Below are 69,888 nucleotides of genomic sequence, written 5' to 3' on the forward strand. Positions count from 1 at the left end.
TTTGGAGCACTTCATGCTTCCATCTGCTGAAAAGCTTTATGGAGATGAAGATTTCATTTTTCAGCACGACCTGGCACCTGCTCACAGTGCCAAAACCACTGGTAAATGGTTTACTGACCATGGTATCACTGTGCTCAATTGGCCTGCCAACTCTCCTGACCTGAACCCCATAGAGAATCTGTGGGATATTGTGAAGAGAACGTTGAGAGACTCAAGACCCAACACTCTGGATGAGCTAAAGGCCGCTATCGAAGCATCCTGGGCCTCTATAAGACCTCAGCAGTGCCACAGGCTGATTGCCTCCATGCCACGCCGCATTGAAGCAGTCATTTCTGCCAAAGGATTCCCGACCAAGTATTGAGTGCATAACTGTACATGATTATTTGAAGGTTGACGTTTTGTATTAAAAACACTTTTCTTTTATTGGTCGGATGAAATATGCTAATTTTGTGAGATAGGAATTTTGGGTTTTCATGAGCTGTATGCCAAAATCATCCGTATTAAGACAATAAAAGACCTGAAATATTTCAGTTAGTGTGCAATGAATCTAAAATATATGAATGTTAAATTTTCATCATGACATTATGGAAAATAATGAACTTTATCACAATATGCTAATATTTTGAGAAGGACCTGTATTTTTGCTTTACTGTCTATCATCACAGTATTTCAAATACAGCTTAATTCTATAAAACCCCAACCAGATGTTCTTCCAGACTCTGACTGCTAGATGGTGGTAAAGTGCTTCCTATATGATTCTAGGTTTGTGTAGAATAAGCATCAACAGGCACCTGAAAGCGGTCTGAAGCAATCCCGTCACAACAGCTTAAAAGTGTCTAAGAGAAAATAAAAACGTAATAGCAAATGAAAACCCGTCAAATAATATATTTATACTACATTTTAGTTTTCAATGGTGTTTTTTCAAGAAGCTCAATTACAAAAGTGAAACTCATATGAATCTGTTGTGATTATGAATATGCAAATTAATGTTTTATTAAATAATATTTTGGTCTGTTAAGGTTGTCCTGTGAATACCAGCCCAATAAGGTGGTGGTATTGGGACAACATTGAAAGGGATGAGTCAAGCTCTAACATTATTGAACAGCATGAACTCTGCACATATATGGAATTAATTCACACAATTTCTTAAAATACAAGAATTTATTAACAAAAATAAGTCAACTCAAAGTCAAACATATTTCAATCAACAAACTCTTTACTATGCTAAAATAATCCAACTAAACTACCAAGCAGAATTAAAGAATAAGGAAGACTAATGGGCTATGTACAATATAAACAAGTTGATTAAGGATGATTGAAAACCATGACCAAAAATAGTGATGCAACATTACCATGCAATGTTTATGTTTGAGAACCAAGGATTATCTTGAAGAATCTGGAAATGAAGTTAAGTTAGTCCTGGTACTAACTTAGGAAATAATTGGTATACCTTCAAACAACCATTCACAATGCAAGATCAGATAAAATATTATTTTAATAAAATAAGATTTTAAAAATGATTTGGTGAATAAAACCAACCTTCTGGATGACTAATCCTCAACGGTGTTTAATTAGCTGCCTTTATTTATTAAGATAATATTTAAACAAATATTATTAAGGAAATATTAAAATAATATTTAAGGAAATATTATTTTGAATAAGAACCAAACCTTTTGCATAAATGGGTCTTAATGGTGTTTAATTAGGTATCATGTCTAGTTCAAATGTAAAAATAATTAAGGAAATATTTTGAGGACCAACAACCTTTCTGGGTAAATGATCTGTAGCTGGTTCATAAGGTGGGCAGGAACGTGTTCTTAGCTGTTAGCGGTTGGAGCAGAACAAAAAAGCTTATAGTTGTTACCAGAATCAAACGTACCTTTAAAAGGCCACCAATACGACGCGTTATGGCCCATCTGTGTATAAAAAAAAAAATTACCCTTTAATAAAGTTTGTCTTAACTTTAAAAACACAACACAGAACACATCCTTAGCTGAGTGCTAGTCTACTAGCATTTACTGTAGCTGAGTTTCTCAACACAAACAAAACAAACGTCATTAAAACGAACATTATTTATTATTATTTACCTCTAAGCTAATCTTTATATGAATGAATGCCGTATACTCGAACAGCAAATCATTACTTAACTTTGTGCATACGATCGCGTGATCCAGAAAAGATCAAACTGGCCTTTAAATGTTGTTATGGCTGGACACAACAAATCACATACAGAGTGGTATAATCCAAGCATTTATTTCTGTTAATTTTTCAGGATGTTAAAATATGACATAAGACCAATAAAAAGGATTTTAACACAGAAATGTGAAGTTGGGGTCCAAACAATCACATGGAAGATAGCTGACCTGACACTTGTCCAGCAAACAGTAGAATAAGCAACACAGGATCATTGCTAAAGAAGCTGACTGCTGTATCCGAGCATACTGATGAAAAATTGAGTGAAAAGAAAAAGTGCAGATTTAAGAGGGAAAGCCACATCCTTGAGAGGGTGATCTAGTATCATATGCAAAAACACGGAGTAACAGCCAAGTTAAGTAAAAGGTTGATTTACAAACTCGAGACAAAATGATACATTAAACCACTAGGCAGCAACTGGGCCTCTTTGTGTAATGTCATTTTTATGCCCCCAGAAAACAAGAAGGCATGGATTACTAACTAGTTGCTGATCAACTTAAAACCACTTTTCAATAATGTTTATATAATTTTCTGGCTTTTCCAGAATTTCAAAATGATGAAAAATGTCCGAGTGTCACTTAAATCTTGGACCCTACATAAAGAAATGCGCAAAAAGAGCGTGCTGTGCTGCCATCTAGAGGCACTCTGCTAGAACAGCATCTCATCAGTACATCCAAATTATTTGTCTACGGTGATAAAACCAAGATGCAGAATAAATAAAGTTTCATCGTTGTAATATCTTAATGTTTCATTTCTATTGTTTATTGACTTCTGAGAGCATTCATGACTTTTTGTCACCTTTGTTTGTATTTTTATTTTAGAACCCAGAATTAGTTTCTGATGCAGGAAAAGAAAAATGTTAAATTTAAATTCTGTCACTAGAAAACCATTTTTTTCTTATATTTTAAATGAGGAAAAAAATTAAAAGAAAAACTGATTTGATCAAGACAGATCAAATATTTCAAAATAGTTTTGTATAGAAGGGAAAATATAAAATCACAACAGTGCAAAACAATCTAAGAAATCCTAAATGCTCGATGTAAAAATGAACTCATGGCTGACTGATATTTCAAGAAGGTTAAAAATAAAATCTAAAAAAGTGTGGTGTGCTTTTCTATTCAGCCCGTCTGAGTGAACATTAGGACAGTTTTATTTTTTTTTTTTAACCATAGCACAGATTCTCAGTTGGTTTTAGGTCTGCACTTTGACTAGGCCATTCTAACACACGACTGTCTTGATCTAAACCTTCCCATTGTAGCTCTGGCTGTATGTTGAGGGTCATTGTCCTGCTGTAAGGTGAACCTCCAGCCCTCTGCAGCCTCTAACAGGTTTTCTTCCAGGATTGCTCCGTATTTAACTCCTCCACCCACAGTATCATGCTGCCACCATCATGCCACTGTATAGATTGGGGGTTTTGGTCTCATGTGAGGAGACTCTGAGGCCTTAACAGACCTGTTGAATGTATACAACTGGGTTCTATTGACTCAATGCTGGATTTTATTAGGGGTATCTAATTAAATCCCAATTAAACGCATCTAAGTTTGTGGTTGTAACTAAATGCGGTAAAGCCTTTTGCAAGGCACCTCGAAATCATCCATACTTCCACTTGTAGGTGCGAGTATTGGACGTTTGGGTGCAATGTTTTCCAGCTCACTGTGCAGCGGAAACACTGATGCAGCAATATGACTGACTGACCTTTCTAGTTAAGACCGATCTGTACGAAATTCCTTTATTTTGAAGCTCCCACCGGATGCCACATGATATAGTGTGTTGTTGTGCCTTTACGCGTTTTAGTGGCGGATCCACGCGTCACACAGCATCAGTGGGTTGTGTTTATGTTCCCACACATGAAGGTGAGCAGAGGAATGCTGAGGCATGATGATGATAGGACACTTTGCGCATTTGGAGAAGATTTGAACATTTTGCGCGCAGCTGCAGTTGGAGCGGCTCCAGGGATGCTGCGGCTCCTCAGTCTGCCGGGGTGCCGCTGCGCAACCAGGAACTGCACCCTCCACCTCTGCTGAGCTTTTTCCAGACTTTTGCCTCATGGATCACAACCCCGTCATTCCCAGTTTGTAGGATGGGGACCAGTTTGTCCCGTCTAGCAGCCTTCCAGTCCTTGCACATAGTTATGCTGGGCTTGGACTCTGCGGGTAAGACCACGGTCCTGTACCGGCTCAAATTCAACGAGTTCGTCAACACGGTGCCCACCATCGGTTTCAACACTGAGCGGATCCGGCTGGGCGGCCCGGGGGCCTCCCGGGGCATCAGCTGCCACTTCTGGGACGTCGGGGGCCAGGAGAAGCTGCGGCCCCTCTGGAAGCCCTACAGCCGCTGCACGGACGGCATCGTGTACGTGGTGGACTCCGTGGACGCGGAGCGGCTGGAGGAGGCCCGGGCCGAGCTGCACCGGATCACACGTTTCCAGGAGAACCAGGGGACCCCGCTGCTGGTCATCGCCAACAAGCAGGACCTGCCCCGGGCACTGGACGTGGAGAACATTGAGAGGCAGCTGGCGCTGTCCGAACTTAGCCCCTCCACCCCGTACCACGTCCAGCCGGCCTGCGCCATCATCGGAGAAGGACTGGACGAGGGCATGGACAAGCTGTATGAGATGATAGTGAAGAGGAGGAAGACTCTGAAGCAGAGGAAGAAGAAGCAGTGATGCATGAGAAGCACTACAACTTACTTTTTATGGAAAGAAAAAATAGTCTCATTAATTCCCACAAACCTCCAATAGATGAAGAGAATGACTTAAGGAACGCATCTTGCATTAAACCTCATCATAAAGTCAGATTTATGGAAGAATTTAACCTTCCCTACCAGGTAGAAAGTCCCTGCAAACTGCAGCACTTCCTGTATAGAAGATATATGGATATTAATAGGTCTATATCCTTCTGAAGTTCCTGGCTCTGCTGTTGGAGCTGATGTTTTGTACTCAGATGTGAGGCTACAGAATGATAAGAGAGGATCAGGCTGGGGTTCGGAGCTGAGAAAGGATCCCCCTGAGGAGAAGATGACCTCAGAGCTGTCTGTGGTTACGGCTTTTTATTTCCTCCTCTGTCTCTTCTCTGGTGTAAACATCTGAAAACAGTGGGTTTTTCTTCAGAGCAGTGCAGGTTGAGACAATAGAAAGGCAACTTTAACACAGAAGGTAAACGAGTGGTCTACTGCTGCTGATTATTTTCCAGGAGTTTTCCAAGTTGGAAGCTTTACATGGAAATTAAAGAGTATTGATGGGAATAAACCTGGAATTTGAAATATACACACTGTATGCAACATCTTTGGGTCCATTAAGTCCAAGTAGTTATGAAGATATTATTGGTGGGAATACATCTGATATGTGACTTTAATGTTTAACTAGCAAATATAATAGAAATATCAACCTATGACAAAAAACTTTATGTTTGTATTGATACAGTAAATTACTCCAATTTCCAGTTAATTCCCCTGTTTCCAACTTGGAATATTACCAAAAGTCCAGCTTTACTTCCCATTAAAAGTTTCAGGAAATATTCCACACCTTTGCATCCATAATTATTACTTCTATTCATATCAGATCAGATGCTAAAATGTAAACTGCAGGCAACTTCAGTAAGATTTTTCAGTTGTAAAGATTGAGAAACTTAACCAAAACCCTGAAATTATCACCCATGATATTTGATTTGCACATTAAATTAGTGAAAGTTGCTGTTATCTTTTGACAGATTGATTGGATGTCACGCATTGCATTGCATTACCTTGGTATTATTTGTTGACTAAAACGCTTGTAACATCAGTCTGAGATATTGTAAAATGAAATGCACAAACATAAGATCCAAATGTCACAAATTATAGTTTGTTTAGTTTTCCCTTAGAGTTGTATTTAGGATTTACAGACAGTCTGAGAAAATATGGAAGAATTTTTATTTTAATGTTTAAAACTTTTCAAAAAATGGCACGTTTTGTTTTTTACACCAAAGCAGTCCTGAGAAAGTAGTCTACTTATAACTTGATATATGATGTCGGAAAAGTCTGGTTGCCACTGTGAGTTAGATAACTGTTTTTCACTTACTTCAATCAGGGCACTCAAACTAAGTTGTGGCACTTGAAAACTCAGATAAATTTAGCAGTAGCTAGATTATTGTTTCATGGACAAAAAAATGACCAAATAAAGTACATGCAATCAGAAAGCAACAATACGAAGTCGTCGACATAGAGAGGGATTTTCGCACCCCTTTTGCCAAAAGTCAAACTTAGGTTCACCAAATTTAGATGTACTTTATGATCAATCATTTCTCAAAGTTACTGAGATGTCTTACAAGACTGTTCAATCCACATTAAACAAAAAAGTTTTTTTTTTTACTCTCCAAAATGAGTAATGGTTTGGGACAAGCTGTTTCTGAAAGATAAGATGTGTTACTAAGCAGTTTAAACCAGCCTGTCTTGGCACAAACATTAAAGAATAGTACAATTTCGTCAACGTATAGAGGTATTTTTGCATCACCTTAAAAACAAATTTGAGTTACTAAGATTAGTAGATGTTACAAGACTGTTTAAACCATCCTGTCAGGACATGTGTCTGTACTGCTTTTAGTAGATTTATCTCTCATTCTGCTGACTGAAAATTTTAAATTATGTCAAAAAGAAACACAATCTACAATTTTTTTCTAATAATATTTAGCCTAGCACTGTTTTACCCATATTCACAATATTCTTTAAACTTCAGTGTTGTAAATGTCAAAAACGCATTGGCCAATAATTGATCTTAAAACATTCTTCTGACTGCTTTGAGAATGGAGGTGGAGGAGTTAGAAGAGGTTATCACTTTACTTTTGTTTTAGTCGACTAGATCGTATTCAGGGGTTGTACTGTTCTCACTCATCGACATATCGGGTGATTCTGCCACTGATCGAAAACTAATTCTGATTCTTTGATGAGACACAGTTTGGTTTCACTTCTTTTCTACAATTACTGAAATGTGTAATTAAAGTTTACACTGGCTGGGCTTGGAAAGTGTCAAGCCAGGCACAATTAGGAAAGAAGGATATGCAATTGTTGATGTGTAATGTTAGTTTTGTGTTGCATTCACCTAAACTCAGGTTTAGGTTCACCCAAATGAGAAGTAGTTATTGATTGTTACTGGATCAGCCATTAGGACAGCAATAGTCTTCCTTTGATAATGATGTAGTTATGCAAACCCGCAGGCTGGAACCTGTTATTTTTCCTGATACATTTATATTTTATTGTAGAATTCCTCCATTTGTACAATAAACTTCATATCCAACCTTGTTAACATCCTGTTTGCTCAGAAAGCTTGCAGAATTCTTCATAAATTAGCATTTGATGTTAACTGACAAAACCTTTTAAATTCATCAAGCATGTCGAAGCTTTCACATTATACTTAACAGCATGTTGGTCAAACTGATCATTATTTTTCATAAAAATCTTCGTCATACTTGTAGCTCCCGCCGGACGGCAGGCATGGGTGTTCCTGCATGACACCCACTCCTTCAGACAATATTTATGCTACAGAAGTGTGTTAAAGCCAAAATACAGCGAGACCAAACCATGTGTTATGTGCCGAAATGTAAAAAAAGAAAGTATTTTTGGGATTAAAATCTTAATAAATGAAGTTGTGTTTGTTGTCTTTGTAAGATTTGGATGACACCTTAATTGTTCTGAAATATATATATAGATGTAGAAAGACTTGACGAATACCACATACTGATACACACCTACTAAATATTTTCTTTAGTATTCATGGGGGAAAATAAAACTACATGTATTTGACGAAAGAAGCTTGTAAATGTACTGATAATCTTACCAAATACTCTAAAATACACAATGTGACGTTTAGTCATCTTATTTACAGTTTTCTTTAAGAGATCATGACTGAGAAGTCTAAAACAGCTGAAAATAACAGGATGTCAACGACAAAAGTAGATGTTTTCAATGTTTTTGTTGATGCCTTGTGCCAAATTTACCTTTCTGCCATCACTATGTTTCCAGACAAGCAGTCTCCCATCATATAATTGCTATAGTTTTGTGTCGCTGAAAGGCACTGTCATGTCAAAGTATGACCACAGAGTGGAGAAATGGTGTTTACTTTTGGTATAATTACTCATGACAATGTTCTCCTGAAATAACCCAGTTTGTGTCTGTGGTCTGGGGTTAAAGAGGCGGAAGGAGAGGGAGCGTGTTTACTGATCTCATATCAGATGTGTCTGAGCTCAGAGGAAACCGACGTGGGAAATGTGGGTAAACCTTGATTGAATCTCAGGAGGTTTCTTATCATGCAGTTCATATACAGCGAAATGGAAAAGTGATCCAAGTTTTTACAAGAACAAACTGGCACACATTAGGACATTTAAACACATGAATATGCTTTCATCTACATCCTTCCATTGCAGCTTTAGCTGCATGTTTCATCTTGTCCAGATGGAAAGTGAATCTCGGCCTCCACTTCAAGGTTCTGCAGCCTTTAAGAGGTTTTCTTCCAGGATTACCTTGAAACGCATCCCCACAGCATGTTGTTGCCACCACTATATGTCACTGTAGGGATGGTGTGTTTAGGGTCATGTGTTTTAAAGAAAGCTTTCTTTTTGACCTTCTGACCTTCTTCTGCATGTTTGCTATGTTGCCTACATGGCGTTTGTCAAATGGAAAACAAGACTTTATTACTTTATTCTAAAATCTGCTGGACTGTGAAGCTGCAGCTCCTTCAAAGGCGACAGAAATCGGCCCCGACGTGTTTTTTTCTGTGTGGGCAGCCGAGCTCTGATTCTCACTGAGCTGCTGTCAAAGCAAATTACTTCAGCCGGGCATCACTAACAGAAAGAAATTAGGACATTTAAATGCAGCCAGTCTGCAAATCCATCTGAGACAAGAAGCAAAGATGATCAGAAATTTTATTTTTCCATAACAGAGCAAGAAGACAACCCAGAAACTGAAGAGGCGTCTGATGGCTTATATCTGTTAGGTGGAGCATGTCATTAGCATGTTTAATTACATGACTCACCTCTATAATTTACAGGGCTAGACCCTTCATACTGGACTCTCCCAGAGGAAACTGGGAAAGAAAAACTCTGTCTACACCCTCCAGACTTGGTGTAAATGGTCTGGTTTCATTTCCAGATTTGTATCAGAGAGGTTAATCTGTGTGGACAGGAAGATATCTGTGCTGCTCTTTCAGATTTACAATATGGGTAGAGGAGGCTTTGTGTTTGCTTCACTTATAAAATCTATTCTGATTTAACCCAGAATATAGTTCCAGTTTATTATTACAGAGTCAGGTCTATTGCAGCTTAAAACCAATAAGGAGGAGAAATAATATTGGTACATCAGTTCAGACAGAACTGATGTACCAGTCTGGACGGTTAATCTGTCCAGACAGATCAACTAACCTCTCTGACACAAATCTGGAAATGAAACCAGACCATTTACACCAAGTCTGGAGGATGTAGACAGAGTTTTTCTTTCCCAGTTTCCTCTGGGAGAGTCCAGTATGAAGGGTCTAGCCCTGTAAATTATAGAGGTGAGTCAGACAGAACTGATGTACCAGCTGATGTAAAAGTAAAAAGATAATATTTTTTAACTTTTACGTCAGCTGTCACACTTCTCCTATGTGCCTCCAAACTAATTGCCTCCATCTCTGGCAGCTGTGGATCGGCTATTCACAAAAACTGGGCTGTAAATAATAAATGAATGGGCTCTTTCTGTGTTCTGTGACGTTCTGGAGCAGAAAAAGAACAAAACCTCTTCAGCCAGGAGGCTTTTAAATGAATTATGCTTACGTCAGACTGCAGAAAAATGACTTTACAGAGCTCCTGGCCTGTCTTTGTAGTATGCATAACTCTACTTTTGCAGAAATATTAAAATACACCATATTTAAATGCTTCCCTGGATGCTTTTCCTTCTATACATCCATTCTGACTTTTTAATTGACAAAGAAAAGTGGTAGTTTCCTCACTTGGAACATATAAGCTGTATTTATGTAGGTAACTGATCCCCCCACATGCATCATGTGGCTGAAAGTTGGCACTGGTTTTCAATATGCAAGCCTCTTCTGCGGGTTAGTTTCATGGTGTTTCCAGGGAAAGATTACAGTGTCTCCTGCGATACGCTGAGGCCAACACACGCTTTGTCCAATCTCAGACGAGCTAAGATTTAATGTCAAGGCTACAGGTTAGGTTTGGGCGCAGCAGCTTGTGAATCGTAGAGCGAGGTCAGTGAGGATTAAAGCCACATTCCCCGGAGGAGAAGATTAACTAAATGATCGGGAGCTGCAGTGGGGGAAAATAGAAAGAGGGAGGGCAAGAAACATTTCCACAGCTGGTTTGTTTAGCTGATGAGTGGCAGTGGCCGAACACGCAACCCTGTGGAGCTATTGTGATGGAGAAACACAATGAAACTATGAAAACTACTGAAACTTATGATTAGTTATCTCTTTATATAGTGATTCAGTTTGGTAAATCTTAATAACTGCTGTGTGAAGCGTTGAAGAGGCTCCTCTTCCAGCAAAGGATGGGCAGCTTCCTCAGCTTGGAGTTCAGTAACAGGGAGAGTTTCAGACAGAGACACTCAAGAGACAGAACCATAAAAGACCGAACCAGGACCGAACCTTCTTCGGTTTTATATTTACCCTTCTCTCTCGGTTTTTTTCAAAGGCTTACCAAGCTCATGGAAATTTATCAATCTCTAACTTTTGGGATAATTTCAGTGAACTAAGACTTGTTATGGGAAAAACTGATAATATTCTGTTATTTATCAAGAAATGTTACCATATTGATGTCTAATGTTTGTTCATTTATTTCTAGAAAAATAAAGTAATTACAGATGAACACATAAAAAAACAACCTTATTTCACTCATTAAACAAGAGATATCAGAAAAAAATAGTATTTTGACTGAGGAAAATTGTGGTGACATTGTACTCGTTACGTCCTTTAGCCTAAATAACTTTAGTGAGATGCTTTTTCTACCAGTCTCTGAAATCGGTCTGAGGAAAGTATTTTTTCTTGACTAGACCATTTCTATTTCCCAGAAATCTTAATTTTTTAGTTCTCTGCCAGTCCTTGATAGACCTACTGGTATGGTTTTGGGTTGTCATCATGTTGAAGGGTCCAGTTCTGCTTCAGTTTAACTTTTTTTTACAGATGGTCTCACATTTTCTCCAACCACCCTCTGATACACAGTAAAATTAATGGTGGATGCTATGACTGGTGAACTGGTCAGGTTTTGCTGCAGAAAAGCATCCCTAAACCATGATGCTTCCACCTCCATGCTTAAAGATTGGTATGAGGCTCTTTTTCCTAAATGCCGTGTTTTTGCGTTAAGCCAACCATGTCTTCTGTTCTGGTCTCCCAATAAGTTGTATCTGTCCAAAGAACATAATTAAAGAAGTCCTGGTCTTTGTCTATGTTCTCTCTGGCGAACTTCAGTCTGGCCCTCGTGTTTTTCTTAGAGAGCAAAGGTTTTCTTCCTTGCAAACTTCATGATAGTTAAACCTAATCAGTGTCTTTTTGATTGGACAGGCATGGGCTTTCATATTAAATGGTAAATGGACTGAACTTATATAGCGCTTTTCCAGTCATACAAACCACTCAAAGCGCTTTACATTAGAGCCACATTCACCCAATCGCACTCACTAATGCTCACACATTCATACACCGATACGCAGATCGTTGGCAACTTGAGGTTAAGTGCCTTGCCCAGGGGCTCATCGACATATGGCAGGAGGAAGCTGGAATCAAACCCACAACCTTCTGAATGCAAGACAACTACTCTTCCTACTGAGCCACAGTCGCCTTAACAGTAACAAAAGCCTGCTGTAGGTTCCATGGAGATATTTTAGGACTCTCGGAGACTTCTTCAAGCATCTTGCAGCCTGCTCTCAGGGTGAACTAGCTTGGACGGTCAAACCTGGACATGTCCTCCTATTTCCATACAATTCAATGGCTAATTTCAAACGCTTTCAATATCTTGCCAGGCTCATAACCTGTTATGTAACAACAATTTTCTGAAGATCTCTTAAGAGGTTGCAACGGGTAATCGCTCTCACTTCAACATTTAGATGCAGACGAACAATGTTCTTATCATGTATTCATAATGTGAAACAACTGTGTCATCTTCTTAATTTGTTCCTCACCAGAAATGATTTTACGACATTTTACATTAAATTTAAAAAGGTCTTTTCAGTTTTGTTGTTTTTTACTTCAATTTTTGAGTGCTGTTCAGATTGATTTTAAAAATGTAAATGTCCAATCATCGAAAAGCACTTTTTTCAGGACTATATGTGCCTACTAATACTTTTTGTTTCGCTAACATTGCTACTTTTTGTCGCTTGCTACAAGCAAACCTTTTAGTTATTCCACGGTAGCATTTTCTTAAGTCATCTTTTACTCATTGAAATGACTTTTTAGCTATTTACATTATTTTTAGCACTAGACGGATTGAAACACTGTATTGTTTTATGAGCATTGGTGCTTTTAGTTGACACAAGTCTCTAAATTTGATTTTTACCTTAAATATTGAGGAGATAAGTCCAGACAGAGTTTCTCCTTTATTCAAAGTTTAGGAGATTTCTCCTTTTTTCTGTAAAGATTTTCCAAAATGAGCGTTCTGCAGTTTCAGTTCATCCCAAGGATCTCCCTCCACCCTTTGAACTCTAAATCTCACCCAAGCTTGCTGTTCGTTCGTTCGTCGTCTTCCGCTTATCCAGGACCGGGTCGCGGGGGCAGCAGACTCAGCAGAGACGCCCAGACGTCCCTCTCTCCAGACACCTCCTCCAGCTCCTCCAGGGGGAGCCCAAGGCGTTCCCAGGCCAGCCGAGAGACATAGTCCCTCCAGTGTGTCCTGGGCCGTCCCCTGGGCCTCCTCCCGGTGGGACGTGCCTGGAACACCTCCCGAGGAAGGCGTCCAGGAGGCATCCGGTATAGATGCCCAAGCTTGCTGTGATATGAGTAAATAAACCTAACCTGTCTGGCAGATTTAAGAGGAATGTGTCTAAATCCATCTGTGTCGACAGTTTGCAGTACTTAATAAAGTTTCACACACTAACCCTCCATTTTCTATGTGTCTTTTAACCTGGAAATTATCCCTTTGATAGAAGCTTGACTGTAAAGTGAGACTTGTTTGGTTTGTTTAGGGGGTTTCTAGTCCAGGAGACACACCTGTGGTAACCATTCGCTGTAAAACATACAGTGTGTTTAATCTGGAACAAAACCTTAGCAAATACACTTGAAGCTGAATAAATTGTTAAAGGTAGCAGAGCAGTCATGCTTCGTTCTCCTGAAGACTTTACCACACCCAGATTGTAGTGACTTTGCCTTGCCGGGCTCTGGTTTGGATCAGAAATTCTCAGTTTATCTTCCACTTATCTACTGCTTCTTCCAGAGTGAGTCGCGAGGAAGCTGGTGCCTATCTCCTCCAGTCTATCATCAAGCAGCTAATTTATTTCTGTAGTTCAGTTCAGAAAGGGAAATTCATGTTTAAGAAAGATTCGTTAAACACAGAGTGATCGCTTTTAACCCTTTATTCCTGTTCATCTTAAACATTAGAGATTGCAGCTAATGAAAAACATTAATTCGGTGTCTCTTAAAGTTGAAATATTCAATAAAACCATTAAGTAGAAAAACTTTCTGTTATTGTTTTTGCATTATGGCCGACACAATCATGGATAATCAGCTTACTGCTCTCAGGGACGGTAAGCTGGAAAAGGTCGTATCAGGAATCCGAGGCTGTGCAGTCTATGCTTATTCTGTTTTCCTGAGTAACAGGTTCAGTTGGAGGACGGAGCAGAGCTGCTCAGGCTCGTTTGGTGAAGCTGGCTGCTGGACATTCAATGCCTGAGTGTCGACCTTAGTGGTACCTCTTTGTGTGTTAACCTGATCTTTGAGAAACCTAACTCAGACCTCTGCTTCTTTTTCCAAAGGAAAACTCCTGAAACTTCCTGGCTTAGCTGCTCCCAGGAAGTCCAGTAAAATTAACCCCTGCATCACTGTCTCTACATCCGTCTTCCTCAGCCTCCTGTTGGCTGTTTTTGATCATTTTGGGGTTTTGCATACATTTCATGCACTGATTTGGTTCATTTTGTGCACTGTGTTTCTGTTACCACCTCAGAATCCTGTTTCTGAGTGACTTTGTTTGGCATTTTGAGTTCTCATGTTGGGCTCTGCTCTGTTTTGTGTTTGCGTATTTTTCTGGTTTCTATGTTTTCCTGGATTTCTGTGTAGTCAGTCTGAATATTTGTCATTTTCCCTCATCTCACCTTTGTCACACTCCTGATACAGCTGCAGTGTATTCAGTTTATTGAACTCATCTCACTTCCATGCCACTAACCCCCTTCCCAGTATTAAAGCATCCAGTTTTCAATCACTCCTTGTCAGATCCTTCCATTACCCAGCTGTTTAGCCCTGGTATTCCTGCTCTCTTGTACCCCTTGTTGGTTTTGCCTTCATGTTACCTCTAACATGTGTAAGATCTTGTCCATTTGAATAAATCATCACTAATAAAAGCTTTTCATCCTTTTTATTTGATTTTATGTAATTTTCTGAGAATTGTGGGTGTTTACCAGCTGCAAACCATGATCCTGATGATAAATTATTGAAATATATCACTCTATGTGGAATAAACCTGTGCAATCATTCATTTTATATTAAACTACTTAAATAAATAAAAACTTTTTAATGATATTCTAATAAATTGTATGTTTTCCAGGTTTTTAACAGGAACATTTCCTCAGCAGCCTTCTGTAGACTCGTTCAGCGTTGCCTTTAGCTCCCTCTTGTGTTTGTTTTTATTTTTTCCAGATATGTCTTGTCCATCTTGCTAATAACACTGAATCAATAAACATTTACATTTAGTGCAGGTGAAGATTATAAGGGAAACAATATTGCAGCCAATAAATAGTCTAATAATCCTCATGGTCCCCCTTCTTTATCTAAGATAAAGATCAACTAAACTGATTGACACTTTGAAACAGGCAGCACCGTCAAAACATAACTGAGTTTTATGGATCACTTTACAACACATATGAAGCAATAATATTTTTATGAGCTATTTTGGAACAACTCTGAGCTCCTATTGGTTTGTTTTTGATCTGGTGACTTCAGTTCAGCTTGACTATGTGACTTGTGTCTTTAATTATGGCATGCTGCTGCGAATCTGTAAACTGTTGACAGGGAAAAAAGGTTTCACAGCTTAATTTGTGTATTAAATATGATACATTGACAACAGCAAAGTTTATTTTCCTTTTGGTTAAAGTAGGCCATGTTTGTTTAGGTTTGCGAGGTTCTAGGTGGGGGTTTCTACTCCCACATATGCGTCACATCAGATCAACAATCAAATCAGGTTAAGCAGCAGCGTGGGACAGGAAATGGACCATGAAAATAAAATACACTTCTTTAAAAAGTATGAGTAAATGGTTTTTAAGAGAATTATACGTTGTTAATTAATTATTATTTAAAATGATTGCAATTATTAATAGAATCGAAAATTAAGTAAGTCATAAAAAAAAAGCCTTTAGTCTGTTTTGACGTGATCAGTTTGATAGGAATTAAAAGTCTTCCAAGATTTGTAAGAACCACGAACTGGATCAAAGTGGACTCAAAACAAAGGTCTCATCTAAAAGTAGCCATAAATAAAAACTATCTACAGAAATTCTGAAGGGCGGGAAATGACATAAAAGTCTTGGAAAAACAGAAAATATTTTTTGCTTTCCTTGTGGACCTTTATTCTGAAAGTAACCACACCGGACGTGTCGCTAGTTTAAGTTGCACTTGTGCAGCAGTTGTGCATTTAGACGCAGGATGTCTGCAAAACAAGGAGACTCTCTATGCGTGTTTATCAATGGGAAAAAGGTAAACTGGTCCTTTATTACATCGGTTATGCAGCTTTGCAGAAGCGGCAAACAGTTTAGACTTTTTTTGTTTATCTCGGTTTTTTGTATCTGTCTGCTGGATACAGGCTTTGGTTTACTGTATTTGACAGGGAGAGGAAGTTATGTTTGATTTAGAGCAGAAGGTAGCATCGATCTGAGTAATTAAACTTCATTTTCACGGTCAAATTTAAAGCAGGAAGGTGTAGGTGTTCCACTGACATTTGTCACCGATCAGATTCTGTGACGGATATACGTCACTCGGTTAATCAAATAAAAGCTCATCTTCCATAACTATTAACTTAGATGATAATTGAAGGTATTACTGAATGTAAAGGATTAAATATAAGGCTAAATCGTGTAAATTTTTGTTTTTGGAATTCAAAACAACCACAAACTGCCACATCTGTCTGTTAAAAACATTAGATTATAGGATTTTAGACTTTTTTAGTGCTTGCACCAGTAATAGTTTATTTTATTTAAAATTGTCAAATAGCAGCTTTTTAGTTTTGCTATCCTTTATTATCTTTTGCTGGATTGTGTAAACGTGACCAATAACTTGTTAAGACTCTTTGTTTTTTAAGGTAAACTCTTGCAGTTGATGTCTCCGCATACAGTGAACATTTTTAATGCCAGAGGATTTCTTAGCTCTAAATATAGGAGTCTAATTTTCCTTAGAAGGTCATTGAGACTGCGGGTTTGATCTGGTTTGGAGGCACCTGAATAAATAAACTCTGTGATGGAGTGAAAGCTACAAAGTGTGGACTACTTTCTGATTTAACAGGTGACCGAGAACCATGTGGACCCTGAAACGATGCTGTTGCCCTTCCTCAGGGAGAGGTGTATCCTTCAGATCAATTCAGACTCCGTTTTCATATTCCTGTGCTTCCCATTCAAGTTTCTTATCCTCATTTCTCCATTATGAGATCAATAAAGTCTATATTATTATTATAATGATGCTGGAGGCTTGTTTTGTTCTTGACTCTTATCTCAGTGAGGTTAACTGGAACCAAGTCTGGCTGCGGCGGCGGAGGATGCGGGGCGTGTACTGTTATGGTGTCACGCTACCAGCCTGTTTCCAAAACCATCATGTATCCTTTATCCTAGTGGTTCTTCAGCTGTGGTTAAAGAACTGAAGGTCTCCTTCTTATGTTCAGATCTGCAGATTTCTTCAGTTTTTTTGTATCAAGTCACGCTTTAATGTTTCAGATCATCAAAAAAATCATCTTCAATAGACACACCGAGGCCTGAATAAAACTGATGGATTCAAGAAATCACCTAAATAGAACCTGACTGACAACATGAAGTAGGCTAAAAGATCTAAAAAAGCAGCACTGCATTTTCTGATCTATAGAAATTCAAGAACAGATTAGAAACAAGGCTTTGGGACTCTAAGGTCAGAGTTCATGATTTAACTATAAGAAAGAGAAACCTACACCATTCAACCTAACATGTACTAATACTAATGACCCAGATGTGCATGTGTCTGCACAAACGGTTAGAAACCGACTCCATGAGGATGGTATGAGGGCCCGACGTCCATAAATGGGGTTGTGCTCACAGCCCAACACCATGCAGGACGCTTGGCATTTGCCAGAGAACACCAGGATTGGGAAATTCGCCACTGGCGCCCTGTGGTCTTCACAGATGAAAGCAGGTTCACACTGAGCACATGTGACAGACATGACAGAGTCAGGAGACACCGTGGAGAGAGATCTACTGCCTGCAACATCCTTCAGCATGACCGGTTTGGCAGTGGGTCAGTAATGGTGTGGGGTGGCATTTCTTTGGAGGGCCATACGTCCCTCCATGTGCTCGCCAGAGGTAGCCTGACTGCCATTAGGTACAGAGATGAGATCCTCAGACCCCTTGTGAGACCATATGCTGGTGCAGTTGGCCCTGGGTTCCTCCTAATGCAGGACAATGATAGACCTCATGTGGCTGTTGTGTGCCAGCAGTTCCTGCAAGATGAAGACATTGAAGCTATGGACTGGCCCGCCCGTTCCCCAGACCTGAATCCGATTGAGCACATCTGGGACATCATGTCTCGCTCCATCCACCAACGTCACGTTGCACCACAGACTGTCCAGGAGTTGGCGGATGCTTTAGTCCAGGTCTGGGAGGAAATCCCTCAGGAGACCATCCGCCGTCTCATCAGGAACATGCCCAGGTGTTGTAGGGAGGTCATACAGGCACGTAGAGGCCACACACAATACTGAGCCTCATTTTGACTTGTTTTAAGGACATTACATCAAAGTTGGATCAGCCTGTTGTTTGTTTTTCCACTTTAATTTTGTGTGTGACTCCAAATCTAGGTCTCCATTGGTTAATAAATTTGATTTCTATTGATGATTTTTGTGTGATTTTGTTGTCAGCACATTCAACTTTGTACAGAACAAAGTATTCAATGAGAATATTTCATTCATTCAGATCTAGGATGTGTTATTTGAGTGTTCCCTTTATTTTTTTGAGCAGTGTACAAATATGTGAAAATGTTAGCAACTTTAAGGTTGTTGGTATTTACTCACACGTTCCAATAGATATTGTCCACTATATTTAGATAATGACGGATTGTAAGGTACAAAAAAATAAAACCTCTCTGATTGGTGTGCTCCAGTGGTCTAATCAGACTCCGCCCATTTCTGGCATGAGCTCTGCTGAATCTCCTTATTCAAATTTTCTGCACTACAATGGTTTATAAACCTTAAATTAGGTTTTAATAACATCAACTAAGTGCGAGAAACACAGCTGTCAGTAAGGAAGCTTAATTGTTTTGCAGGGGAAGCAACATTTCCACTGCTGAACCTGCTTATTTTATTACAGAAAATATGTTAGTTTAAGAAACTCTTCAAATTGCATTTTATCCTTTATAAAGTTGAAGATGGTTTGAAGGTTCTTGTTCAACCTTCAAACCATCTTCAGTTAAACTCTGCTGGATCTGTAATCCAAGTCACAGAAATCTAAACACACCAACAAAACTCTGGAGCAGGACAGAGTCCAGATTTCTGTCAGCATGAGTCAGCTAAAGCCACCAGTCAGATTTTTATTGATCATTGGCTGAAAGTTCAAAAGAAGAGGCATATAAGTAATGGTAAAATAAACAATGGGAAAGTATTTTTGATAGGTTTATCAAATTTGCATGTTTTTTTTGTAGATGTCATGTGGAAATCATGTTTACAATTGCTAGTCCTGATGATGTTGCAAAAACAGACCTGCTTGCTACATGAGACAATGAGTTAAACTTGGAATAATCATTTCATTGTGGATTCTAACTGGTGTACCTTTGGGTTTGTGGTAGAGATACAGCAACAACTGGTCTAACCATGTCAGTAGTTTAGCTTTTCTATTACTTCCAGTAATACAGCCGCTAGTTTGATGTAATGAAGCCCAGTTTCCCTTCACTGCACAATCAGTCATTACTCAGCCAATGCCTGCCTCCTGCCGCTCTGTCAGCTCCATGGAGCCGCCATCACCACGGTGGAGGGTATCGGCAGCTCAAAGACCAGGATCCACCCGGTGCAAGTCAGTCTCATGATGCTGTTTACCTTATTGGGCTTTTCTGTCTAATATACCTTCTGACTCATTTACAATTTAATGTCAGATTTTGTTAAACCCAAACACCAAAAAACTACAAAAAGATAATTTTTGCATCTTTATGTTTGTAACACAAGTTTCTTCTTGTACAATTATTGCACAGAATAACGTCACATTAGCTGGTTTTTGTTAAAAGTAATGGTATTATCTCATGAAGTCCAAAATTTTCCTCTGTCCTATTTCCCCATATATATATTTGTCCTACAGCTTTCTTATGGTATCAACAGGAAGTTGGTTTGATTGAATAAAATTGGGTGACTTTGCAAAAGCATCTGCTCTATGAGAGGATCTCTTTTTATAGCAGTTGTTTGTTACCATTCAAATTTCAATTCCCGTGCTTCTTTTGAAACACAACAGACAAGCACATGCAAAAGCTAAGGTTACAGAGATATCTGGCAGTAAGGAGATCCAGGGTTTCAGGGATTCCAGAGAATCAAAAGAGCCAGCTGTTAGAAGTACCAGAGGTTTAGGGATCGTAAAGCCCTGTTACTAGGGGTTTGGGCAGTTCATAGTACCAAGAGATTTATCAGTTGGAATTACCGGGGTTTAGGCAATATACAAGGTACAGAGATTAAGGTGTCAGGAATACCAGAGTCCCCTGTAGTCGCTACCTGCAGTAGCGACTACAGGGGATTCAGGTATTGTAGACTGCTGGTCTAGAAGGCCTGAAGAACCATTGGATATTGGCTGGTGTTCATCCATTGTAGAGTACAAAGAGATCTGATATACCAGGGCTTTAGGCCATCCACAGTACCGAAAAATTTGGGAGAAAGGAATATTGGTGACACAGGGAATCCTGTAAGTGGTAGTACCAGGGGTTCATGTTTTCTAGGATACCAAGAGATTCAGCAGTCAAGACTACTAAAGGTTCAGTCAGTGAAAAGCACCAAGAGACACATTAGCGTACTGGATACTGGATAGATGGTTAGCCATACTGAAGGTTCAGGAGATCTAGAGTTCAGGTATTTCTGGTAGTCAGAAGTTCTGAAAGCTGAGGCATTGCAGAGCACACCTCTGCAGACCTGGCAATTATGAGTACTAAAATTCAGACACTCTAGAGCAGTGGTCTCCAAAGTTATGGTTCAAAACCAAAAATGATGATGGTTGCTAAGGCTATTTGTTTTGCCAGTGTTCACTCTTAATACACATACCAATTTAGATATTCTGAACCCACATGGTCATGCCCTGATAGAAATAGGACATCCTGTTGTTAGATATTTAGTCACACTAGAAAGCCAGGAGATCCAGGACTCCGTATCATAGGTCATAAAACCTAGAAATTTAAGAGTTTGAAAGTCTAGAATAGAGTCTAGAGTATTGCAGGATCTGGTAGTCAGTGGTTCCACTAATCACTTATTGCATGCCATAAGGAAGTCAAGAGTACATGGGATTCAGGAGGTCCAGAGTTCTCCAATTTATTGTTGTCAGATGCTCTGAGCTTTCTGAAAGTATAGTTTAGTCCAATGAGATCAGTCTGTTTAAACTGGCAGTTCAGGCATTATAGGGTACCAGTACATCCAGTAGTTATGAGTGTCTGGGATTCAGTGCGTTCAAAGTACTGGGCAACAGCTTGGAGTACTGAGACCTGGTGGTCAAAGTATCAGAGGTTCTGAAAGACAGGGATTCTTGGATTGTTGTTAAGGAATCTGGATTCCACAAATGTGCAGTAGCAGGAGTTCCTGCAATTGAATTATAAAGAAAAAGGTTGTCTGGAGCACCAGGGATTCTATTTATCAGGGCTAATGTTGAAAGGGTGGCAAAAAGGTCCAAACCAGAGCTCCGTCAGCCCGTTGCACTTAATAAGCTTGAGATGTTGTCGTTTTTCAGGAGCGAATAGCGAAGGCTCATGGGTCCCAGTGTGGCTTCTGCACTCCAGGGATGGTGATGTCCATGTATGCCCTACTGAGGAACAAACCGCAGCCCACCATGGACGACATCACGCAGGCTCTGGCTGGTTCGTTTGCATGAGTAGTGACCCATAGTAGTTTCTTGTTACTGCTGAGACCAAAATGTTGATAAGAGAACACAATTTTGTAACTTTCTCCTAAAGTCTTTCTTTAATATTCATATAAAATACAACCAGCATCTGGTTTTCTAACAAATCCAGTCCCTTGCTCAGTATGTGGCGGTGCTTTTCAGGAAATCTGTGCCGCTGCACTGGATATCGACCCATTGTGGACGGCTGCAGGACTTTCTGTCCGGTACGAGTTTCATCATTCAGGAATGATTAACTTTTACTGTTTTTGCCTTGTGTTCCATCTGATGGTACATCATAAACAGTGCCTGTCTAATCCATATCTGTGTATGCCAGCAGGAAGGAAACTGCTGCCAAGCCAATGGTGGAGCAAACTGTTGCCTCAATGGAGAAGAAAATACCAATGAATCGGAGCATGTGAGCTCATCTTTTCTCCTTCTTTTTCCTCTTTTGAACCCCTGTTCTGCCAGCTTTTCTATTCCTTTCTAAGACCCAGAAGGCAGTTAAACTACTATTTTTTACAGATTTTTCCCACTTTTGATCCAGTTACCTCTTCTTGTTTCACTTTAATTCCTCATCTACATCATCTAGCCTCTATGAATCCTGTTTTTATTTCGTCCTTTCAGGAAAAACCACGACTATTTGACCGAGAGACCTTTCTTCCCCTGGACCCTACCCAGGAGCTGATCTTCCCTCCAGAGCTGATTGTAGGTCATCTGCCTCATCAGTGTGCAGCTCATCAAGTATAAATTACCCCTTTTATGGAAATCTGTGTTAATCTCTTTGTGTAATATCCCACAGTTGATGGCAGAGGCGTCAAACCTGCAAACATTGACCTTTCATGGGGAGAGGATGACCTGGGTGTCCCCCACCTCTTTGGAGGAGCTGGTCCAGCTCAAGATGAAGCATCCAAGGGCTCCACTGGTCATGGGCAACACCAACATAGGTCTGCAAGAGTTATTAATCCAATGTACTGAACCCTCTAGGCTGAGAGCCTGCTCCTTCCTATAGAATATAACCAGGTCTTCTCCATTCCTCTGTAGATCATCCAGACATCCTGACAAAGTTTTTTACATTGATTTATATTTAGGTGATGACCTTTACGTTAGTTTTATAAGTGTTTGTCCCAATCATTGTCCATTATGAGTTGCTAACAAATAAAGACACACATCCACCAGATTTCACTGCTTTTTGGCGTCTAGATCCTCTGGGTTTTAGGCTGGACCCAAGGTTCCTGATCAGGTTTCAGTTTATATGCCAAACAAAACATGGAAATTCATGTTTTTCATGTTTTTATTTTGTCATTGATCAAAAACTTTCAATTGAAGAAGCTGTGTTCATCAAAGGTTATTACAGCTTATAGTTTGCCCAGATGCCAAGAAAGAAGTTAAGAGTTTTTTATTACACTTCTGCATCCGAAGCTAATTTCACCAAATTGTTGTTTCCATGATTTTTTGGGGAAAAAACGGATAATAGAACCCAACGATGTGAATGTAGGAAAAATTGTAGGAACCCTGGCTTGCAGATCTTTTCCAAATATTCATCCTGTTTTTGTTGCCGAAGAGCAAGAAGATGGCCAGGACTCCTTGGTAGAAGAGATGTTCTGTCTCAGTATTATTAAAAGAATGTACTGTCCCCAATGCCTAATGGTTGGTGCCTAATGGTTGTTATGGAGACTTGGTGACCCTAAGATGTCAGTATTTGTTGCAGTTCTCTAGCACAGAGCTTTGGGATGTTTTTTCCACCTTCGTACCTCCTTACATTGTGTGGTACCAGGAGAAAAATCTCGTCCAGCCTTGTTTGTGTAATAAAATAGGGATCCCAGCAGAGTTTTATTATTGACACAGTGGTTTCTTCGCTTTTTATCAAAGGTCCAGATATAAAATTCAAAGGCGTCCTGCATCCACTGATAATCTCTCCCATCAGAGTCAAGGAGCTGTTTGACGTCTCTGAGGGACCAGACGGTAGGTTCTTCTTGTATTGCTTCTCTGTTGCTGTTTTTCCAAATTTATTTTATCATGTAAAAATCTCAAGTCAGCTTGAAATCTCCTAAACCAAACGCTCATCAGCTGACCTGTTGCTGTTCTGTTTGTGTAAGCGGTCATTAAACACAGTTTTTCCATCAGTGGATCTGTTCAGCCCTTAAGATGGGCCTAAAAGGTCGGTTGTTCCTCAAGACCTTTTCGCATGAAATTGGAAATTTAAAATGATACATGTCACAATTTTAATAAGACCACAGTGTGCCCATAAAATCTTCAAGAACATTCTTCCATCTCATGACCAAGCTTGCTCATTTTATGTGAGGTTTGATAATAAAACTGGCACAAACTCTTTCACTGAAATGTCCTCCTTTCTCTAGTGTTAGTGAAAGATTTCCCACAGCAGGTAGACTTTAGTGAATTAAGTGCAAATTGGAAAATCTTATTTATTCACTGTTAGATCTAGAATTGACCAGTTTTTATTATATTCAGGTGAAATTTCAATAATTCAATATTGTTTCTTATAAGAAAATATTCTTTTACTCTCCATCTTACCACTGTGATGGGCAAGTACAGAATGTCTTTAAAAGTTCTATTTTTCTTGTCACTCATTTCAGAAAATGACTATATTTTATATAGATTCATTTAAGCCTTTATTTTTTTCTAATTGTGATTATTATGGCTTAAAGAATTAGAACTAAATTAGAAATTTAGAAAATTAAAACATTGTGAAAATGTTAAACACATGGAAAATTAAGTGGAAGAAAAAAGTGTGGTAGGAAAAGGTCCACCAACAACAGGGATAACCGCAGCCTTGTCCAGCCCAATCCATTCAACAACTGGGGGGAGCTTCACAAGCAGTAGACTGAGGCTGAAGTTTGCGCATCAAGAGCCACTATTGAACTTTTTCATGATATTCTAATTATTTGAGCTGCACTTCTGAATTTGTCTTCGAAACTGCTTCTTCATTGCAGGTGTTTGGGTGGGAGCAGGCAGCAGTCTGTCCGAACTCCATTCTCTGCTGGAGAAAATGGTTACTCAGCTCCCAGAGGAGAAGACCGAGCTGTTCAGGGCTATGATCCAGCAGCTAGGGAACCTGGGGAGCCAGCAGATCCGTAATGTTGCTGTACGGACAATTTATCACTTATTGTTTCTGGTTATCATAATGGTTTTGTTGCTTAACTTCATTCCAGCAGTTCAGTTCAAAACAGCCAATCAGTTAAATATAACTTAATTGGAACTAATTGGAAAATCATCCAGTTACTGTTTGGTACCATACAAGATCCCAATTAAAGACAGATAGAATATTATTCCCCAATTAATTTGATTTTAGTTAATTTACTTACAAATCCTTTCAATGCAGGTGGGTTTAGATTCATATAAAGTATAGTTTTACCCAGTTATTTCCAAATCAGTTCATTCTGACTTACTCCAATAAGATCTCAGTCTACTTCCTTCCAAATCAGTGCTCTCAGTAGGATTTCACTATAATCCAATTTACACCAATGGATAAAGCTACAATTCAATAATTGAATGCAACCTGATGGGGATTTATATTTTCTTCTGTTAAGTTTTTATTTCAATTTTTCTAAATCATTTTTGCTCTGATTTAACGCAAATATAACCTAGTTTGAAAGCCAGTTAAATACGTAGCAGTTCAGTCTATTTATACTGAAAGTTTAGTACTTTCAGTCCAGTCCAATTGCTGTCCGATTCACTGCAGTTCATTGGGGACAGTACATTCTTTTAAAGTCAGGTCCAGTTACATTGTCCATTTCAATCCAACTGTTAATTCAGATTTGACTTGATAACATGATTTGATTAAAATCCAGTTACATACAGTTCAATCCAGTTCATTCTGAATCCATAATCACATTTGTATGAAACGGTCAATTTTAAGTTGAAGTTTAGTCCGATTCAGTCCAGGTCCATTTCCAAATATAATTCAGTCAGATGTTGAGTATATAGAGTTCAGTTTGATTCATTTACTGGGTTTGAATGTACTTCTCAGTTCTGTCTGTATTTCAAACCAGTCCAATTAAAATCCAATTCAAAGATAATCTTGGTTTGTCTTTGGCTGAAGAAGTAACTAAGGACATCCAGCAGTATTGTAAATGCCGTGAATGTAGAGTATGTGCATGGGTAACTGTTTTTCATTTTTAGTCTCTTGGAGGAAACATTGTGAGCGCGTACCCCAACTCGGACCTGAACCCTGTTCTGGCTGCAGGGAACTGCAAAGTCAGAGTCATCTCCAGCGGTGAGCTGCCTCCACTTCCATCAAGTCAACAAGTAAAATAACAAGATCCTTTCTGAGCCTGTTTTGGTTGAATCCTGCAGAAGGAAGGCGGGAGGTTCCTCTGAATCAGGAGTTCTTTGTTGGATTTGGAAAAACCATCCTGAAGCCGGAGGATGTTGCTCTCTCAGTTTTCATTCCATTTTCAAGAAAGGTGCCGAACTCTTTTTTAAACGAACAAGTTTGGATTTTTGATTATGTTTTGGCTTCTTTTTTGAGCTTGTCAGTTCAGTTTGGTTTTGAAATACTGATATTATATTATTCAAGGCCTTAATCAGGCCTAAAAATGACTCTTTGGAGATTAAGGAGACTGGAAAAAGGAGAAATTGCAAGTATAGTACCTTTATTTTACCTGCAGGGGGAGTTTGTGCGAGCTCTCCGACAGGCACCGAGGAAGGAAGTTTCCTTCGCCACGGTAACAACTGGAATGAGGGTGTGTTTCTCCGAAGGATCCAGAGTGGTTCAAGAAGTCAGTCTGTACTTCGGAGGCATGGGTCCGACCACCGTTAGTGCCACCAAGACCTGCAAGGCCATCATGGGAAGGTTGGGCGTTGGTATTAATGTGTTTTTCATCATGTTTCATACCTTTATCCCTATCTTTATCCCTCTCCGTTTGGTTTTACTTCAGGCCGTGGGATGAGGAGACCCTGAATAAGGCGTACGACGTCCTCCTGGAAGAGCTGGCCCTCCCTCCATCTGCTCCTGGCGGGAAGGTTGAGTTTCGTCGGGCTCTCACTCTCAGCCTCCTCTTCAAATTCAACCTGGACGTCCTGCAGAAGCTCAAAGAAATGGTGAAACACACTCGACCTTCAATGTTTTCTACCATAACTGCATCCAGCTGCTTAACTTTCTCATTTCTTGGCAGAACGTGATCACAGACGAGATTCCAGAAAAGCTGCAGCCTTTGCCGAAGGATATTCAACCCAGTCTGCAGGAATTCCAGGTCAGGAAACATCTCTCAGTCTTTCACAGCACATGCAGCCTGCACCAGCTTCATAGACCCTCCTCCTCCTCTTCTTTAGGATGTACCGAAGGACCAAGACAATCAGGACCCAGTGGGGCGTCCCATGATGCACCGCTCTGCCATCAGCCAGGCCACAGGCGAGGCCGTGTACTGTGACGACATTCCTAAGACGGATGGGGAGCTCTTCCTGGTGCTTGTCACTAGCTCTCGAGCACACGCTAAGATCACGTGAGGATAAAAGCCAAGTAACCTGAAGCTTCCAGCTTGATTGTGTTTTCATGGTTCTTAATTAGACTTTTTTTGTCTAACAGAGGGCTGGACACGAGCGAAGCCCTGAAGCTTCCAGGTGTTGTCGACGTGATCACGGCCAATGATATTCCTGGGAAGAAAGCTCGCCCCATGTTTGGTTACGAGCAGGAGCTGTTTGCTGAGGACGAGGTATTTATCAAACGTTTCAGAACGTGAAAACTAGAAAAAATTGTGAATTATGAGAATTTTCATCCTTCCACTCATCCATCCATCCATTCTTCCAACTGTCTGTCTGTCTCTTATCTTCCATCCATGTTTCTCTCCGCCCCTCTCTCCATTAATCAGTTTTTTTCCTTCTTACCCTCCAGTGTTTGATTTTTTTTTATATATATTTTGACTCAAAACACAGTAGAGGTAAAACCGTTTGTATTCAGATTGTTAAAATGGGCTAAAACAGAACTGAGAGGTCTGGATATTTGAGTTTGGAAACATCTTTTTTAAACTCTTTATTTGGAGTAACCATGGTTCCTGATAGATTAAAGGATTCTTGTGTGATAAATATTGCCATCTAGTGGTCAAGAAGAAAACAGGAGCGATTTTCAACTTATTTCCTAAATCACAATTTCCAATATATAGCGACGGTCATATAATTTTTAAAAGTCCAAACGGGTGTGAAATGCTGTTTCCTGGTTTGTTCAGGTGTTCTGCGTGGGTCAGACGGTTTGTGCGGTGCTTGCCAATACAAAGACACATGCTAAACGAGGAGCAGCTGCTGTGAAGATCACCTATGAAGACTTGCCGGACCCCATATTCACCATTGAGGTGAGTTTTTAACCTGAATAGTTGTTTACTGTGACGTGTTTACTCACAGCTGATTACGGCGTTGGGCGTTTCTCTCAGGATGCCATCGAGAAGTCGTCTTACTATGAGCCACAGCGAGTGATTGCCAAAGGAGACGTGGCTGAAGCTTTTAAGAATGTGGATCGAGTTTATGAAGGTAAATGTCCCTGGAGAAACATCAGCAAACATGGCTGAGCTCATCTCATTGCTTGTTTTGCATTTTTCTCTCAGGACAGATTCAAATGGGAGGCCAGGAGCATTTCTACATGGAGACTCAGAGCATGCTGGTTGTTCCCGTTGGCGAAGAGAAAGAGTTCAAGGTCTACATCTCCACCCAGTGGCCCACTCTTATTCAGGTACACGGTGCAGGAGTTAAAGACTGTCCTACAAAATGAGACACAAGCTTAGAAGACATCGTTTTGTGGTTACAGGAAGCAGTTGCAGAAACGTTGGACATTCAGTCCAACAGAGTCACCTGTCATGTCAAAAGACTGGGCGGAGCTTTTGGAGGAAAGGTGATTGTGACATCCGTCCTGGCCTCCATCGCCTCTGTGGCTGCGTGGAAGTGAGTGATTTTCACATGAAGACTTAGATGTTAACTTTATATAAAATCACACTTAATGTGTGGCAGATAATCACAATCTGGTGGAGCAAGATGAGGATAAATATATAACTTTCCTGAGTATAATTTTGATTGTTTCTAGGACCAACCGGGCTGTCCGCTGTGTCCTGGAAAGAGGCGAGGACATGCTGATCACAGGGGGGCGCCATCCTGTTCTGGGAAAATACAAAGTAAGACAAAAGACTCTATGAACGGGACAAGATTCAGTAAATATCTCCATTAAAGTGAACTCATCAGAAGGCATGTAGTGCCTGAGTTCACCACATTGTCTAAATAAAACCTGGTTTGAGGTGGTGGGACTTTCTATACGTGACGTTTATCAGGATTAAAGGAGTATTATTTTCTTGTATGCATTTTTTGCAGCCTTTAGTTTTGTTATTTTTCCAAAGTTGACAGACAGGGAGTGGGGTCGAGAAAGGGGGAAGACACGCAGCAGAGGTCTCCGGGTTCGGGGCTCAAACCGAAGTCCGAAGCTGCTTCGAGGGCTGTGGCCTCTGTATACGTGTCGCAGATTTAGTAATAATGTTATTCAAAATGGGTTTACTTGAAGACATCTAATGTAATTAAAATGAGAGCTGGTTGGAGTTGTGGTCACTTTAGCAACTGAAGTTCCTGAAATTTAAAGGATCAGCATTGCCAAGTTGCTGCCATCTAATGGCCACGCTGGGAATAGCAATCACTGTTGTTTAGATATTATTTACTTTCATATTTCAGTTTAATAGCAGACATGTTTGAGGTGGATTGATCATTTCCTGTTCTGGGGAGATGAGAGATTCAATTCAATTCAGTTTATTCATATAGAGCCAATTCATAACACATGTTGTCTCAAGGCACTTCACAACAGTCAGGTTCATTCATTCCAATTAATCCTAACCATTGAACAGTGCAGTCAGATTCAGTTATTTATTCAAATTGGATAAAAAGTTTTTCTGTCTAAGGAAACCCAGCAGATTGCATCCAGTCAGTGACTTGCAGCATTCACTCCTCCTGGATGAGCATGTAGAGACAGTGGACAGTCACTGGCATTGACTTTGCAGCAATCCCTCATACTGAGCATGCATGTAGCGACAGTGGAGAGGAAAAACTCCCTTTTAACAGGAAGAAACCTCCAGCAGAACCAGGCTCAGTGTGAGCGGCCATCTGCCACGACCGTCTGGGGGTTTGAGAGAACAGAGCAGAGACACAAAGAGAACAAAGAAGCACTGATCCAGGAGTACTTTCTATGGGAAGGAAAAGTAAATGTTAATGGATGTTGCTCCTTTAGTCGTTTCATCTAGAAAGAAAGAACAGATAAACTCTGAGCCAGTTTTCAAGGTTAGAGTCTGAAAGAGAGCACATATAATTACAGTAAAAGCTCAGTCAATTTCCATGTCTAGGAGAGAGAAAGGGTTAAACACTAAAAGACAGGGCTATGTGGATCATCGGTAGAGGGTGAGCATTAAGTTGTTGCCAGCAGAAGCTTGACGATTCCCCTCTCCAGAAAGGTGTCACGGGTAGACACAGAGTCAGGCCAGGTGTAGCTTCTAGGAAGAGAAAAGAGAGAACAAAGTTAAAAGCTGAAATAACAGCAAATAATGCAAAATTGGAGAGTAGTGTGAGAATGTAGCAAAGAGGGTGAAAGTGGTCATTATGTCCTCCAGCAGCCTAAGCCTATAGCAGCATAACTACACAGATAGTTTCAGTTCAGATTATTTAGTTAAACGGCGCTTATTTACAACAACGAAGTGTTCTGTTAGGAACATATGGAACAATCAGATCTCTGATGTATGATGGAGCTAGATCATTAAGGGCTTTATATGTGAGGAGGAGAATTTTAAATTATATTCTGGATTTAACAGGGAGCCAATGAAGGGAAGCTAAAGTAGGAGAAATATGATCTCTCTTTTTAATTTTCATCAGAACTCTTGCTGCAGCATTTTGAATCAGCTGAAGGCTTTTAACTGCATTTTGTGGACATCCTGATAGTAAAGAATTACAATAGTCCAGCCTTGAAGTAACAAATGCATGGACTAGTTTTTCAGCGTCACTCCTGGATATGATATTTCTAATTTTGGCAATGTTCCGGAGGTGAAAGAAGGAAATCCTAGAAACCTGTTTAATATGGGATCTAAATGACATTTCCTGGTCAAAAATAACACCAAGGTTTTTTACTTTATTACCGGAGGTCAATTTAATGCCATCCAGGTTAAGTGACTGACTAAGCAGTTTCTCTTTTAAAGACTCCGGTCCAAAGACGACAACTTCTGTCTTGTCTGAATTTAGAAGCAAAAAATTTAAAGTCATCCAAGTTTTTATATCTTCAAAACATGCTTGTAGTCTATCTAACTGGTTGGGCTCATTAGGATTCATGGATAAGTAAAGCTGAGTATCATCAGCGTAACAGCGTTCCTTAAATAATTTGGTTGGGATTGGGTCTAACATATAAGTTGGAGGTTTAGATGAAGCTAATATTTCTGATAACTCAGGAAGCTCCACAGGATCAAAACAGTCCAAACACAAATCAGGTTCTACTGTTATTTCCAATGTTGTCTCACTTGCTGAGGATGAAGTAATCATCTTCAGGAGTATGTCAAAGATTTTCTTTTTAATAGAATCAATTTTATTTAAGAAGAATCCCATAAAGTCATGACTGCTAAGAGCTAAGAGAATGAATGGCTCAACAGAGCTATGACTCTGTAAGTTTAGCAACTGTACTAAAGAGAAACCTAAGATTATTCTTGTTCTCTTCTATTAATGATGAGAAATAAGCTGTTCTGGCTTGGCGAAGTGTCTTTTTATACAACAGTAAGCCATTTGTGGACCAGATTCTTTAAAGGTTGTTACAGCATTGTCTGATAATGATCTACTACAGGTCCTTCTCAAAATATTAGCATATTGTGATAAAGTTCATTATTTTCCATAATGTCATGATGAAAATTTAACATTCATATATTTTAGATTCATTGCACACTAACTGAAATATTTCAGGTCTTTCATTGTCTTAATACGGATGATTTTGGCATACAGCTCATGAAAACCCAAAATTCCTATCTCACAAAATTAGCATATTTCATCCGACCAATAAAAGAAAAGTGTTTTTAATACAAAAAACGTCAACCTTCAAATAATCATGTACAGTTATGCACTCAATACTTGGTCGGGAATCCTTTTGCAGAAATGACTGCTTCAATGCGGCGTGGCATGGAGGCAATCAGCCTGTGGCACTGCTGAGGTCTTATGGAGGCCCAGGATGCTCCGATAGCGGCCTTTAGCTCATCCAGAGTGTTGGGTCTTGAGTCTCTCAACGTTCTCTTCACAATATCCCACAGATTCTCTATGGGGTTCAGGTCAGGAGAGTTGGCAGGCCAATTGAGCACAGTGATACCATGGTCAGTAAACCATTTACCAGTGGTTTTGGCACTGTGAGCAGGTGCCAGGTCGTGCTGAAAAATGAAATCTTCATCTCCATAAAGCTTTTCAGCAGATGGAAGCATGAAGTGCTCCAAAATCTCCTGATAGCTAGCTGCATTGACCCTGCCCTTGATAAAACACAGTGGACCAACACCAGCAGCTGACACGGCACCCCAGACCATCACTGACTGTGGGTACTTGACACTGGACTTCTGGCATTTTGGCATTTCCTTCACCCCAGTCTTCCTCCAGACTCTGGCACCTTGATTTCCGAATGACATGCAGAATTTGCTTTCATCCGAAAAAAGTACTTTGGACCACTGAGCAACAGTCCAGTGCTGCTTCTCTGTAGCCCAGGACTGGGGAATGCAGCACCTGTAGCCCATTTCCTGCACACGCCTGTGCACGGTGGCTCTGGATGTTTCTACTCCAGACTCAGTCCACTGCTTCCGCAGGTCCCCCAAGGTCTGGAATCGGCCCTTCTCCACAATCTTCCTCAGGGTCCGGTCACCTCTTCTCGTTGTGCAGCGTTTTCTGCCACACTTTTTCCTTCCCACAGACTTCCCACTGAGGTGCCTTGATACAGCACTCTGGGAACAGCCTATTCGTTCAGAAATTTCTTTCTGTGTCTTACCCTCTTGCTTGAGGGTGTCAATAGTGGCCTTCTGGACAGCAGTCAGGTCGGCAGTCTTACCCATGATTGGGGTTTTGAGTGATGAACCAGGCTGGGAGTTTTAAAGGCCTCAGGAATCTTTTACAGGTGTTTAGAGTTAACTCGTTGATTCAGATGATTAGGTTCACAGCTCGTTTAGAGACCCTTTTAATGATATGCTAATTTTGTGAGATAGGAATTTTGGGTTTTCATGAGTTGTATGCCAAAATCATCCGTATTAAGACAATAAAAGACCTGAAATATTTCAGTTAGTGTGCAATGAATCTAAAATATATGAATGTTAAATTTTCATCATGACATTATGGAAAATAATGAACTTCATCACAATATGCTAATATTTTGAGAAGGACCTGTATAATGAAATGTTCTTTCAGGTGTGGAGTACTCGGTTGAATTAAACTCAAAGGTTATTAAGAAATGGTCAGACAGGACAGGGTTATGAGAAAATATTGTTATGTCTTTACACTCAACGCCATATGTCAGCACAAGATCCAGAGAATGAAGACAAAGGTGGGTAGGTTTGTTAATGTTTTGAGAAAAGCCAATTGAGTCTAAGATAGCATTAAACGCTATATTTAGGCTATCACTTTCAGTGTCTACATGAATGTTAAAATCCCCCACTATAATAACTTTATCTGTATTTAACATTAATCAGATAAAAGGTCTGAAATCTGATCTAAAAATTGAGAGTAAGGGCCTGGTGGATGGTACAAAACAACAAACAGAAGTGGTTTTAGTGCTTTGCAATTTGGATGAGGAAATCTAAGGATTAAATATTCAAAAGAGTTGTAGCTATTGATTGGATTTGGGACTAGTCAATAAATCGGACTGAAAGATGGTTGCTACTCCTCCTCCTCGCCCGGTATTTTGAGGAATGTGAAAATTTAAATAATTAGTAGGAGTTGACTCATTTATAGTAACATAATCCTCTTGCTGCAGCCAGGTTTCTGTGAGGGAAAATAAATCAATCTGATTGTCACAAATTAGGTCACTAACTAGCAAAGTCTTTGAAGAGAGAGATCTTATGTTCAGTAAGCCACATTTAATTGTTTTATTTTTCTTTTCAGTCTGAGTTGTGTTTATTTTTATTAGATTTTCCTGATTTCCTGTTTTTAGATTATTTTTTAATCTATTCAATTTTGGCCGTGGGCGAGACACTGTCTTAATAGGGTAATGGCTGGGTAGCAGTACAGAAGCTGCAGAGAGGAGTATTAAACTACAACCCTGCTTCCTGGTCTGAACCCTGGGTTGTCAGAGTTTTGGAGAACTAATACATTCGGCCAGATTCCTAGAAAGAAGAGCAGCTCCAGCCAAAGTGGGATGGATGCCGTCTCTCCGGATCAGACCAGGTTTTCCCCAAAATGTTCGCCAATTATCAATGTAGCCCACATTGTTTTCTGGACACCACCTAGACAGCCAGCGGTTGAATGACAGCATGCGGCTAAACATGTCGTCACTGGTCAGATCGTGGAGGGGACCAGAGAAAATTAAGGAGTCCGACATTGTTTTGGGAAACTTACACACCGAAGCAACACTAACTTTGGTGACCTCCGATTGACGTAACCGGGTGTCATTACCACCAGCGTGAATAACAATCTTACTGTATTTACGCTTATCCTTAGCCAGCAGTTTCAGATATGATTTGATGTCACCCGTTCTGGCCCCTGGCAGACATTTGACTATGGTCGCTGGTGCCTCTAGTGCCACGTTTCTGACTATGGAGCTGCCAATTACCAGGGTCGGCTTCTCAGCGGGTGTGTCGCTGAGCGGGGGAAATCTGTTAGAAACGCAGGTGGTGACCTGTGGGCTGGGATCTAGGACTATGCTTTCTACGTACCGTCACCCAGCCGGCCTGAGGCCCCGGCTGCATGGGCTCTGCTGGAGGACTGCTACGGGGAGCTACCCTTGGTGGCTCCGCACTGGCTAAGGGGCCTCGACTATCTGCTGGTTTTTCAACAGCGCGGAGCCGGGCCTCCAATTTCGACACCCTCGCCTCCAAAGCTACAAAAATGCTACATTTATGACACGTCCCATTATCACTAAAGGAGGCAGAGGAGTAACTGAACATCTGACAGAGAGAGGAGGAGACTCAGAGAGAGAAACAGCAGAACTGGTAGCCATGGTGGAGCTAAAGCTAAGCTAGCGACCCCTTACCACTACTAGAAAAACCGTGTAAGACACGGAGAGTCCCCAAATGTTAAAAGCAGCAACAGAAAGTATGTGTTTTAACGAGCTTATGTATTATAACAAATAAGAGATATCACAGTAGAGAGAAATCAGATCAAACGAGAGAGCTTCACACACCAAACAATCCACCGAGTGCAACAGTGAAAACAGGAAGTGACGTTACCTACATAAGATATAAGACAGTATTAAGTTGTCAGGATTTTTGTGTTTCGTTCAAAGTGGATTCATCTGAAGGCATCTAGGGCAGGAAGATGACCAAAGTATTCAAATAAGAGCCGGTTTGGTTTGCACATTTCTCAAACATTGAAGGAGCATTGTGGGTTAGTGGCCATGGTGGGTATTGCAGTCTTTTTTTGTTTAATATGCTTCAAACTACTAGAGTTGGCAAAAATCCTCTCATGCATGCTGAGGCTTTTTATACCATAGATTTGAATTCATTGTAAGTTTATTATGAACATATGTTAACAGAACTAAGTCTCAGTCTGACTGACTGATGTTTGCTTCAGGTGGGTTTTATGAATGATGGAAGGATCACGGCTGTGGATTACCACTATTATGCCAACGGCGGTTGCTTTGTGGATGAATCTGTTCTGGTAGGTCAATGAGTTTATGTGCTTCAAGAAAATGTTTTCAGACCTGCAAGAATAGGAAGTGTAATCTTTGATTTGGACCTTTTTGTAGATCTCTGAGAAGATTTTGCTTCATCTGGACAACGCGTACAACATTCCCAACCTGAGAGGCCACTCAGCAGCCTACAGGACCAACATACCCTCCAACACAGCGTTCAGGGGCTTCGGCGTGCCGCAGGGCCTGCTGGTGGTGGAGAACATGGTCAATGATGTAGCCATGGCGCTGGGACACCCTGCAGACCAAGTCAGAGTTTATCTAGTTACCCATGACCTTCAGGCCGTATTTTCCTTTTAGTGATTGTGAAATCCTCTCCAGGTCCGAGAGATCAACATGTACAAGGGACCGTCAGTCACTCACTACAAGGTTGAGTTCAGCCCAGATAACCTGCAGCGCTGCTGGGAGCAGTGCAAGCTCAGGAGCGACTATGGCGCCCGCCGCAAGGCCATCGACCAGTTCAACCAGCAGAACCGCTGGAAGAAGAGGGGCATTTCCATCATTCCCATCAAGTACGGCATCGCCTTTGCAGAGAGCTTCTTAAATCAGGTCTGTGTGGTTCTGTTCAGCTCTGCTGATTATATCTGTATCCAAGTCAGTTATCAGAACATTTTTAATGGTTTCTGTTTGTGTGTTTAACAGGCAGGAGCTCTGGTCCACATTTACAAAGATGGTTCTGTTCTGGTGACTCATGGTGGGACGGAGATGGGTCAGGGGGTCCACACCAAGATGCAGCAGGTACTGATTTTGGTTTTACAGCCATCCATTACTAGCAAATCCAGGTGGTAAAACCACACAGCTGCAGAATCTATCAGAACCTGATGGGGTTCGTTTTTAGGACAAATTCTATTTATATGATAAAGTTCAGCTCCTGGGAGGCCTTCTAGTTACTCTTAGCAGAAAACACGGTTGTCATAACAACCCTCATGGCTCTTGGCAAGGTAAAACATCGGTCACCAAAAAGACGGTAGGCAAAACAAACAAGAAAAACACAAAATATGGGTATAGTTTACATAATAATATATGAATCGGAAAATAAATGCAAAGCTAAATAAATTACCATTAAAACCATATAAAGCTTAGCAACAGCATAATTACGACACTGTTTAAAGATCCAGCAAGAGTAAAACCATAAAAATGTGAAAAATGAAAAAATGCATAAAAATAAGTATTAATCTCTAAAAAATCTCCAAGTAAATAAACAGGATAATTTTTTTTGTAAGAGTAAAAAAAATATTTCTTGGTAGTAATTTAATAATTAAAAAAATGTATTATGCCCATCTATTAAAAAACAACTAAAAAAATAAAGCTGTACTTGAAATAAAATTTGAATATAAAGATAAGCCATAAAGATTGTTCTAAAAAACGTATTCAAAACATTTTATTGAAAACAACCAAAAAATTCTGTCATGAAAATAGAAAGTACTTGAAAATGTAGATGTATTTCATCAAAAACTAGAGTAAAGTTCGTAATAAATGTATTATTATAAATATTAGTGGCATGTAATGCATGTAAACCAGCTATGAATATTTGTTAGGTTAAGCAGTAAGTTTATTAAATAAATGTTTCAAATATTTTCTGTGTATTTCCTGAAATCAATAATCAAATAGATGGTAAAACTAATTAAATTTGCAGGTTTTAAAGCTGTTAAACGGGATTAAAATAAATGTTAGTTATTGATTTTTCTTTTGTTGATTTTTTTAAATTCAATTTTCACAGCAATTTAAAATTTAAGCATATTATATCAAATTCTTGTTTTGTAGAAAAAAGGGAAGAGCAGAAAAATATTTCTATAAACAGTAAATGATCTTGGAACATTTCAGTGTCTATATGGTTGTTCTGAGCAGCTGCTTGTATTTGGTTTTAACTCCCACATCCATCTCCAGAGCATGAATGATGCGGATCATTCTGCCAGTAAAGCTTGCGTTTCATCGAATCCACTTGGTTTAGCTCTCTATTTGCCGTTTGCCGGCAGGTTGCAAGTCGAGAGCTTCATGTCCCAACGTCAAAGATCTTCATCAGTGAAACCAGCACCGCCGCCGTCCCAAACACGTGTCCCTCTGCCGCTTCCTTCGGCACGGACGCCAACGGCATGGCGGTGAAGGTGAGCCCGGTTCATGCGGTCTTTGATATCTGTACGCGGTTATCTTTGCTCATATCTGCTGTTTTTACTTTTTTCAGGACGCCTGTGAGATTTTGTACCGCAGACTGGAGCCAATCAGGCTGAAGGACCCTAAAGGATCATGGGAGAGTTGGGTATGGAGGGTTGGAAACAGAGAGCTCAATTTTGAATGGTTTTAATGCGTCTTTAAACACGCTTGGTTGATCTGATGGCAGGTCAGGGAGGCCCATCTGCAGAAGATCAGTTTATCAGCCACTGGGTTCTTCAGGTACGTCTAAATTCTGGTGCTTCGGGTCTTTACTGAACAAAGCATTAGCTGAGAACTTTACTGTTGCTCCTCAGAGGGAAAGACCATTACTTCGACTGGGACAAGATGGAGGGCGAGCCGTACTCGTACTTCACCTTCGGGGTGTGCTGCTCTGAGGTGGAGCTGGACTGCCTCACAGGAGACTACCGGGTCTGGACTTAACTGTTATTTTGAGCGTTTGAACAATGCTCAGGCTTGTTGGAAACAGAGTAACGTTGGTGTTTTCCTGCTTCTTGCAGACGCTGAAAACGGACATGGTGATGGACATCGGCAGAAGCATCAACCCGTCTGTGGACATCGGCCAGGTAGGACCCTGTTAGAGGACACCCTCACACAGCAATAAAACACCGTCGCCTCTCCGACTAAATATTTTCCTTCCTCTTCCCTTGGCGTTCTCCTTCTCAGATTGAAGGAGCATTCACGCAAGGTTTGGGTCTCTACACTCTGGAGGAGCTGCACTACTCCCCCACTGGGATGCTGTACTCTCGAGGTCCGTCCCAGTACAAGATCCCGGCGGTGTGTGACATGCCTCTTCAATTCAGCGTCTATCTCCTGCCAGACTCCTACAACCCCCACGCCATCTATTCCTCAAAGGTCAGGGCCAGCACCAAGTTGTGAAACTTTTCTCAACCTATACGAGATGTTCCTCACTGTTGTTTTTGGCGCCACAGGGAATCGGAGAACCAACCCTCTTCCTGGGTAGCTCCGTCTTCTTCGCCATCAAAGACGCGGTGGCGGCAGCTCGCTCCGACTCCGGTCTGTCCGGGCCGTTTTCCCTGGACACCCCCGCGACTCCGGAGAAGGCTTGTCTGGCTTGTGCCTCGCCGTTTACTAAGAAGGTGGAGATGAGGATGTTTCACTCAGTTTAAAGCAGCTCTTAGACTCTTTAATATGTAAAGTAAAATGTTCATCCTGGTGTTTCTACTTGAATCTGTTTTTGTTTTCAGGTTCCAGCCAATAAGCCGGGATCCTTCAAACCCTGGGCCTTAAACATCTGAAATCCAATCAATCCACAGCTTCATCCACTGTGAATTAACCTTAAATAATAAATGCACTATTTTACTCTAAATGCTCTGCACTACAAGAGCAACTAATTCATCTGCAACACTGAAATGTGAAATAGATTCTGTGCTTTTGCTCTTAGAGCCGAATAATAAAAGTAACTAACTCTGGACAGCGATGATTATGTGAACTCTACATTTACTAAAAATCAATCCTGAAACTGGAGGATCATTTTAAAATTTTGTAACCACATGTAAATGTACAAGTTGCTTTTAAAGGAGCTTGTAATCAACAATAAATGGTGTGTAAATCAAACGATTGTGGCAGTGTTGTGGGTTTTTCTTGGAGCGGTATCACGTGTTCCTGTCCTGTTAAGAGAATAATTTTTATCTTAAATTTTCTTTTCAAAGTTTTCTTGCAACGCGACCGAACGCGACAGGAACGAGCGATTTACATGTTAACCCTATGTAAAGGCGTGTTTAGAAGCGAAGGAAGCGATGCGAACGGTGCGATTAGGGCGAATAGGGGGAAGCGAGAGAGAAGCAAAACCTGCGATGGACGCGCATGGGATTGCGCTGGACTTGAAAAGTTTTGAAAAGTCAAACTGGGTCCTGAATAGACGGAAGTACTGTTGAAAGCGACCGTGATCCAGATGCTTTTCCTGGAGTAGGTGATGGTACTCTGTTTCCGTCTCTGGTGAACCCAGAGACTGTATTTCCATAAATAAAGCACCGTGACTCGCTCCACTTTGAGTTGAAACCGGCAAGCAGCAGATACCAACTCCTCCTATTTGATGACGCTGTGAAGGGAGTGAAGCGAGTGGAGTGTTGTCGTTCATTGGCCGCGCGAATTACTGACGAAACACGCCCACAGCATAACATATCCTCCACCATACCTTACAGTGGGCATGAAGTCATTTTCCTAACATTCATGTTACCTTGAATACCCTTACCTTTTTTGTGAGTCTGTAGTTCCGCTTGAAGTCTTCTTTGGTATATACCAAAGCTCTGCTAAACATGCAACGTGCCTGTACTAGCAATAAGTCTGTTGGCCCTGTTGGCCCTGCTGTGTTACTCTGAGATTCTTATTTCCATAATAAAAGGGTCCACAGAAATGGTTCTAGTGTTCTGAAAAACACAATTTCGTCAGATTTCACAGATAGCCATAGCTAAAAGCAGCACTCAGACCCTCCAGCCAGCAGAACCTCAGATGTGACAGGATAACTTGCAGCTCACCCCATGTGGACAGGGTGTGATAGACAGCAAACACAGCCTGATCTCTGTGCAGTACTCCCAGCAGTACGCAGGGGGGTGCCTACTCCCAATATGTCTAACAGTGCATGAAAACAGTAGAAAACCTGCTCAACTGTGAGAAAAAAATTAGTGTGCCCATCTTACTAATGCCACCCTGGGCAACCCCCCATATTAATACCTGCTGCTTATTGAGGGCCACATTGTTCTAATAAATAAATACTTTATTGTAGAAACATAATAAAAGTTTCTATAGGGCTGTGAAAAAGTATTTACCCCCTTACAGATTTATTTTCTTGCTTTTTTGTCACTTTAAATTTTTGGATCCATTTAAAGGTGGACTTGCTTGTGTGCTTTGGATCTTTGCGCTGATTTTTAGAAAAGGGCGTTTGAGCTTCAGGTCACAAACTGCTGGTCAGATATTCTTCGATATTCTTCTTCAGGATGTTCTGCTAGACAGCCGAATTCATGTTTTTTTTGTTTTTTTCCAGGTACAGCAGCTCACCCAAGCCATCAACACGATGTTCTAGTTCTGAAATATTGTGTTTGCTTTAAACCAGATGTAATGCCATTAACACCTTGCAACAAGTTCCACATTTCTCCCATCAGTTCAAAGAATATCTTCTCAAAAGATCATTAAAATGTTTATTCCTTAATGTTTTCTTGGGTCAGCAGTGGTTCTGGTCTTTGAACTCACCCATGGAGGCCATCTTTGTTCAGTGGCTATGTCCTTTTGTTGAATCATGACCTCTGACCTTAACTGAGGCATGTAAGGCCTGCAGAGCTTCTGACATTCTTCTCGGTTCTTCTGTGACCTCCTGGATGAGTCATTAATACACTGTTGGAGAAACTTTGGTGACCCAGCCAGTCCTTGAAAGTTTTTATAAGTTCTTCCTTATATGTAGATGACTCTTGTTGTGGTTCATTAGAGTCCTAAAGCCTTAGGAATGGCTTTTAACCCTTTTATGATCGACGTCAATGACTCTGTTTCTCATGTGTTCTTGAATTTCTTTAGATTAGGTCGAGATGTTTTGCTTTTTGAGATCCTTCAGCCTACTTCAGGTGGTCAGGCTCTAATCAAGTGATTTCCAGGTTGTACAGGACTGGCAGTAATCAGTGGTGTGGCTAGGACAGTTAATGTGGTTAATCACAGTTAATTCATGATTTCACCAGGAGAGTAATGGGGTCACATGGGGTCAGGTTGGTTTGATCCTTTGACAAAACAGCAAAAACAGAAGAAATCTATAAGGGGGTAAATAATATCCGTCATCGCTGTCAACAAAGTAGATTCAAAACAAAACGTTAATTTTTGAGCTTTGCTGAAAAATGTTTGGGTTAAAATATTGGATCAACTTGGTCTATGTACGCATGCGCGGTGGGCGGAGCCAGCTGTAGTCCTGACGGGAAGGTCTTTTTGTTTGGACCGCTCAGAGACTCCCGACACTTGCTTCCCTTCACCTGGTTCACAACCGTTTTTTATCTGCATTCATTTCGGTGAGTATCCTCGACAACAGCCTCCGGATGTTCTCTGAAACACGGGGAGTTTCTGTGGGCAGGCGGCGCGGTTCCTCTGTGGCTGTAACCGGAGCTTAGAGGCTCTTTGGAAGCCGGGGATTTTACTCCAGGTCGGTTAGCTTTAGCTGCGCTCACAATTTTTATAGCTCTGCGGCGATATAATGTCGCGGCCTGTCGTGACATTTCGATGGAAAATTGTGTTTAAATACAGATCAGCTTTTCTTGGTATTTAGGGTTATGGACCAGAACATTCTAGTGATTTAAGCCCGGTTAGTAGCCTAGCAGGCCCGGCTAGCAAACAGCGGCCGGGCGCATGGTGAGGCCCGGAGTTAGCTCCGGCTAATCCCTCAGTTAGCCGACTTTAGTTGAAATGATCCCCGCTTATAACTGATCAGAATGCTGCTGAGATGTTTCCGCGTTGGATTCACACGCTGCTGGTTTTAAAAAGGCCGAAAATAGCAGCCGTTGTTTGAAATCACGACCCGACACCCACAAGCCCCGTTGTACCTCCCAGCTTCGCCTTTTGTCTGGCCCTCCTTCCTTTTGTGCGCCGGTTAAACAGCCTCACCTGGGAGACTGCACAAAAAAAAATTATTATCGGTTATTTTGCGTCGTCTCGCATCAAATAGCTTTGGTAATTTTCTTTTTCTGAGTGTAGAGGAAGCTAAATGTTGGTGCCTGTGATCAGGTGGGAAATGTATGTATTTTATAAACCTTCTGTTGACATAAAATAGGTATGTGAAAACAAATCTTTCATATAAAAAGTTATCTGTTGGTTAAGTTACAATTTTACATTGAAACCATGAAAAAGTTTCACCCGATATCAAAATGATCAATAAATATTGATTGACTTAATGGTTTATATTTTGTTTAATTCAGGCAGAATGCCTCATCTGTTTCTGTAGAATATAATTGAACATCCTTATTAATGATATGCTGGATTTTACTTAATCAAAAGGGATTCTGAAATTAAATAAAGTTTAAATTTTCAGGGATGGAGCTATTATGCAAAGATGTGCTATTATGGGATGCTGATTCCGTTTTGCATTGTTTCTGTTTCTTTTCGCTCCTCGCCGTCTTTCTCCATAGCTGGTCACCTCAGTTGGCGTCCACATATCAGCCGGACAGGCTGTCATTAGTGGAAGAGAGACGGTTGTTTAACACACAGAACCACCCCGCTGGAGCATAGTGCCCTGAATGGTTAACTAGCATTTAACGAAGCCTCGAAGCATTAGAGGAAACATTTCCGCTCTGGTTTAAAGCCTTGGTGTACCATCATGTGATACCCAGCCAGTGTCTAACTAAAATCATGGTTTTTAGATGACAACCAACGACCGTTTTCTTTTGGATTTCCTTAAATCTGGAGAATTTCTCCGCTATGACTCATTGGAAACAGGGACAGAGAAATGACAGTAAAATCCTTGAGAACGATGCCTGGAAAAGTTCGGGAAGCCTGGAAAACGGTGTGAGATCAGGAGAAATGGGTGGTTTTAATTAGCCGTGTTGATTAGAGATGCATTGATCAGGCTTTTCCTGGCAGATCTGCCCATTCCCTTCTTTGTGGGATAAATGTTTAGGTCCTAACCACCATGTTTATCTCTTCCCAGGTGTCTTTTATGAATAATCAAAAGCAGCAAAAGCCAACGCTAACAGGCCAGCGTTTCAAAACGAGGAAAAGAGGTAAACCCTCCCAGCGTGATAACCTTTCTCTCCTGGAGGCCTTCCCTCTCTCCCCTTTTGATTCAGTGTGTCTGATTTTTGCCCCCAGATGAAAAGGAGAGATTTGACCCTACTCAGTTTCAAGAAAGTATCGTACAAGGCTTGAATCAAACTGGCACTGATTTGGAGGCGGTTGCAAAGTTCCTTGATGCCTCTGGCGCCAAACTCGACTACCGCCGGTATGCAGAGACACTGTTTGACATCCTGGTGGCCGGCGGGATGCTGGGTAAGTCTGCGGGGTTGTGGAAAACCGGACATGTCCTGTTTAAGTTGCTTCAAAGCTAAACGATGGCGTCCTGTGTCCCGCAGCCCCAGGCGGGACTCTGTCTGACGACATGACCCGCACCGAGTTCTGCCTCTTTACGGCGCAGGAAGACCTGGAGACGATGCAAGCATATGCTCAGGTGAAGCGAGTGAAGCAACCTTCATGTTGTCCAAGCTTTGACTGAATGTTGACCCGGTTTCTGTTTACATAAAACAGGTTTTTAACAAGCTGATCAGGCGTTACAAGTACCTGGAGAAGGGCTTTGAGGAGGAGATCAAAAAGGTGAGGAACCAGAGGGATAAATGTTTTCTGCATGACCTGAGCGGGTTGGACAAGAGCCATGCAGCTGAACAACACACTGTTGCTTTGTTGACTGAGCTGTTTACAGATGAAGTGAATTATAGCTGCAACTGGACCCCCACAGTCTTGACAGGAGGTGGTTCAGCTTCTAGATCCGACTTCGACAATAACAGAACTGTGGAGTGATGTAAACCGGTGGGAGTCTTCACACCTTTAAAGCTTGTTTGTGGTTGTTCGCAGTTGCTGCTGTTTCTAAAGGGGTTCACTGAGTCCGAGCGCAACAAGCTAGCCATGCTGACCGGCATCCTGCTGGCCAACGGCAGCATATCCGCCTCCATTCTGATCAGCCTCTATAACGAAAACCTCGTCAAAGAGGGTGAGAGTCCTCGGCCAGTTCTTTCTGGGTTTGTCGCAGCACCGACGCTGACTTTCTGTCTGTATTTGACCCAAGTATGCCTCCTTGTTTCCAGGAGTCTCTGCAGCCTTTGCTGTCAAGCTGTTTAAGTCATGGATCCACGAGAAGGACATCAACTCTGTTGCTGGCAGTCTCCGCAAAGTCGGCATGGACAACAGGCTGATGGTAAAATCCCTTCTGATCATGAGTTGAGACATCAAACTGATTGAGGGGCAGAACTGAGAAGGTCTTGTGTTGAACCTGCCGTGACGCCCAGGGATCATATGAACCTGTGGATGTTTTTTATCTGGATCCAGATCATTTCAGGGTTTTTCTGAAGAACATTAGATAATTAATCAGTTTTCACAACGAAACCATTTCCAGCTCTCATTATCTTAAGATGGCAGCTAAGCCAACTAAACTGTTCATAAGGAAATTGGCTACATCTGAATAAATTAGGTGTCGGGTAATTTTGAATTCAGTTTCTCAGACCCATAAAGAACTATGAAGCTAGCTATTCAGAGTGTTTATATCCAGGCATATAAATGGAAAGTTGAGTGGAAGGAAGAAAATGGGACAGGGAAAGGTGCCTAAACTTTCTGCAGGTCTGAACTCTGTTCAGTTTAGGGTAAATGTTGCATTTCACTTGCAAATCAAAAATAAATGCTTGAAATACGCCACCTAAATAAGTTTCATTTGTTAATTGGAATTGTGTTATGAAATACATTTTTCTTTGATACTCTACTGTATCGCACGTGTAGATTATTTTCTAGACCCAGGATAAAACCCACTGCTATAAAAATAAAATAGGATTACTGGCCTCCTGTTGGGTCCACATCACCATTCAGTTATTCTGAAACAAGCTTAAAGGTCTCAAAGTAATGAGGAAATTATAGTGTCATTAAAGCTCAAGGCAGGAATCTGAAGATAAGTAGTTGTCTAGATGGCTTAAAATTCTCTTCTGTGTATAAAATTTGAGTTTCCAGACAACCTGTAGGATCTCCTGCCGTGTGTCTAATCTCGTCTGCTTTGGGACGTTTTTCAGGAACTCTTTCCTGCCAACAAACGGAGCTGCGAGCATTTTTCTAAATACTTTACCGACGCCGGGCTGAAGGAGCTGTCCGACTTCGCCCGCAACCAGCAATCGATCGGCGCCCGCAAGGAGCTGCAGAAGGAGCTCCAGGAGATGATGGCCCGCGGTGACCCTCAGAAAGAGGTGAGCTTTCAGCATTTCTCTGGGTGGTGAGACCCAGAAGGACTGGAGTAACCTGGGATGTTTGTGCTTCAGATCATCGCCTTCACCAAGGAGGAGATGAAGAAGGCCAGTCTCTCTGAGCAGGCTTTGATCAGCATCATCTGGACCAGCGTGATGAGCTCCGTGGAGTGGAACAAGAAAGAAGAGCTGGTGACCGAACAAGCCATCAAACACTTGAAGGTGGGCCAGAAAATACCGTCACAACAGTTTCTGCTGTGAAATGATCTGAACAGGCGGCTGATTGGAAGAAAACCCCAACAGCGCCCCCTGTTGTTGGAGCTCGAGGTCACATCTTGGGCTTGGTGTAGGAAGAGGTGGTACCTGATGTTTACTGAAGCTCCACCTCTATTTTACTAAGTGCTTCTGTTCTGATCTCGGGCAGGTTGTCCCGTCTAGCTTTGAAATTTCACTCAAACCAAAACAAGGATGTTAAAGCAAACAGAGACCCAGAATCCTGTTGATCCAGACTTCACTCTGACCCATCTGTCTCCTGCAGCAATACAGCGATCTGCTGAAGGCCTTCACCTCCCAGGGTCTGTCCGAGCTCAGCCTGCTGCTGAAGATCCAGGAGTACTGCTACGATAACATCCACTTCATGAAGGCTTTTCAGAAGATCGTGGTGCTCCTCTACAAAGGTCAGGCTAGGGTCTCATTTTAAAACTCCCTGATGCTGTTTTATTGAGTGACCTTGTGTGCCAGTACCCAGTGGGTGGCCTGTATGTTAAACTTTGACCCGGTTCTGTCTCCCAGCTGACGTATTAAGTGAAGAGGCCATACTGAAGTGGTACTCTGAAGCCCACCTTGCCAAGGGGAAGAGCGTTTTCCTGGAGCAGATGAAGAAATTTGTGGAGTGGCTGAAGAACGCTGAGGAAGGTAACCACATATCACTAATGTAATATTTAGAGACAGTGTCTCCTGGCAGCAGATGCTCACAGGTCACCAACGACAAAATGCTCAAGGTCAGATTGATCAGAAAGAAGAAAATATTGTTTTCTGCAGGACTCCTTTTCTGTTCTAACTAAAGCGTCGCTACTTAGAAACTCTTCTACCAGATCATGCATGAAATGTTCAATGCAAAGAGCTTAGTGGATTAGTTGAATACCATCAGAACCTCAGTGGTACCAGTTCATCTGGATGGGATGTCGTCGTACTGCACAGACGAGCTCAGGTTGCTGTTCTAACGTCTGTTTGAGGCTTCCTGAAAACGACGTTTAATCGGAAACAAGTTTGCATTTAGCTGAAAGTAGTTTGGTTAAGAAATGTCATGCAGCAAATTTGCATTTAACTTCATTTATCGACGTCTATCCCATAGATCTGCTTTCAGTCTGGATCTTATTTAGCTACAGCAAATGTAATGTGAAAATGAACCTTAATGATGCTAAAATGTGGTTTAGTAAGTGACTCTTTAACCGACGCGTTCAGTAGTTGTTGAATCTCTTGCACAAATTAAAAACCAAACCAGGAGTTGTTTGAGTTAAATGACTTCCTGTTTTTATGGGGGAAAAAATTAACAATTTTTTTTAGCTCTTGTGTTTCTGCAGGATTTTGGTCCTTTTTTGTTCCTGTTTCTTTAAACCTTCAAATGTCGGGTTTTCCGAACTGTTCCAGGATCTTATTTATCCTGTATCGTTGAGCCGGTTGTGTTCTACAAGTCAAACAAATCTCCTGAACTCTTCATAATGTCCCAAAGAAAACTGGTTCAGTTATCCCAGACCTTTTATTATGGTATGGTGGAACCAAACTGGAACTTCCGGGCCAGAACTCCACAAATTTAAACTTGCTGTATTTTCATTTTCCCCAAATTTAGTGGCTTTTTGTTAAACATTTTACTAAAATAATTTCATTTTCCTATTTTTTTTTTTTTCCTGCAGAGTCTGAGTCAGATGAAGAGGAGGCAGACTGAAACCTTCATCACCAGACGAGCTTTTCATTTTTGTCTTTTTAAATTTTTGTTTTGTAGCAGCAGGAGCAGCAGAACATCTCGACCCTTCTCTTCTACCTCCTGTTACTGATTTATCTCCACAAACACTTCTACCACTGAAATGTTTAAGCAGTATTTCAAACTGTTCTGGTTGAGGGGTTGCGGCTCCCATGTGGAATCAGAAAAACCAGGAATTCTGCCCTCCTTTCTTGATTAGTTTCTAACGCCTTCTCTAATCTGGATCCAAGGATTCAACGCAGTCTCAGAATCCTGGTTCTGAAGCAGGATGGGGTTTATATTGAAGTTCAAGCCGTGCGACTGAAAATGTTGTCAGTTTTGCCAAAGTTGTTTTTCCTGTCCCGCTTTCCTTTGACTTTCGATTTATTTTTTGGCAAACGCTTTTTATTTTTATTTCCACTTTGTTTTCCTGGTTCTGTTCAATCCGTTACCCCATCCTCCCACCCCCGCCCTAAAAGATGCCTCGCCAGCTACCTGATTATCGTCAGTTTATACTTTCTTTAATCGGATATAAACCAATTTGACTTTTTTATGAAATAAAGATTATTGAAGCGCTTTTTGCTGTGATGTTGTCATTTTACTGGTCTGTCAACGAACAAACCTGTTATTAAAATACATTTAGAATAAAAGAGGTGTTAAAATTGTAATAACACTAGTCAGGAATTGAATTAGACAGGGTGCAGGCTTATATTTTTAACACGTTATAGCTTCCAAGGTTAAAACTAATCATTTTTGCTTCAGTTAAAGTTTTTTAAACGAGCGTCTCATTAGATACTGATCTGTATCATAAAAGTACAAAACCTTGACAGATTTACTATTTAAATCCAAAATGACAAAAGCCTTCCCTGATTGGTCTGTCTTGGTGGTCTGATGCCCTGACTACCAGTGTTAGGCTCCACCCACCTAGCTCAGTTTCCTTTGCAACTTTATTAAAACTCAGATTTTAGACCTGGTGTGCAACCATTTAAATATAAAATCTGTCGTGTTTGTCTCAAAGTAGGAAGCTTGATCTGGAAATGTCGACTTAATACAAGTTGGAAACCGTGGGGTTTGCTAATAGATATGCTAATAACTATTGTCCACACAAAGCGATGGTCATCGTATTTTGCTACGGTTTGTGCATCCAAGCACCTGCTGTCTGATTTGCCTCTCCACAACTGAGATTTTCTTTTTTGATGTTTTTCTGAGGAACGAAATGGTGCCATAGGATGTTTTGTACCAACTGCACATCAATTCCTGTCCTTCACGGGACATTTTTCTCCAGATACACGATGGACTCCTGGCAGAAGTGGAGGATTGTGTGTTTGTCGATATTGTCAGTCGAGGATGTCGAAGATCTGCACACAATTGGATGTTTGATAACAGGACTTTTGCTTTTTGGAGTCGGCAGTTGCCTGCCATATCGAGAAATTTGAAAATCGTCGGCAGCTGCTCTGACCATTGTAAGGCTGCCTGGCATGTATGATGGGAAGTGCAGAGCGATCAACACTCAGACTGAGATGTTATGTGAGCTGAATCGCAGGCAGGCTGTGGTTCCTGGACTCGGGTGAAATGGGATAAATCTTTGAGAAAGTTGTTCGCTCGGATCTGGCGGAAAGGACCTGGAATTTGGCTGTTTGGATTCGCTATTGAGAAGCACCATCGAGACTCTCAAGGCTGATGGAAAATGAGGAGTCCGCCTGACCCAAATAATTGTTGTTTTTCTGAATGTGGCTCCCCTGCACGGCCTTGATGGCCGGCTATCTTCAACTTCTCGTAGAAGTTATGTAAACATGACGCTCTGCTCCCTCTGCCCCCTCCCTTCCTTGAGGACATCTGTGGACCTGCTCAGAACTTTGTGGCCGGTTAATGAACATCAAGGACAATGGCCTCTGTGACAGTGCTTCACAGACTTATTCTGCACACACTCACATGCTCAAAATAAACATATGCACCAACATATGCACCGCCTTCACTGGATCCGGATGCATGATGTTTTGTATATATACACTGCTCAAAAAATTAAAGGGAATACTTAAACAACACAATATAACAAGTAAATCTATCTTCTATGAAATCAAACTGTCCACTTAGGAACCAACATTGATTGACAATTAATTTCACAGCTGTTGTTCAAATGAAATAGACAACAGGGGGAAATCTTTGGCGATTAGCAAGAAACATTCAATAAAGGAGTGGTTCTGCAGGTGGGGACCACAGACCACTTCTCAGTACCTCTGCTTTCTGGCTGATGTTTTGGTCTCTTGAATGTTGGTGGTGCTTTTACACTCGTGGTAACATGAGACGGACTCTACAACCCACACAAGTGGCTCAGGTAGTGCAGCTCATCCAGGATGGCACATCAATGTGAGCTGTGGCAAGAAGGTTTGCTGTGTCTGTCAGCGTAGTGTCCAGAGCCTGGAGTCACTACCAGGAGACAGGCCAGTACACCAGGAGACATGGAGGAGGGCAACAACCCAGCAGCAGGACCGCTACCTCTGCCTTTGTGCAAGGAGGAACAGGAGGAGCACGGCCGGAGCCCTGCAAAATGACCTCCAGCAGGTCACAAATGTGCATGTGTCTGCACAAACGGTTAGAAACCGACTCCATGAGGATGGTATGAGGGCCCGACGTCCACAAATGGGGTTGTGCTCACAGCCCAACACCGTGCAGGACGCTTGGCGTTTGCCAGAGAACACCAGAATTGGCAAATTCCCCACTGGCGCCCTGTGCTCTTCACAGATGAAAGCAGGTTCACAATGAGCACATGTGACAGACATGACAGAGTCTGGAGACACCGTGGAGAGTGATCTGCTGCCTGCAACATCCTTCAGCATGACCGGTTTGGCAGTGGGTCAGTAATGGTGTGGGGTGGCATTTCTTTGGAGGGCCACACAGCCCTCCATGTACTCGCTAGAGGTAGCTTGACTGCCATTAGGTACTGAGATGAGATCCTCAGACCCCTTGTGAGACCATATGCTGGTGCGGTTGGCCCTGGGTTCCTCCTATTGCAGGACAATGCTAGACCTCATGTGGCTGGAGTGTGTCAGCAGTTCCTGCAAGATGAAGACATTGAAGCTATGGACTGGCCCGCTTGTTCCCCAGACCTGAATCCGATTGAGCACATCTGGGACATCATGTCTCGCTCCATCCACCAACGTCACGTTGCACCACAGACTGTCCAGGAGTTGGCGGATGCTTTAGTCCAAGTCTGGGAGGAGATCCCTCAGGAGACCATCCGCCGTCTCATCAGGAGCATGCCCAGGTGTTGTAGGGAGGTCATACAGACACATGGAGGTCACACACAATACTGAGCCTCATTTTGACTTGTTTTAAGGACATTACATCAAAGTTGGATCAGCCTGTAGTGTGTTTTTCCACTTTAATTTTGTGTGTGACTCCAAATCCAGGCCTCCATTGGTTAATAAATTTGATTTCCATTGATGATTTTTGTGATTTTGTTGTCAGCAAATTCAACTTTGTACAGAACAAAGTATTTAATGAGAATATTTCATTCATTCAGATCTAGGATGTGTTATTTGAGTGTTCCCTTCCCTTTATTTTTTTTTTGAGCAGTGTATGTTGCTTCTTTTTGCTGAGTTTTTTTTTTTTTTCCAATCTCAAACTGCATCCTGCTGAGGATAAAGTGTAAAATATGATCTTTTTCATCTTCTTACCTAATGTGATCTCTTTTCTCATCTACCTAAATGTGTGATATTACTTTTCATAAATTTTCAGTATTTAAAAAGTTTGGACTAAAACTGTTTTATACCAGTGACCCAGCTTATTTGAATGATGGGACCACAACTGCCTCATACCAGCAACCTCAAGGATTAATATTATTATTTTTCTTCTAGCACCGGATGAATTCCTTACCACAGAGGACTTAATGAGCTAATTATTAGAAAGATTGGATTAGAACAAGCTCTTACCAGTAAACTCCCAAGGATTATTAGTGTCATTTGATTTCTGTATCATTGTAATGTTTTTCCTCATGTACAGCGCTTTGAGTGCCTTGTTGCTGAAAAGCGCTATACAAATAAACTTGACTTAAAGCAATACCCACATTTAATTTATGATTACATTCTGCCTGCCTTAATTTTCCTATTTAGGCTACTATTTACAAAAAGAACATTTAAATTGAAGAGTTCCAAGTATCCTCCAGCTATGCTTCAATAATGCTTCTTAGAGTGGGTTACTATTCTCTCCTGCCCCATTTTCACAAATATGTTTTTTCCATGATTGAATATAATCACCAACCCAGAGAAACGGAAGTACATTTTGTGAATACAAGTACATATTCTATAATTTGTGTTTTACACATGGGGCAGTTATACTGGACTTCGGTAAATGTTTTAGTACCACTTGTCTAAACTAAATTGAAAACAAATGTTGGTGGTATTGACTCCACTGTGAAGTTTAGCCAATAAACACACTTTGCCAGATTTATATTGCAAAGATATATACAAAGACAGCTTGATGTTTATTTTCTTAGTACAAAAATACATTTTATTTTTAAGCAGCTTCTTTTAATGTGCAAAGGACAGACATGTCTGACATTCAAGTATTTCTTACTGTCGGTACTAATTCTGATCAGAGGTAAGCCTTTATATTTGTAATACAAATCTGAGGTAGAGAGCAAAATTTCCCAGTAGTAGTTTAGGGCACTATTATAAATATCAAAGCATCCAGGTGAGTTTAATATCACATCTTTAAATTCTCAATAAAAGTGCAAAAGGCATGCTGATGCACACCCTGTGCTGTTAAAGTGACCGTGCAACATTGTAGTAGTAAACTTTTCAACACTGTCGGTTTAAATGTCTGAACAATTCATGGTTACTTCTGGTAAAACATGGTTAAAACAGGTTAATAACATAAGATTTCTAAATTAGACAGGTGTGATATTTATAAACAGCCACTGCATAAAACAGATGTCCATTACAGAGTTTCTAGTATAACAAAAACAAAACTATTATAACTGCCTTTTCTTGAATGAATTGAAGATGTTTGCTGGCTAGCGTTAGCAGCTAGCTATGTTCAAGTTTGGGTTAAGAATAGACTCCTTTGTTCTTAGTTTCATTGCTTTCACATCTTATAATCTTTTAATCTGATTCACAGCCTAATTATTTTCAGTAGGCAGAATATGGTTTGGAACTGGTTCACATATTGGGGTTAATTAATGCATTCAAAACAGGGGTTTTATGTAGGAAAATGAGAAACGTGAGTAGAAATTAGATTAGCCATGTTCTTTCACCATTACTAATGCAGCTGTGGTTGGTGCAAGCCGTGACCTTTACTTCCAAATGTGGTGGCAGACACCTACGAGGCAACCATTAAGGGTTTCTACCCTGACCCCATTAATCCATTGTCTAAACATGCTTGTCCTTGCAGGGTCGGGAGTGGGCTGATACCCATCTGCAGCGGTTATTAGGCAAAAGGTGGGAGAACACCCTGGACAGGTCACCAGTCCATCACAGCACACACAGTCAAGCCTAAGGGTAATTTAGAGCAGGCGTATCAGGTATTTTGAGATCTTCAGGTGATGGTTGGGGTGGGGGTGCAGTTCTTAAACCTGCTGCACATTGTGCAAATTGCATAACCTGCTTCCATAAGTTTTGATGCTGTTCCTGATGTCCACCACTACAGGCGGTACCTTGCTTGCTGCCCCCTTAATGCTGAGGGCAGCTACCAGAAAACTGACAGCAACTGTTGCACTGAAGGTGACCAGGTTGTTTTTTTTTGGGAGGTACATGTGGTGGCCCTGTTGGTGGTGGGTCAGGGGGTAGTTTGTACTATCGGTGGGGACCAAAATAGGCCCACGTCAGGTGCAGCTGCACACACCGGCTCAGGTTGCATCTCAGTCAAAACACTGAGGTTGAGAAACACACCAAGCTGGACGGAAAGTGCTTGTCTTTCAGTCTATTTTCCTGTAGCCTGTTCAAAAAAAATAAATATGTATTAACAAAGTTTAAAGAGTAAACATCTAGGTGGGCTCCTGATCTGTCTGGAGTCGCTTTGTTTCACACAGAAGATGAGTGCTTCCCACCATCTCTGACCTGTTGAGATAAAGAAACAGATTTTTACCAACGTTTCTTATTTAAATGGCTTAATGTCAGTTTCTAGTCTCTTTTTAATTTATGTTTGTCCCAGACTCAGTTTGTAAGCAGTTCTTGTACATGTACAAACGCTGCCATAACTTGCATTAAAATGTAAGCATTTTGCTGCAGGACATGATGAACGGTATTCATCACTACTTTTTGGTTCATGCATGAATGTTTAATGTTTTCTGTGTTTGTCTTGGATTTTATGCTTTATTCTGTTAGATATTTAGGCATGGGTGGCTGGTTTGATTAAGGAGATTAAAAAACAGCTATAACTACAAGTTTGTAGCCATGTTGGATATTGATGTCTGGGGATTCTGGGTGATCCAACTCTGAATTCCAGCTTTCATGGATGTTTTTATTGAATTTTTATAGAAAGGTACCAACGTTTTCTCCAGCTGCTTGGAGCACAGAGTAGCGCAACTCTGTCTCTCCTGCACTTTTTGTTGCACACTGCTGGTCAGCTGGCAGAAACGAGGCTACGATGTTTTTCTTATTTTTACAGAAGACTAATTGGGCTGTTTTGAAAATGTCTCCACTTTACAGTTGTGGTTAAAGGATCACTCTTTCTAAGGTAACAACATTTTTTAAAAATTTTCTAAGCAACATTGTTGCTGACAGGTTGTTTTTAAATTAAAGCAGTTATACATTATCGTTTTATATGTTTAATTTGTGTCTTTTCTGTTAAACTGAGTTGTTTTTCCTTGCAGTTCTCATCCTGACCTTTGCCTCATATTCTGTGTAATTTGCTGTTTAAATAGATTCTTGCTTCAGCTGGTCATCCTCAGTGGAGCTCCACGGGGGACACCTGGAGATGAACAGGAAGAAGATGTGTGCTGCACAGGTGCATCATGCTGTCAGATGTCTGATACTGTCTAAAGGTCCACTCTGTAGCAGCACCCCTCTGTATTTTACATTTTATGACATGTGTTGAATATAGACTGTACAATGTGACCATTTAAGTCAGTAGGTGGGGCTACAACATGCATAAACAAGTTGATTGGTCTAGAGTTAGAAAGCTGGGCAGCTTAGCCAATCAGACGTATGGCAAGCTGCACTGTTAGATTACAACACAGGAAATATGGAAAAAAAATACCTGACTTTCACATAACATCAATTCTGTTTTTTAAGTAATTATTTATACATTTATTTGTGTACTTGATACATTAGTGACGTATAAATATTATTACATATTTGAATTCCCTACACTTTTATTTAAACTATGAAAAATGGAAATATCTATCTGACAAAGTATTTTGTTGGGTTGTGGCAGTTTCATCAGAAAACTGAAAACAAAACGGTCAAAAAAAAACAAACAAACAAGTTATTTGATTTTCATCTTTAAAATTCTACAGGAATATCAGCCAGTTTTTCTTCTTTGTGTTCAAAACCAGAGGAGTGGACATTTAAATTTGGTTAAATTGTTTTGGTTTTCATAGTTTAAAATAAAAGCAAATTGAAGGATTACAGATAAACACTTATAAGAGGCTCGGTTTCATGTGTAGACCTCAAACTTGTCCCACTATTTTCTTCCACCATAAAAGATGAACATGTACAAAAAACAAAACAAAAAAAACGTAATACTTTCAGGGTTTTTTGTTAGAAACACTTAACCCTACCATGTATGGGAAGTGACGTCACGGGTTGAAGTTTATTGATAGACAAAAGAAAATGAAACCAAATTCGAATTTCCCATCTGTTACGAAAACAGAAAAAGTTTGTATTTTAATTCAGCATTTTACGCTTTAAAACAAAAAGTAAATAAAAACTGATGATTTTTTTTGTTTTTTGTTTTTATGACGTTTTTTCTGCGAGTACAACCATTTCCCAAACCATGCGTGGAGCCTTTGGACCTGGATGGGGTGCAGAAAGCTTCCCACCTGTTTCCTCTGGTTGCTGAGGCAGAAAGTGCAGATTGGCCGCAGAGAGGGGGCGCTGAGCGCCGGGGAGCCGAGCGCCGGGGAGCCGTGCAGGATCATGTCCTGGTAGCGGAGGCAGGGCTGCCCGTCCCGGCAGTCCTCCCCCAGCAGCAGCACGTTGGCCAGGTGGGAGATGTAGCTGGAGGCCAGGCGCAGCGTCTCTATCTTGGAGAGCTTCCTGTCTGCGGGCTCGGTGGGAATCAGAGTCCGCAGCGCGGTGAAGGCCGTGTTGACGCTGTGCGTCCTGTCCCGCTCCCGCGCGTTCGCCGCTTGCCTCTGTTTGCTCACCCCGGAGAGCCGCGCGTCTCTGCCGCCCGCGATGCCGCTCCTCCTCCGCCGCCGCCGCCGCCTCCTCCTCGCCGCTTCGGGACAGCCGCTCTCCGCCTCCTTCCCCAGCCTCTTCCCGGACTCCCTGTGCGGGCTGCAGCCGCCCGTGGACTTCCCATCGGAGCTGTCCGTGTCGGTGTCCAGTTCGGAGTCGCATCCGCCTGTGCGGGACATCATCTTGCCGCAACTCTGCGGTGAAACCTGTCTAGCTGCGGCACTTTAACAGGCGGGTGAAAATAGCACCAGGGGAGGGGGGTGGATAGGGCTCAGCAGCTGCCGCCGATCCGGTGACCGAACCGAGCGGGCTGAATACCATTTCTGCAGAATGACGGCTGCTTTCTGGGTCAGCTCCAGCCCGCCGCGGGAAAAGGGAGACAGGTGGAGGCTGACGGGAGGAGGGGTGGAACTTTTTCACATTACAGCTACAGACCTCACAGTAAATTACTGGGATTTTATGTTACCAATTAATACGAACAGGATTCATGGTCTTTAAAGCTTCTACCATTTAAGATCAGAAAAGGGGACATGCGTTTGTTTTCAGCCCACTTTACTCTCATACCCCCAAATTCAACCTTTTACCGACTAAAGTCAACTAATTAGTATATAGAGTTCACCCGTTTGCCTTTGTTGAAAGAAATCCATAATAAATCCTGTTTGCAGGTTTCTTGAAGCCATGTAGGGGACATGGCAAATGTGAAACATAGGGGCGGCAGTATCATGCTGTGGGAATGCCTATCTTTAGCAGAGACAGGGAAGCTGGTCAGTGTTGATGGGAGGATGGATGGAGCTAAATCCAGGACAATCCTGAAAGAAAACCTGAGACGGGTGGAGGTTCACCTTCCAGCAGGACCTCCACCCTAAACATCCAGCCAGAGATGCGATAGAGCCGGCTTTAGATCATGGCTTGTTCGTGGGTCAAAGTCCAGTTGAGAATCTTTGGCCAGACTTTAAAGCTGATGTCTCCAGATACTTTTCATCCAGTGTGACTGAGCTTAAGCTACTTTGCAAAGAATAATGGGCAAAATTTTCAGTTTAGATGTTCAAAGCTGGTAGGCAAATGCCAACAGACTGGAGCTGAAACTGCTTTAAAATGTGTTGGAAAATGTATGCTGCACTTTTCAGATTTTGGTGTTGTAAGAAAAGTTAAAGCATGTCATTTTCCTTCCACTTTACGCCTTTGTGTTTTATGACATCTCGTAATCGTACACATACTCGTCGTCTTCCGCTTTATCCGGGACCGGGTCGCGGGGCCAGCAGACTCAGCAGAGACGCCCCGACGTTCCTCTCCCCAGACACCTCCTCCAGGGGGAGCCCAAGGCGTTCCCAGGCGCCGAGAGACATAGTCCCTCCAGCGTGTCCTGGGCCTCCTCCCGGTGGGACGTGCCTGGAACACCTCCCGAGGAAGGCGTCCAGGAGGCATCCGGTATAGATGCCCGAGCCACCTCAACTGGCTCCTCTCGATGTGGAGGAGCAGTGGCTCTACTCCGAGCTCCTCACCCTATCTCTAAGGGAGTGCCCGGCCACCGTACGGAGGAAGCTCATTTCAGCCGCTTGTATCCGGGATCTCGTTCTTTCGGTCAAAGTTCATGGCCATAGGTGAGGGTAGGAACGTAGACCGACTGGTAAATCGAGAGCTTCGCTTTTCGGCTCAGCTCTCTCTTCACCACAACGGACTGGCACAGTGCCCCCATTACTGTAGCAGCCGCACCGATCCGTCTGTCGATCTCCCCTCACTTGTAAACAAGACCCAGAGATACTTGAACCCCTCCACTTGAGGCAGGAACTCCCCTCCAACCTGAAGAGGACAAGCCAGTTTTATGACATAAAAACCCAAAATTATTTAGCCTTGTGGTCCTAAAGTGACAAATGTAATGGAAATACAGTGGGAGAAAAACGTGCACCAAAGATAACTGTCCTTCTAAATAATGTCCAACACATCATTGAAAGAAGACAGGCAAGCATGGTGGTGGTAGCATCATGCTGTGGAGTTAGCTAGAGGGTTGAAACCTTGACACAATTAGATGTTCCAACAGAACAATGATCCCAAACACCAGGCTGACCAAAGTCCTGACCTCAACCCTGTTTAAAATCGATGGACAGTGGTTAAAATCTCGTGTTTCCCCTAGAAACAAATTCAACTCTAGTGATCAAAACTACAGCTGGAATGATGGCTACACAAACTGTGATCAAGGGGCAGTCAGCATGATGCTGCCACCACCATGCTTGACAGTTGCTACAGTGCTCTTATGTTTTAAAAACCTCACCATGACTCCTCCAAACAGACTTCTTGTTAAGACAAGTGACAGATTAGTGAATTAGTGGAAATCCTTATTAAATAAATGTTTTTGCTCTGTTGTTGTTGTTTTTAAAATCTTTGTAGTTGTTTAATCAGTCCCCCCTTTTTAAACAGATAATTCAGCAAAAGCCCCAAAGTCATAGAACATCACTGGCCATGGAAACGTGTTTATGTTCTGTTCTGATTGGAAATATATCCAGTCTTCCCTTTTTAGCTGTTTACCAAAGTTTGTCCTATGAACCCAAATCCCTGACTCTCCCGAAGAACTGGAGACTGAGCTCTGGGTCCGAGACCTTCTGCTGGGAGTGTGTTTGTGTCCTGTCTGTCGGCATCCAGGGGCTGCAGAATAACTGTGCCGCCCTTGGCCTTCGGGTCTGAGCTCCCACTGAGTGAACAGTCCAGGTGGTACCAGCCCGAACTCTGTCAGTACCCTCCACCGTCCGCTCCAGTGCCATCTTTGGGGACAGATATAAATATCTGCCTCATGTGGGCTGCTGGTTGAGCTCACACTTCACAACAGTCAGGTTGTCAATTTCCATAGAAATAAGCTGTTACTTTGGCTTCATTGCTGTTCATGGTTTATTTTCACAAAAATATCAGAAAGTAGCAGAGTTCTAATGAAGTGTTCATGAACGTTTTATCCTTGTTCTTTACAGTTTTAATCGCACCTTTTAACTTCTATACTCGTCACCACAAGAGGGCGGTATATGCCCAGTAATTAAAGACCCTGTATAAGCATCATAAACGAGCTTTTAACACGAAAAACGTGAATGTTTAATATACAAATTCAACATGGAGAAGATAATTGCTTCGCTTCAGTTCGAGGAAACAAACTTCTCCCTCTGTGGAGTCCTAATTAGTGTAGAGCCAACATGGCGTCATTAATCCTGCTCGCCGTGGCCCCAGAAAAGTCAAACGTCCCCCTGCAGCTACAAAGCTATTTATTGCTTCAAATAACGGCCATTTAGCTCGAATAAAGTTATGAACTTTAAAAATTCTCAAGATTTCACTAATTTTTTAAATTTTAATAAAAATAAAAACAATCCTGCAGAAATTGTGATGGTGTACAACCCAGCAACATATTAAAGGGTTTGTTGCTGAGTTAGGCCCACAATGCAGCAGCTTTAACCCCGATTATGAATCATTCAGCCACCTCTGTAATAATTAAACCATGAAAAAAGACTTTTATTGTAAAAAGCTTCGGAGCTTTGTAAAAAACATGTTTTCCATGCCTAGTTTCTGTCCATCAGTAATTGGCATAATCCATTTTTCACTCTTGATTTAGTTCACATAATTTCTAGTTTAGAATAATCTACTCTATGAAATACTGAGGCTTTTATTTTGAAAGTTCAAATAAGTACAAGTTGATTGGTTTAGGCCAACCAAGAATCTGAAACCCAGTCTTGTAATTATCAAAAATCTATAAAACGGTCTCTTATTTTGAAAGGCATCTGTTAGCTTTACTGTGGATCGGATCTGTGTTGGAAGACCTTCATGCAGCAGAAGATCTCAGCTCAAGCCTTTGCTTCAGGAAATAGACCGATCCAATCAGAAATGCCTATAAAACACCTTTTACAAAACAAGAAGCAGTAGATTACAAAGTGATTAAGATATATACATCAAGGAATATGTGACAATATAAAACATCCAAATAAATAAATACTCATAGAGAAGGTTAGATTATAGGTGAGGAACCTAAACATGGAGGTATTTCCAGTAGTCTGGACATTATGAGTTTGGTCCAATAAAACATTCCTGTCCACTGGAAGTCCTTTTCTTCTCCACCTTCACTTCACCTTCAACATCTGCTTCATCTATTGTTCATGTAGAGCTGACATCATCAGCAGGCAGCCAGTGTGGAGAAACCTGTTCATCTTCAGCCTCGAGCGATGGGGAGCTGAAACAACACGCAACACGGCTGTAAAAATAATCGTACATGCAAACAAATCCACAATCTCAGCGGCAGCCAAGAGAAACTGAAGAATTTTCCTTAATGTTTTAGTTAAGTTACTTATTTCCACTGGTTTGATTAGTCATTTAAGTGAGTCTCAACCTTTACGTTGCAGGACCGGTGGAAGCTTCTCAGCCCAAGTTTTATTTGAAGTGACGCTCAGGATGTGGTCCTGCTTACCCTCTGGGAACACCGAGCTCCGGAGAATCCGCTCCTGCAGGCGCAGACGTTTGGGCGAACGCAGCGACTGCCGTACAGACAGTTCTGCTCACAGCGAGCTGAGGGTTAAAACGTTTTAAAGCTCATTCAGAACCGGTGTGAATGCAGATGTCTGCAGAGCATAAGGTGGTGATCTCCTACATGGAGTAACTGTTGGGGTCATACTCACGGATCTGGCACAGCAGTCCTTGCCAGCCCGGCGGACAGTGGCAGGTGTTTGGACCAACACACTCTCCTCCGTTCAGGCACCTCTGCAGACAGCTGGCTGAGAGGATTTAACCACATGTACATGGAATTATGGGTATTTTAATGTAGATTTAAGTAAGTTATAAAATTTTTTTAAAGGGCCAAACATCTAACAGTTAAATTTCAGATCTGTTTAACTCAAATGAGAATTAACCTATCAGAAGCTCACAAAGCCATGACATCATCACCTGGACGTCCCAAATTCTTTGAAGGCATATTCATCTTGGGGTATGTAAACTTCTGACATTGGTCATTTTACCTGATCTAAAACATGCACAGTTCAGGTTGATCATTGACAACATGAGAGTGTTTAAGGAGTGTGTATCTGCTGGTGTGCCCTTACGTTTGTCACATCTCCTTCCTCGCCAGCCAGACAGGCAGTCACACACATCTGGCCCAACACACCTGCCTCCGTTCATGCACATGGGGTCGCACACACCTGGAGGCCAGGAAAAGGGAAATGTTCTTCAGCTTGAATGTGGAAATCCTGTTTTCTAGATCTTAAGGAGAAATCGTGAGTATAACAGCTATGAGCCGAGAAGGACTGACTTTTCTCGCAGCGTCCCCCAGAATATCCCTGCAGACAGGAGCAGATGTTGTTCCTCATGCACACGCCGCCATTTTTACAGGGTGGACTACAGACAGCTGTAAGAGGAAGATGATTAAACTATAAACTATCTGATCAAAGTTGCATATGCCTGAAGTTTATATTTACCGTTCTGACACTGCGCTCCGTAGAAACCGTGAGGACACTCGCAGATTTCCGGCCGAGAACACACTCCACCGTTCAGGCAGACGGGCGAGCACAGAGCTGGAGAAAACAGACAGGTTTACCTCGCTGACGCCTCTTGGTTTCCGTCCCAACACATCAGTAACTCACTTGTCTCACAGGACGGTCCGGTCCAGCCCGGAGGACACACGCACTCATCTGGGGACACACACTGGCCTCCGTTGTGGCAGTGACGGCTACAGACCACTGTGGTCGACAACAAAAACACCAACATCACCAGACTGGTTCAGCCCACCCATGGGTTCTACAGGATTTAGGTCTGGAGACTACGATCAACATGATGAAGGTTGTTCTGGTCTCTGTTTTGGATCATTATTCTGACACAGTTTCAGTTTTCTGGCAGAGTTTTAACAGTTTTTTAATGTTCTGGTGTTTCAAAGGGTAAATGATATGCCCTCTAGCACGGTTCCCAGGACCTTTTTATAAAAGAGAAATATGCCCACAGCATCACACTCCCTCCACTGTACTTAACATCACAATACATCCTTTGTTTAATGCTAAACACACCCAAGTTTAGCCCACCACAAGTATACAGGGAAGGAAGGAAGAAAATAAAAGGGACAAGGATGGAAAGAACAGAAGGAATTGTGTGGTAAAGAAAGGAAGGACAAGGAAGGAAGGAAGGGATTTAGGACATCAGGAATGGAGAAAAGGAAGCATAAGAGGAAGCAGAGCGGGAAAAGACAAAAGGAAGTACAGAAAGAAGCATAGGCGAAAGGATAGGAAGGTTACAAGGAAAGGAGGGATTTAGACAATGGGAATTAATTTTTAATACAAATATTTTTACTCTTTGTTTTCCGTACTTATTCCAGAGTGTGGAACCCAGCATGATGGATTAGAAAATGTCGGGAACCTTTTGGAAATCTGAGTTAAGGTAAGGATCTACATTCTCACACAGAGGCCGTTGTTTTTGTTAAGCTAGCTGTGCTAACCGCTAGCGAGATGCTAAAACATTTAAAAATGTGAACTCCAAATCATTTAAAAACAGTAAAACACTGTTTTCTTTGTTCTCGTATGATTTTATGTTGTCTTTTTTGAAGAAAAATGAGAACAGGCTAAAATCTGCTGTGTAACCAAACTGATGGTGCATCTCCAGCCCTTAGTCCAGGTAGAAACAACTAACATAGTTTCAGACTAGAGACTCATTACAAATGATCAAAATGCAAGAAGAAAGAAACAAAAGATAATAATTTTAAAGAGGGATAATCAGCTGGGAAGAGGTGTAGAAGAATTCAGAAGAGTAAATAAGATGGAAGAATATTTGATTTACTGGGTTTATGTTTAACTTGTAACCAGAGAAAAACAAACGGGAACATTTCTGGAGAATATTAAATCTTTATAGTAGCCAAACCACCCATGAAACTAAAGCTCATGAATATTCAAGACTCACTTGTTTCACATCGAGGACCAACAAACCCATAAGGACAGGAACAAGTCTGCAGTCCCACACAGCTGCCTCCATTTTCACACGGTAATCTGCACAGAGCTGCACAGACAGGAACGTCTTACATTTTTAATAAATATTATTAAACCCTCTAAGTATCTGACCATTAAAGATGCATGAATGGTTTAAAAACTGTCCAAAATGTTTACCTTCTTTACAAGTCTCTCCATGCAAACCTCTGGGACACTGACACACACCTGGAGCGATGCAAACCCCGCCGTTGACGCATTCCGGATCACAAATCGCTGATGGAAAATTTAAAAAAACGCTAGAATTAATCCACGTCTAGTTTGGAACCAAAATGTAATGGTGGTTCTACAGTTTTCATCTCCTACCTGTCTCGCAATTTGATCCTGTGTAGCCTGGTTTGCAGCGGCAGGTGTTGGGTGCAGCACACTCCATGTTCCTGCCACATGTATGCCTGCAAACAGCTTAAAAACCAACAGGGGAAAAGTAATTGGGAAAACCAACTGAGAAAGTAATTCTGGCTAAAAGATCCTGACGGATAGCTCAGATCTGGGAATGATGCGAGGGAACTAGAAGGATCTAGTCCTTACAAGGTATTACACTGTGTTTAATGCAAGATGTACTATCTGAAACCAGTACAGGTGTTCACACTGCAGCTATCTCCACGTTTCATGCACAAATCGGACATGTTGGATTTGGAAGTCAGGGATGGTGAGGAAACTTTAATTTTATTCTTGTTGATGATGGATTTCATAATCGGACACCCAAACAGATTCTGAGAACCAAAGGGAATTAAGCATTTAGGGGCGGAGTCACGCATTAAGTCAGGGGTGGGGTTAAACTTTGAACCAGCCCACATTTGACTCTGGTCCACACTGTACACTGCAGTAAGAGATACTTGCCTATGAAGGTATTAAGCATTTCAGGGTGGAGTCGAAAGTTTTAGTGAGATGTTTGTCAGACTTTGACTCCGGCCTGAACTGCACACTTCAAGTCAGGCTTGGTGGGCCATAGTGATTACCTTCACCTACTTTTTAACCCGGTTCAGACAAACATGGAGGTCCTGATGTAGTTGTCTTTTCACCTTTCACATTTCAACCATAGTTTTAAGTTGTTAAAACAGAAGGTGATCAAGTGTCTTTACTACATTTATTCAATGAAGGTTCGTTCTGGGGTTTAGCCTTACCCCGACATGTGCGTCCATCTCCGGTGTATCCTACTGGACACCTCCCACAGCGGAAACCCCCACCCACAGCCGCCTCACACTGGACACCAGGAAAGCAAGGCTTCCTGGAGCAGGGCATCCCATGTCCATAGGCTGTCGTGCCACTCTGGACGTGGAGATGACTGGAAGTAGGATTTTGCAGTAAGGAGCTGGAGATTGTTTTGACAAGAGTCGTTGGAGTTGGTGCTGGGTGCGTTTGTGGCACCTCGGGACTCTTTGGACTTAGATCAAATTCGTCTCCATCTGCGGAGAACTCTGATTCAGACGAGCCATAAGACAGAACAGTGAGGGCGGCGTTGAGAGGGAGAGCAGGCCTCGAAGGGGTCCAGGATTTGGGTGATGGATGGTGGTTGAGCTGTGGCTGGACTCCCTGTAGTGGCGTCACTCTAAGGGTTGTAGCACTGGTCAGCGCTCTCTCAGACTTCAGGGAAATCTAAAGAAGGTAGTGCAGACTTTAATGTTCAGAATCACAGCAGCTCTCATCTGTACGAAACATTTTAACTCACCTTGGGACCCGACTCCCTAAAGGATGCAGTTCTTGACCTGGTGTACATCCTGGTGTCAGATCTGGAAATGGCAGTTTCATGGGTGGCATGGGGCTTGAATGAGGCATTGGATGATGTCCTTGGAGCATCTTTGGAGGAAGAGGCGACTGCTTCCCTTCTCCCTGTTCCACCGCTTCTCTGTGATGCTAAATCCTGATGTGGTGGATTGTCTTGTGTGGCCAGTGATAAAGGTGGATGTTTGATGGATTGCCTGGATGGGAAGCTTGGCAGGTGGAGGTGGGAAGGCTTGGCTTTGCTTCCGTGGAAATATCGGCCGGATTTGCCAAACATTTGCTGCTGAGGGAGGAAATTGGAGGCTGAGGAAAGACGGGAGGTCAGATCAGTGCCTTTCAGTGAATATGGTCCTTAAATTCCTTCTCTCTTCTTTAGAAGTTGATAAAGCACCAGTAATAGAATCTGCAAATCTAACTTTACTTGTTTTGGGGTTTTCTGTGAAAGAAATGCATCAAAAAGTTGAGGGATGAGGCTTTTTTTTATCCATCCCGGCTTAAAACTGAGAATGTTTTCTGTACTTCAGTGCTGCCACAAATAAAATAAAAACAAAGCCATCAAGGCATCTGCAAAAACACCCAAAGTTGCTCTGAGACGTTCCAGACAAACAAGATCCACAGTAAAGGGATTAAAGCTGGAATTAAACTGCCTCCTCTGAGTTTTCTAGTCTCTCTCATGAGCAACAAAATTAAGCAATCTTCTGTCGAAACTTTATGGCCAAGTGGTTAGTACATTAAGGCAGTCTCTAACCACTCACACTGATTTATATGCTGCAATAAATGACATTTTTTAAAATGAAGGAAAACAGAGAACATCAATCCTTAAAAGCAGTACGTAACGTCTGCAAAGATTCAGATGACTAAAGACTCTGAAACATGGGCAGAAAGGTTATCCCCTACCTTCCCTGGGGGTCTTCATGCAGACGCGTCCGTTGCCGTAAAGTCCAGGTGGGCAGCGACCGCAGACGTAACCAATGTGTGGAGGCCGGCGGTTGATGCACTGAACTCCTGGGAAGCAGGGCCTGCTGGCACATGTTGCTGAGAGGAGGACAACCGGAGACTGGACTGATCCTGAAAGATTCAAACTGCGAGTTCAGAGGAAAGGCTGCCGTATCGACAGTCAAGATTTACATGGAGAAGACGGCCTGACTTTACAGCATCTGAATTATATGGTGCTTCATTTAACACTTGATGACCTACACTCATTGGTCACTTTATTAGGCACACCCTATTACAGGACTGGACCCTCAATTAATAGATGGAACAAGATGTCTAAGACCTTTGTCAGAGATTTAGGTCTACATTGACATGATGGTATTATACAGTTGATCCATGATATTAATCTTCTGTTCAACCACATCCTAAAGGTAGTCTTTTGGATTGAGATCTGGTGACTGTAGAAGCCATTGGCATTCATTGAACACATTGTCATGTTCAAGAAACGGGACTTAGATGATTTAAGCTGCGACTTGGATTATCCTGCCATCAGAAGATGGGTAGGCAGTGGTTATAAAGCGATGAACACGGTAATTAATAATCCTGGTTGGCTGTGGAGTTTAAACGAAGTCCCGTCTGTAATCCGGTGCCCAGAGTGTGCCAAAATAATTCTCCACACCATAGTACCACCAGAAGCCTGACCTTCTGAAAAACAGTGGCTATTTAAGATATAATTGCTTTTCTGGAATCTCAAACCAGCTTTTCCTGACATCAACGAGGCGTTTCCATTCACACAACTGCTGCTCACTGGATATGGTCATGTTTCAAACCATTCAACCTGAGATGGCTGTGCATGAAGATCCCAGAAGACTCGCTGTCTTAACCACGCTTACACGAGTTGCTGCCATGTGATTGGCTGAGCCAGTCTGTGTTAACGAGCATCTGAACAGGTGTTGACTAATAGAGGTTAGTGAGTGTTGTCTCCATTAAATGCTGATATTTAAGTGCTTTGCACCTTAAATGATTATCATAAATTGCCTTAGATCTCTCAGTTTACCTTCTTTGTATCTAAATGAAATTCCTTAGTGTATTTCTAGCAGCTTTATCTACAGTTGGATCTGAAACATTGTGTGTAACGGAAGATCACAACCTTCAGCCACGATGTTGGAGTCACAGGTACTGCTGTCTGCATGCTCCCCCTAGTATCCAGATACACTGATACCATAGTACTGACCAACCTGGCCTTTATGTGGACATTTCGTGCATGCTTAAAACCCTTAGTTAACTCTTCTGCTCTATCACAGATAGACGACCCTGATGACTACATCCTGCCATCCACATTCTGTCAGGGTTTTTACGCTTTGCTGTTAATCCTGTGTGAAGAGGCCCTGACACAAAGGTTAAGCTGGTTACTAGACCTTATTAATATTCAGAAAATTATTAAATGTTGAATGCTCGCTCTACTTAAAAACTCCCTTTGAGGAGGATTTGAAAACTAGGAACTTTATAAAAATCTTCCTGAAACTCCAACAGTTTTTATTCTTTAGTTTACCTGATGATGTTCTTCCATTTCCTGATTTTTTATCGGAAGTATTTCCATTATCATTCCTGTTTGCAGACTGGTCCGGTATCTCTTGCTTAGCTGTACTCTCTGAGATGTCCTCAAAAGCATCGCTGGTGCACCTGGATGCATTTAAATGGGGTTTTCTGTTTTGGGAAACATCTGCTGCCACGCTCTTGTTGGTTTCTACCATCCTGAGCTTCACGTTGGAGGTAATTCCTGGAATTTTCTTGCCCACTTTGGGCTTCAAAAGCAGTGAGGTACCAGTGGGGGCTCTCTGCAAAGAGTCTGTCTTTCCTTGCAGCAGAACATCTGGTATCTTGTAAACAGTTGTAAGAGGAAAAGGTGTTGGGATGATGGCATCCGGCCCAAAAACTGCTGCTTGGGAAAAAACAACAAGAAATTCACTTAAATTACTCTGTAGGACTTTTTTATATCATGTTTATTCTAGACAGTTTGCAGTGTTGGTGCAGAAAGGAAACATGAGACGAAGTTTTGGCCTGATCATTTCTTGCAGCTTATCAACATCTTTGTGAGACACGAGCCAATCCGGAAAAGAATCAGATTTATGACAGATTTTAGACAAGGCAGCAAGTCAGACACATAAATGTGATTTATCTTGCCTTAGCACTGCCAGAACTTGTGGCTAACTTCAGTACACGGAAGGCAGACTGCAAATCTAGTCCGTTTTCAACATGTAAACTTTTGAGAAAATTTCTAATGTAAAACAAATGAATAATTAGAGGAAAATTGGCTTATTTCAGCCTTTTTAACACCTTCAATATCTACATCACTCTAAGCTTTTTGTTATTTAAGGATTGTATAAATTTTACTTTATCAGCGCACTTTTGGTCTCAAAACTAAAAACGATGCAACTAAATGATGAATATATGCCGAAGCCTTTGTTTCCAGGACATTTAAGATGGCTAATGCATAAAGTTGCATTGAAGAGAGTGAGGAAGTCGAACCAAAAGCGTTTATGGTTCCTTATTTATGCTAAGGTGACCAAACATTCTTTTTTTTTTTTTCTGGGCATGTCCAGTTCTCACGTTCTCTCGGGGGGGGATCCGGGGGATTCATAGAATAATGAAAATGTCTAGCTTTTTAACCCTTTCCATACTGATAGAGTTCGATGACTTTGTTCCTCATCTGTGTTTGAATTTCTTTAAATCAGGGTGGGATGTGTTGCTTCTCTAGATCTTTAAACCCACTTCATGCTGTCAGACTTGATACTACAGACCTGACATGAATCAAGTCGAGCTGGTGGTCAATGACAATTACCTTTTTCACATAAATCTATGTTTGTTTGGATCGCTTCTTCCCTTAACTGAAACGATCATTTAAAAACTGCTTGTTGTACTTGCTCACATTATCTTGAAGATCTGAAACATTTAAGTCAGAAAAAAATCTACAAGAGGGGAAATACTTTTCCCCAACACTGTAAACATGACGGAGTGACTAAGCTTAGCTGGAAGCATCTGTATCAGCCGAAATCAGACATCTGCTTTCCATTTACTACAAGCACTCTATCCCTGCTGAGGGCTCTTCAGAGACTCTGCTGTGCAAAAGTACAAAGTTTCTCTCAACAGACCAAACTCCAAGTTTTCCCTCCAAGTTTGAACCAACATTACAGTCTAGACGATCAAATGCAACTAAATTTGTAAGGAAATGAATGTATTGAGATCATTACTTGGTTGTATTATGTGTGAGGTCAGACCTTAGCGAGTGGTTGCACAACCTTAGAGCAGCCTTATCGGATAAGCTCAGGGCTGTTGATGGGCTCCAGGTTGGAGAGCTTAAAAGGGGCTCATATGTTTACAGATGTTCTGCACGGGTTCTGTTTCAACATTTGAAGGATTTCAGGGGACATAAAACCATTGTTAGGTAGCAATTTCTTCTGCTCCTAATGTGATGAAGAGTTGGAAAAGTAACGAACATTGCGGATCAATTTGAGTTCAGGACCACCGAGGAGACTTTGAGGGAAAATGGCTGGAAGCAAATCAGTCATGTGAAGGCAACCAGGACGATGGATGAGAAGTGATGGTTCATGGTTCTTCTTTACATCTTATGTTACCAGAGTTATCAGAAGAAAGGAAGTGTTTTTAATAGTGGAACTGAACATCTGAGCAAGTTGAAACAATTTCACAGCTTCACTCGGGAGGAGGGATTGCTGCAGAGTCAATGACTCGATGCGATCAGCTGGGCTTTCTAACACACACAACTTTTATTAGCTTTATTCTAAACTGAAATGGACCGCGAGTGCTGAGTGTATCGGAATATATTGTACTGAGATGAGTTAAAATATTGTGAAAAACTTAAATATTGTGTGCCTCACATTTCAAACAGTGAAACTCGAATAAAGAATCATCACATAGTGAAATATTTCAAGCTTACTTGTAATTTTGATGATTATGGCGTCCAGAGAATAAAACCCCAAAGTTCAATGGAAAAAGTGCACCGGCAACAATGATTACTGAAGCCTTGAGAGGATTGTCAATTAAAATCCATTTCATAAATTGTGGGAACTGCAGAAAGAGTGGACTGAGGTTGGAGTCAGTGCACCAGGAGCTGCTCCACAGGAGCTACAAGCATCTTACCTGGGCTGAGGAGATGCAGACCTGGACTGTTGCTCAGAGGTCCAAAGTCCTGTTTTCAGATTAAAGATAAATTAGCATTTCGGCACTTGATGTCTCCTTCTGCTGATGAGCTTTATGGAGATGCTGATTTCATTTTCCACACAAGACTTCCAGAGGAAGATGAGGCACCAGAACCAACAATGCAGATGACCTGAAGGTCATTTTTTTAAATTAATATTGTCATATTAAAATTTTCTAGGACACTGAGTTTTTGGGTTTGAATTAT

At 41.5% G+C, this 69,888-nt stretch overlaps 5 protein-coding genes across 11 annotated transcripts in view; 3 read left to right on the plus strand and 2 right to left on the minus strand.

Moving 5' to 3' along the window:
• Nucleotides 1–3,271: 3,271 nt before the first annotated feature.
• Nucleotides 3,272–7,807, plus strand: arl4ca (ADP-ribosylation factor-like 4Ca). The gene has a single exon (XM_047354845.1). The coding sequence runs from the start codon at nt 4,274–4,276 to the stop codon at nt 4,856–4,858; it is 585 nt and encodes a 194-aa protein (XP_047210801.1). The 5' UTR covers nt 3,272–4,273; the 3' UTR covers nt 4,859–7,807.
• Nucleotides 7,808–15,923: 8,116 nt separating this feature from the next.
• Nucleotides 15,924–39,191, plus strand: aox6 (aldehyde oxidase 6). 2 transcript variants are annotated; one of them, XM_047355844.1, is made up of 35 exons: nt 15,924–16,033; nt 16,835–16,892; nt 17,045–17,141; nt 19,464–19,572; nt 21,472–21,598; nt 21,784–21,845; nt 21,959–22,036; nt 22,246–22,326; nt 22,421–22,565; nt 23,491–23,583; nt 24,573–24,724; nt 25,762–25,855; nt 25,936–26,045; nt 26,250–26,434; nt 26,520–26,682; nt 26,757–26,834; nt 26,914–27,083; nt 27,167–27,293; nt 27,804–27,926; nt 28,005–28,101; nt 28,176–28,300; nt 28,376–28,509; nt 28,649–28,736; nt 35,323–35,409; nt 35,498–35,689; nt 35,762–35,989; nt 36,083–36,178; nt 37,417–37,545; nt 37,623–37,697; nt 37,779–37,831; nt 37,906–38,020; nt 38,110–38,175; nt 38,276–38,464; nt 38,542–38,709; nt 38,818–39,191. In XM_047355844.1, the coding sequence occupies exons 1-35, from the start codon at nt 15,983–15,985 to the stop codon at nt 38,866–38,868; spliced, it is 3,996 nt and encodes a 1,331-aa protein (XP_047211800.1). In that variant the 5' UTR covers nt 15,924–15,982; the 3' UTR covers nt 38,869–39,191. The 2 variants fall into 2 exon arrangements, with proteins under 2 accessions (XP_047211800.1, XP_047211801.1); XM_047355845.1 differs by lacking the exon at nt 16,835–16,892 and having other exon boundaries at nt 15,994–16,033.
• Nucleotides 39,192–41,475: 2,284 nt separating this feature from the next.
• bzw1a (basic leucine zipper and W2 domains 1a) lies at nt 41,476–48,065 on the plus strand. The gene is made up of 12 exons (XM_047355870.1): nt 41,476–41,616; nt 43,245–43,317; nt 43,406–43,582; nt 43,666–43,760; nt 43,838–43,903; nt 44,162–44,297; nt 44,392–44,501; nt 45,361–45,531; nt 45,604–45,750; nt 46,067–46,205; nt 46,321–46,443; nt 47,442–48,065. The coding sequence occupies exons 2-12, from the start codon at nt 43,254–43,256 to the stop codon at nt 47,471–47,473; spliced, it is 1,260 nt and encodes a 419-aa protein (XP_047211826.1). The 5' UTR covers nt 41,476–41,616; nt 43,245–43,253; the 3' UTR covers nt 47,474–48,065.
• Nucleotides 48,066–51,937: 3,872 nt separating this feature from the next.
• Nucleotides 51,938–57,148, minus strand: si:ch211-246m6.4 (basic helix-loop-helix transcription factor scleraxis). 2 transcript variants are annotated; one of them, XM_047354776.1, is made up of 2 exons: nt 55,470–57,148; nt 51,938–53,422 (listed from the first exon to the last, which is right to left on the minus strand). In XM_047354776.1, the coding sequence occupies exons 1-2, from the start codon at nt 56,010–56,012 to the stop codon at nt 53,408–53,410; spliced, it is 558 nt and encodes a 185-aa protein (XP_047210732.1). In that variant the 5' UTR covers nt 56,013–57,148; the 3' UTR covers nt 51,938–53,407. The 2 variants fall into 2 exon arrangements, with proteins under 2 accessions (XP_047210732.1, XP_047210731.1); XM_047354775.1 differs by having other exon boundaries at nt 51,938–53,544; nt 55,470–57,147.
• Nucleotides 57,149–58,692: 1,544 nt separating this feature from the next.
• Nucleotides 58,693–69,888, minus strand: part of si:ch211-246m6.5 (von Willebrand factor D and EGF domain-containing protein) — a 31,766-nt gene continuing 20,570 nt past the window's right edge. For 3 of the 5 annotated variants that reach the window (XM_047355554.1, XM_047355553.1, XM_047355551.1), the window contains exons 20-33: nt 67,018–67,407; nt 65,430–65,600; nt 64,480–64,835; nt 63,935–64,406; nt 63,117–63,212; nt 62,931–63,026; nt 62,728–62,823; nt 61,428–61,523; nt 61,263–61,358; nt 61,097–61,192; nt 60,891–60,986; nt 60,471–60,566; nt 60,263–60,360; nt 58,693–60,028 (exon numbers count right to left, since the gene is read on the minus strand). In XM_047355554.1, the coding sequence (XP_047211510.1) occupies nt 60,008–60,028; nt 60,263–60,360; nt 60,471–60,566; nt 60,891–60,986; nt 61,097–61,192; nt 61,263–61,358; nt 61,428–61,523; nt 62,728–62,823; nt 62,931–63,026; nt 63,117–63,212; nt 63,935–64,406; nt 64,480–64,835; nt 65,430–65,600; nt 67,018–67,407 (2,276 nt within the window). In that variant the 3' untranslated portion in view covers nt 58,693–60,007. The remainder of the gene's footprint in view (nt 60,029–60,262; nt 60,361–60,470; nt 60,567–60,890; nt 60,987–61,096; nt 61,193–61,262; nt 61,359–61,427; nt 61,524–62,727; nt 62,824–62,930; nt 63,027–63,116; nt 63,213–63,934; nt 64,407–64,479; nt 64,836–65,429; nt 65,601–67,017; nt 67,408–69,888) is intronic. The other 2 variants (XM_047355555.1, XM_047355552.1) reach the window with 1 other exon arrangement.

The sequence above is a fragment of the Girardinichthys multiradiatus genome, chromosome 24, assembly GCF_021462225.1.
Source record: "Girardinichthys multiradiatus isolate DD_20200921_A chromosome 24, DD_fGirMul_XY1, whole genome shotgun sequence".
Taxonomy (NCBI): domain Eukaryota; kingdom Metazoa; phylum Chordata; class Actinopteri; order Cyprinodontiformes; family Goodeidae; genus Girardinichthys; species Girardinichthys multiradiatus.

Coding starts and splice junctions, on each gene's coding strand:
- arl4ca (XM_047354845.1), top strand. CDS start 4,274: ATGGGGACCAGTTTGTCCCGTCTAGCAGCCTTCCAGTCCTTGCACATA.
- aox6 (XM_047355844.1), top strand. CDS start 15,983: ATGTCTGCAAAACAAGGAGACTCTCTATGCGTGTTTATCAATGGGAAA. Junction 25,856..25,935: donor AGTCAGAGTCATCTCCAGCG/GTGAGCTGCCTC, acceptor TGAATCCTGCAG/AAGGAAGGCGGGAGGTTCCT. Junction 28,737..35,322: donor CTGTTCTGGGAAAATACAAA/GTAAGACAAAAG, acceptor TGTTTGCTTCAG/GTGGGTTTTATGAATGATGG.
- bzw1a (XM_047355870.1), top strand. CDS start 43,254: ATGAATAATCAAAAGCAGCAAAAGCCAACGCTAACAGGCCAGCGTTTC. Junction 44,502..45,360: donor GCATGGACAACAGGCTGATG/GTAAAATCCCTT, acceptor GACGTTTTTCAG/GAACTCTTTCCTGCCAACAA. Junction 46,444..47,441: donor GCTGAAGAACGCTGAGGAAG/GTAACCACATAT, acceptor TTTTTCCTGCAG/AGTCTGAGTCAGATGAAGAG.
- si:ch211-246m6.4 (XM_047354775.1), bottom strand. CDS start 56,012: ATGATGTCCCGCACAGGCGGATGCGACTCCGAACTGGACACCGACACG. Junction 53,545..55,469: donor TCAGCAACCAGAGGAAACAG/GTGGGAAGCTTT, acceptor TTATCTCAACAG/GTCAGAGATGGTGGGAAGCA.